The 72,089-nt window shown below is 31.7% G+C and overlaps 1 protein-coding gene across 1 annotated transcript; it reads left to right on the forward strand.

Annotated features, from left to right (window-relative positions):
- The first annotated feature begins 573 nt into the window (after positions 1-573).
- On the forward strand, positions 574-28,188 carry LOC127706235 (protein aurora borealis-like). Its single transcript, XM_052210728.1, has 13 exons — positions 574-665; positions 6,666-6,836; positions 8,866-9,196; positions 9,652-9,740; positions 12,019-12,128; positions 12,478-12,567; positions 13,879-13,935; positions 14,129-14,249; positions 14,734-14,854; positions 17,304-17,427; positions 21,178-21,441; positions 22,606-23,433; positions 25,053-28,188. Exons 2-13 carry the CDS (start codon positions 6,682-6,684, stop codon positions 25,160-25,162), a joined length of 2,400 nt encoding a protein of 799 aa, XP_052066688.1. The 5' UTR covers positions 574-665; positions 6,666-6,681; the 3' UTR covers positions 25,163-28,188.
- The last annotated feature ends 43,901 nt before the right edge of the window (positions 28,189-72,089 follow it).

Consider the following 72,089-nt stretch of genomic DNA (forward strand, 5'->3'; position numbering starts at 1 on the left):
GCCATAATGAGTAAATACCCAGAAACATATATAAAGGTCAACACTTTTGAAATTCCTTTTCTTACACAATGTCAGACGACAGTTGTATACTGTTACCTCGCAACATGTGGGTGCCGAAGTGTCTATCGCGGGTGCCGATTTGTCTTGGTACCGAACTGTCTAGAATTCGGGCGACCTGACCCTAGTTCCTCTTATTGAAGAAAAAAGGACACATGCTAACGTTATCGTATCTACCATCTTTGGTACAAGGGTTCAAATGACAACATTCAGTTTTTGTATGTCGTTAACCCCCTTACATGTACGTACTATCCATTGTCTCCCTTGCTGACGAACTTTTCTTTTTCCCTCTCTCCGCCATGTTTGTTTTTTCGTGAATATACAACACACAAATTATTTAAAGTGTTGAATTTATGATGGTGAAAAATAGTTTTCCAAATTCAAATTTTTTTATTTATATGAGATTTGTTATCATACGAAAATTTTATTTCTATTGGGAATAATACTCAGTATTATTTTTATTTGTATGGTGATTCTCAAAACCGGAAAAATGTTTTTATTGGTGTTGCAGGTCGTTGCAGAGGCGGGTATTTGAAATTTCATTTGTACACACTCTGCAAGCCTGAACATGTCTTGTTTATATACACTACGAAACATGTAAAGCGAAGGTACATAAAATTGATCAAAATATAAGTAAACAACATTTCATTTTTATATATAAGATATCGATGAAACAAACACTGACAAAGGGTTTTGAAAAAGAAAAATATCAACATCGACTGGACTGGCACAAATAGCAATAAAATAAGTCCCAACAACTTTTCTAGTCAAAGTAAACAAAGAACTGTGTGCTCTATCTTGGTTTTGCAATGTTAAGGTTTAAGATATCATTGGTCATTGTCAAATACATTATTAAATGTACAATGGCAATGCTGGTCAAATTTTACATGAGATTCCAATTTATATTTTATGAATGAAGAATCCTTGTCCTTTCACTCAAAATCATGTTCCCTACCATTCACGTTCCCCCATATCGCTTTCTCACCCCACACGTTTGCACCCTTTTTATTGGTATGTGTTGAATGAAGTTTTTTTTTGTTTAAGTTAATGTATTGCTATAAATAACTTTTTCTTATTGTTTCAAAATAAAGTGACATACTAAGAACGTAAACAGGTTTCCTTTAGAGATTTATTAATTATTTTGACGAAATGAATCATAAATAAAAAATTGTCATGAAGATTATAAAGGCAAAGTTCTTTCATCTAAGACTTGTCAGTGTTCTCCCCAGAAATTTTTTGACAGGTGTTTAATTATGTACACTATTTATAAATTATTATAAAATAAAATATAATCAATTTGCACTCATCAGAGTCCATTTATAGAGTTAAAATTTAATTTAAGGAGTCCAAATTTAGTAATTTCAAGAGAATATTCTTCTGTTCTTTGAGCCTTCCAGTGCTTTAGATATTTCCATGTCTGGTGCATCAGCTCCTTCTAAAGATATTGTATTATCTAATTATTAAGCGGTTTATATTTTTTGGAATACAACTTTTTAAAACAAAAGAATTGAAAAACAGGTGTTTGACATTTCGTGATCGTTTCTGTGTGTGGCACTATCTTTTCTTTGGGAAGTAGAAACCTGACAAATTCTTCAAAGTTAAGTCCAACAAAATATTTACAAGTGACATTATGCACATATGCTTCTAAGTTTCCGTTACCAACTATTGACATCGAGTTGTTAATTGTATTAGTTTTCCGGTGCAAGGACCAAAAACATGACACATGTAACTGATTTATTTTTTTAAACATTGCAATTAAAGACAAATTTTATTTTCTATGAACAAAATGCCTTGTTCTGACCCTAACTACATGAACTATCGATTCACATTTTTTATATGTCATAAATATAAGTTTACTTTGACTTTTTTTTACGTAAAATGACTTCCATTCATAAATATTTGTAGTTGCGTATTGCAAAGCTACCACATGTTTTCATCATGTTCATTGGTCGTATTTAAATAGATTTTATTAATGACCAATGAGAAAATTCGATATTTAATTCGGCAAAGAAATCAGGAAAGCCATACGTAAAAATGTTTCGTATTTGTTTTTCGATATTTTCCCATAATTCCAACCCTGAAACACTGAAAAAAGTATCCAATAAAAATATTTATCTATTGGGTGATATTAATCTATGCCAATCCGCGATCTGCGGGAGTTTCTCGCTGCATTGAAGACCCATTGGTGGCCTTCGGTTGTTGTCTGCTCTATGGTCGGGTTGTTGTCTCTTTGACACATTCCCCATTTCCATTCTCAATTTTATGATAAGGCAAATACAGGTAAAGGATAGCCTGAAGGATCAATAATTGCGTAATTTGGTGTAATATTGATTTTCTTCTCAGCTGCTCTGACAGCGGCGATCTTAAACTTTACAAAAGTTATCAACAGTTTATAATTAAATATGAAAATTAATACGCTGTATGATTATCTTTTAAGGCACTGTGTGCCAATGTAAGCGCTGAGGGGACAACAAAAATATTGGAAGGCGCTGGTGGACCGCAGCGTCCTATCATCCTGGGGAGAACACTGCTTGTAAAAGAAAGGCTAAAGATACTAAATCTTCATCGAGTTTACTCATACCAAGCTAACTACATGCATTATTTACATCGAAGCTAGTTATAACAAAAATCTTGATTTTCAAACACAGAACAAAAATAACAAATTTGGCTTTGTAAATACCAATTAATAGTAATCATACATAATTTGCAATTAATAATTAATCATCAAATCACAAAACAAATAATTTAAAAATTCCCTAATTTTAAAGAAAATTTAAATATTTTGATATAAAGCATCTAGAAATATCTAATAATTCAACCAGTATTTGAATAAAAATAGGGTGCGAACGAACCCAGGGGCCAAAAGTGTGGGGTGCGAATGGACCCAATACCATAATTGATCTGCGAAGGTTGACCTGTGGCCATTTGGAAGAAAATGTCAAAATAATTCACAAAACAAACAAACGGCTCACACTAGCAGGCAACTGGGGCAAAGAAGTCGCTTTCCCTGTCCGTCACTTCGCTTTGCCCGACTGTCAAAAGCAATATCTTAGTCGCCCTAGTGTTCACCATTGTCGCTTTCAGTCGCTTTCGTCATCTGCAATTTTCAATTTTTACCAAGTTGACAAAACAGCAATTTTTCATTTTTAAGTTAAGAAATCCAAAGACATATAAGATTTATTTCTTTAGAAAAAAGGTTAAAGCATGGACTTTACAGATTGGTTGTATGTTATTTCACACAGAAAACTTTTTATCACTTCCGGTACTCATTACTTGAGAGCGTACATCAAAACATTCTGATTTTCGGCAAACCAATATTTGTTTCTTCTTTAGAACGCGATGAAAATTACCTTTAGTAAATGTTTAATCAATTTATTGCATTAAAAGCATCATATTACTTTCCAAATCGCTTGTTAAACATCGTTTATTTTAGTAAATTTTCCTTGTCTGCCATTGAAATATTTGTGTGAAATATGACCAAAATCCAGATTCTTAAGATAATAACTACAGACGCACGAATGGCACATCTGACAGAAGAATAATGATCCCAAATTAAAAGGCACACTAGACAGGATAGCTTTTTTAATTGAACTTTAATTGATATATGATACTTTCTTTTCCTTTTTGATATAACAAAAATTATTTTTTTAGTGCAAGATATTTAGTTGGTAGTTTCTGACAAGAGGACTTGGAATATAATTGTGCAACTATAAATGATCATCTATTAAAGACATAAACTGAAACAACTGTTACTTTAATTATATACTCAGATTTGAATTGAACAGTATAAAAAATAAATAAAAAGGATATGGCCCTTTGTATTATAGTAAAAACCAAACATTGTAGTGCCGTGAGCAAACGAGCATTTCCCTTTCAAATCTCACCACTTCTCCCTATCATTTTCAAAAAGAGAAGTCACTTCTCCCTATGATTCTGAAGTACAAATATAGTGTGAGCCCTGAACAAAACCTGTTCACATTTTTAGAATGTCACTTTATTTTTAAACAATTAATAAAAAACACTTATTATCTTTATTTTATAGCAATACACTAACTAAAGCATGATTAAAAAATTATCCTAACCTAACCTTTAAAAAGGATGTGAATGTGTAGGGTGTGAACGTGAAAGGGGTCGAAAGTGGATAGGAGCAAATGGACCCAGATTCGAATTTCTTAGGGTGGGGGTTATTTGGATTAATTGGAACAGGATGGACGTCTAGTTTTAACGATGTCCACCCTGACACTTATCACTGTACCATATCAAGATGATTGGGGATAGACAACCGGTCTCTGTAGTATGATAGACCTGAGCTTGATTAGATAGTTGTTGACACTTAAAAATATTGACATCATATATTCAACAGTATTCTCCCCAGGACCTTTATATGTGTTTTAACACCTTGGTACCAATAGCTTTCTTTGGTTTTATGTATTTGTTAAAAAAATATACCGATTTCAAGATGCATTTTTCTGGAATGATTTTCACAATACCAAATGTGTTGGAAGCCAAACACATAAAGTGTTTCCTAAAAAGTGAATGAACTCTTTAACATTTATAGCTGTATACTACAAATCTAATACACATTCCAAATGCGTTAGTTACAATTCCTGAAGGAGGGGAGATTCTGAATTTAATTTTTAAACAGAAGGCTCCCACATACATTTGTACATGTTATAGAGTTTAGTGTGACATCCATTTTCATTGAACTAGTACACATATTGTTTAGGGGCCAGCTGAAGCCCGTCTCCGGGTGCAGGTGCTCGCTGTGTTGAAAACACATTGGTGGCCGTCAGCTGTTTTCTGCTGTTTGGTAGGGTTGTTGTCTCTTTGACACATTCCCCATTTCCATTCTCAATTTTATCCATATTTATGATATTTTTACTTGGTTAAAACTTGATTAAAAAACAAAGTGTAGTATACCATTGAAAAGGCAATATGGAATAACCTTTCCTTTTGCAAATTCTGATAAAAATGTCTGAAATTGAAAATGTTTTTGATATGAGTCATAATATAACGTGTGCAATTTATATAATATGACATCATGAAAAATATAACAAAAGAACACAATCAGCATTTTCATAAAGTTTAAGATCAAATCAGATCTGAGCGTCACTGATGTGTCTTATGTAGACGAAACGCGCGTTTGGCGTATTAAATTATAATCCTGTTACCTTTGATAACTATTATTTAGTTTTCAAGTATGGTGTTTAATTTCTGAAATAGTATAATTTATACCATAGGCTAACATTACAAAAAATACACATGTTGGCATATTTTTAATTCAAGAAGTTTTTATACGACCGCAAAAAAATTTTTGTGGTCGTATATTGGTATGACGTTGGCGTCGTCGTCGTCCAAAGACGCATTAGTTTATTTTCGCATTCTAACTTTAGTTTAAGTCAATGGATCTCTATGAAATTTAAGCATAAGGTTCAATACCACAAAAGGAAGGTTGGGATTGATTTTGGGGGTTATGGTACCAACAGTTAAGGAATTAGGGGCCAAAAAGGGGTCAAAAATAAGCATTTTTGTAACTTCCAGACATAACTTGTGTGTTAGTGTATGGATCTCTCTGACATTGTACCACAAGGTTCCATATCACAAAGAGATTGCTGGGATTGATTTTGGGGGTAATTGCCTCAAAATTTTAGGAATTTAGGGGCCAAAAAAGGGACAAAAAACAAGCATTTTTCTAGTTTCATGTCAGACAATAACTTGTGTGTAAGTGTATGAATCTTTATGAAATTGTACTACAAGGTTCCATATCACAAAGGGAAAGCTGGAATTGAGTTTGGGGGTAATTGCCCTAAACGTTTAGGAATTTGGGGCCAAAAAGGGGCAAAAAAACAAGCATTTTTCTAGTTTCCAGACAATGACTTGTGTTCAAGTGTATGGATCTCTCTGAAATTGTACTGCAAGGTACCATACCACAAAGAGAAGGCTGGGATTGAGTTTGGGGGTAATTGCCTCAAAATTTTAGGAATTAGGGGAGAAAAGGGGCAAAAAAAACCAAGCATTTTTCTAGTTTCAGGACAATAACTTGTAAGTGTATGGATCTTTATGAAATTGTACTACAAGGTTCCATATCACAAAGGGAAAGCTGGAATTGAGTTTGGGGGTAATTGCCCTAAACGTTTAGGAATTCGGGGCCAAAAAGGGGCCAAAAAACAAGCATTTTTCTAGTTTCATGACAATGACTTGTGTTCAAGTGTATGGATCTCTCTGAAATTGTACTGCAAGGTACCATACCACAAAGGGAAGGCTGGGATTGAGTTTGGGGGTGATGAATCATAAGGGGGTTCCTTTTTTTTTCTTTAAAATTTTCCATTTTAAATTGGCTACAATAAAATAAAATCATGTCTAGTGATTTATTTGTACTACTTAAATAGGTGATTATTTAAGAAAGACTACTTTCACTTGTAACATTTCTGGACAAAAACGTCACTTGAATACGTCCCCTGTAGCAGCTGTAGCTTTTTGTGAATTGACATTTAAGTTAAAAAAAAATCCCTCAAAGGAGTTTCTACCATTGTCATGTTGGTACAAATGAGTATTTACTTAATTCTTTGTGTCTCATAATATATATACTTCTCTATTCTTTTTAACAGATTAGAATAAAAAGGAATGGATTCTGATGTTTCATCACCAGTTAAGCCCATACAGACCCCAAGTAAAGGTCTAAATAATATAGAGATGATGTGTAGTCCTATTGCATGTGCAAGGTCAAGGACTCCTGGAAGTTCTACTAAAAAATTAGGTCATCCTTTGATGATGTCCAGGTTTGTATACATCTGTTCATGTAGTACTCTTAATATTTACATCTTAATATGCATGAAATATTTTCCACTTGACATTGATTAAACAACAGTTTAAAATCAATAGACATATTTTTTGCTTGAAATTTTTCATACAGAAGACTTATATGCACTGTGAATTAAGTTAGCTCATATTGTTTTTGTACAATAAATTACAAACACACATTGAAATTTCTCTAAAATGATTTCCAATATAAAAACAAAAAAGAAGAAAAAATCTTGCTTGGAACAATCCTGACAATGAAAAAAATTTTGGCATGTAAAGTTATGATACATACACTTTTTTTTGTATTTCAAGAATTAAAATGAAAATTTACAATCATGTTCCAAAAGAGACAATTAATAGTATTTAGCACAAAAGTGCATACTGTGCTGTATATTATCTGGGAACAGTATATCTAACGGGAAATGAATCTGATAGGCTTTTCAGTATAAAATTGATAAAATCTCGGACTTTACGAGACTTCGCGAGATTTATGGATTTTGATAGTGTCTGACTGAAAAACTATCGGAACTGCTCAATAAATTAACCACATAATTCTAATCGTAAATAAATACAAGTTTTATCATAAAGTAGATATATTTTGTCATGTAAAATGACCAAAATAAGTGTGATTTATTTGATGTAAAGTGTTTTACATGGTTTGGGAATTTGGGATTGCAATCGGCGCCATTTTTTATTACCTGGTTTGCATCTGTACCCTTCTGTGATGAAATGAATGCGATTATAACGAATTTGAAGTGACAGATTACAAGTTCGATACACTGGCATCACTTTAAAACTTAGTTTGAATGACATTTTATTATTATTATCAGAAATTATTAGGATAATAGCGAGTACGTTTTTAACACATGTCCGTTTCCGTATCGTATCCTTATTAACCTTGACCAGACGATGAAATCGGCTACAATTAGGAAGTGTCAAGTCCCGTCAATATATATGTTCCTGATATTATGAATATATATATATGTTGTGTTCAAGTTATTATTTGTACAAATTATAATTCATGTAATTTGTACAAAAACATTGTACAAATTATAATTTGTATTTATACCCCCGCTTTAAAAAAGTGGGGGTATACTGTTTTACCTCTGTCTTTCCGTCAGTCCGTCCATCCATCCGTCCGTTCGTCCCATGAATATTTTTCGTCGAATCTTTCTCAGGAACTACAATACAAGGATTTCTGAAATTTGGTAACAGGGGTTATATGAGTCAGCTTTACCGTGTGATACGTTTTCAGATTCATCACTTAACAACTTCCTGTTTACCGAACACTTACATAATTTTACACATGACATCCAAGTTGAAAATTTTCGTCACATTTTTCTCAGGAACTACATTACAAGGATTTCTGAAATTTGGTTTCAGTGTTTATATAACATGTATAAGTCAGCTATAACGTGTGATGCGTTTTCAGATTCATCACTCAACAACTTCCTGTTTACCGTCAAGTATTTTGGCTGGGGGTATCATCAGTGAGCAGTAGCTCGCAGTTTCACTTGTTTGACAAGGTTTATTGTGTGGTCATTGAATAAAAATTCTTTAGTGTGTACAGTATCAATGCTTTTTTATAACAAAATCCATACTATAAATTATTGTACAAGTTATAAGTGAATTTAGTCAAATTTTGTACAAATTGTAATTTGTACAAGCACTTTTTATACAAATTACAATTTGTACAAAGTCAAAATACAAATTATAATTGTACAATTTTTTTGTACAAATTATTATTTGTACAAAATGATAACTTGTACACAACATATATATCAAAACATGCTAAATAACAGAATCAATCTTATCTATAGAGCTAATGGTGATAAATTGAATGATCTGAAATCATTTTGATCGTGTCGTAAATGATTACTGAAACATGCAAAACATTAGATGTTGAAATATAAAATTTAAATAGTGCACTGCTATTATTCAATTACTATGCAACTTTATAACCTATATAAAACTACAATGTAATGTTTTAAATTATATTTTTTTCAGCCCAAGTCCAGCACATAAATTACCGGGGAGTAGTACTAGAAATGAATTATACCTCAAAAGCGTGCTGAGTCCATACCACAAAAACTACACACCTCTGTCTGCCACGCCTACAGGGTTCACTCCAATGTATAGAACCCCAGGAAGAAATATAGGCAGTAGTCCTATTGTCAAGGAGACACCAGAAACAGCCAAACAACATCATTTTGTCACACCTCAAAGACTTGGGCCAAAAAACCCATTTGAATTTGATGTGGAACATTTAGAAGGCAACATGTTTATGAGTCCTGGAGTATTCTCTTTGCCAGGATCAACTCCTGCTTCAGATGAAAAGGTATTGGTACATTTACTTAAGTGTACATATTTTTTATAATTGACACTCTGAAATTGATAGTGAGTTAGAGTTATAATGGTTATTGTACAATATTGTGCAGTAATGTAGCTATAGGAAAGATGTACATTTGGAATTTAAAGGCACTAAAATGAATATTTTGGAGTGACATTACAGAAAGCAAATTAGTTTTAGTGTTACATAGCAAAAACTACCCTTTGATGTGCTTTCCAATACTAATTCCAGATATACATGTATTTTCTCAATTTCTGGAATAGCCCTCAGTGCAAGAGGAAACAAAATGGAGATTTTTTTCTCTCATAATTTTGATATAAACATGATCAAAGCACATGCAAATAAAATTGAAAAGCACAAACATTTTTGCAACAGGAATAAAAAAAAGGGAAACCAAAACAAAAAAATATTGATATTGACATAAATGATGTCTCTTTTTACAGAAAGCCTTTCGATGGTCTATAGAACATTTGGCTGTCCTTCATCCTGCAGATATTGATGAAATGCCCCATCAACAAGATCCACATCATGGGTAATATTATTTTTTATTGTAGTGCTGTATTAAGTGTTAGTCTAACATGTGTTTTTCTATTGGCATGACATGTATACTGTGTTGTGATGTCACAATATCTTTGATCATGTGAAAGATGGTAACTTGCTGACATTAATGTGAATTGCATTGCAAAAAGCTGTTATATGTTTTTTAAAGGAATTCCACTGTGATGCGATATTTTTACTCTACAGCCCTATGTTTGTGCTCATTAGATCACCTGAATTTATTTTTTATCTGTTAGGATACATGTGTTTCTTCATTTATGAAAACTCTCTTGAAAACATGATAATTTTTCAGCTTAGCTCATTACAGGGTTTGAAATTAGCTGTCGCCCACTCACCATTTGCAAGTGCTTTTTGATGTGGGCTAATAAATATGTAATCTTGTTAGCCCACATGTCGAGTGCACTTTGAAAATTATTACTATTAAAATCAGAGTTCGCGAAAACTTATTTTGACCCGTCGGTCATGGGACCGACAAAGCATGATTATTTGTCAGTCCTACAAAATTTTAGCCAGTCCTACAAAATCTGTCAATTTTATCCTGAAATAAAATTAATAACATTTTATCGAAAAATAACTTTATTAATATTAGTTTTATTCTTCGCACCCACAGGAAAATTAACAATGAAGGACCAGTTCAGGTCTTCTGATTGTTCTTATTTAATGTCATCTTCACTATCCATTTCGTCATCTGAATCACTTTCTCGGCTGTTACAGTATTTGTTTGCCAGGGATGGCTCTATGAACAAATTTAGTAGGCCATGTGTAGATCGCCGCTTTGGTTTGTTTATAATAAATCTGTAAACCAGTACCTGAAATTGGCAGCAGGTACATCTGATAACCGATGTAAACACTTATTGGAAACAGTTGCGGTACATCTAATAACCGATGTAAAAAAGTGCAGAAATATGCACTACAACGGCTGTTTTTACATCGGTTATTGGGACAGGCACTAGCCTTCAAAATACTGGTCCAAGCCTCATTTTGACCAACAGGACCGACCATTTTCGCGAACTCTGTTAAAATTGCATGATATCCAGTGTAGTCACACAAACTCATATGTTTACCTAACTGGGATCTGCTCTAATAAACAATAATTTGTGGAAAACCAGCTTAAAACTGTTACATTGTTATTTAAAGCCTGGTATCCTAGCTCATTATTTGACTGACGCTAGCTTGAGGTTGGGCCAGGATCATCCGATCACAGGCTCTGTTTTCACAACTTGATTTCATTTATGCATCCATGTGTCAAACTCTTCTGACTGTTCTATCTTAATAAAAGCTGTTTTGTTTTGTGGGCATATTATGGTTTCTACATGTAACTTCATCGTAGAAATGTTTTGGTCTGATACATGACTCCAGAGGTTGAATTCATCTCAGATACCTCGTAATATTCCTTTCCAAATCGCTTGTCAAACTTTGTTTATTTTGTAAATTTTCCTTCATCTGTCATTGAAATATATACTAATTACGGATCTGACACAGACCAACTATGAACAATATCTGTCTTCTACCGATAATAACTACAGACTCAGGAATGACACTGCTGACAGAAGAATAATGATCACTAAAGTAAAAAAATACCTATTCCACATGCATTAACAGACATTTGGTTGGATCCCCTTACTTAAATGTATATATATCAATGCAAATGCATTGTTTCAATTTATTGATATAAGTTGCTTAAATTTTTTTAATTTATAGATCTTTAATATAATTCAATTCAATTCAAATCTTTAATGGCATTACACTACATTTCATAGCATGTGACACAACATAACAAAATGAAAACAAACAATATCTTTTATATACATTATGAAAGTAAATACTACAAGAGTCACTTGTCTTCAGTTCTATAGACTGTTTTAAAAAGGAAACTTAGCCTAGGTGTTCCGAAATTTGTATTGAGAATCATAATTCCCATAAATTGTGTGTGCTATTAAGATTAATTGTGGGCCCCAAAATCTATTTTATTAGGGCCCCTCATGTCTCCTTGAAAAATAATTAAAGTTTAAACCCTGCCATATACAGAATACAAAATGATTTTCAAGATTTATAACTTTCCCATTAATTGGTCCGTTGTTTATTATGCATACAAGAACATGTCTATGGTTATTAAAAAAAATCCTGGGTAAAATGTACAACTTTAAAACAGATTAATATTTACAAATTTTATGTTTAGACTATATTGTTATACATCTTATCTTAGCCTTAGGCTTTGTAATCTCTTAAAACTGTCATACTTTTTGTTTCAGACATGACAGAGAAACAGAAGAAAAAGCACAGAGAGCAATAGATACCTTCTTTAGTAATAATCTTGTTGCTCCTTCTCCTGCTACAGGACTTAAAGCAACTCCTAACCCAGGTATTCTTCTTCCTGTTACACCCAACAGACACCATCTAAATAAAATAGCACAGATCCATTGTAGTCATATTTGATTATTTATTTTCAATTACTGAATTGAATTTTAACTTCAGATGTACCTTTAAGCTCACTATCAAATAATTATTTTGGAGACTGAAGGAAAACTCTAAAATACTGTAAAATGTTCTATAAAACCGAATATATCAATCCATCATAATGATGGGGGGAGGGGTGGAGCCTACAGAACTAGGCACAACAAATGTTCAATCAAACGATATAAGATTTGACTGCCCCCTTAAAAAATTTATCTCCCATTCTGACGAAATATATATGGATATTTACTTTTAAGGTCAGAGACTAGGATGTTTGCCTGAAGAGTTACAAGGTTCAATAAAAAAGCAGTTACCAGGAACAATTCAAGCAGACAACAAAAAAGAAGGTATTTGTAAGATGATTTAAGGAAGAGCATGATATCAATTTATGTGCACAGTACACTTGTTTCTGGAAATGACCTCTTCATCAATATATATGTGTTATGATATTGATTTCAGTGTACACAAGACATGTTTTGCCATCACTTTTCTCATCACTTGGCGTCCGTCGTCATTAACTTTTAGAAAAATCTTCTCTGAAACTACATATCCAAATTTAACCAAACTTGGCCACAATCATTATTAGGGTATCTAGACTAAAAAATGTGTCAGATGACCTCGACCTCATTTCATGGATCAGTGATCAAGGTTAAAGGTACGTGATTAGGTCCGTTTCTCAAATACTATAAGCAAAAGGTCAACTATATTTGGTGTGTGGAATGATTGTAATGGGTACATGTCAGTCTGGCAGGTTTCATATGACCTTGACCTAATTTTCATGGTTCATTGGTCAATGATAAGTTTTTGTGTTTTGGTCTGTTTTTCAAGTACTATAAGCAATAGGTCAACTATATTTGGTGTATGGAATGATTGTAAGGTGTACATGTCTGTCTGGCAGGTATCATCTGACCATGACCTCATTTTTAAGGTTCATTGGTCAATATTAAGTTTTTGTGTTTTTGTCTGTTTTTCAAGTACTATAAGCAATAGGTCAACTATATTTGATGTGTTGAATGATTGTAAGATGTACATGTCTATCTTGCAGGTATCATCTGACCTTGACCTTATTTTTATGGTTCAATGGTCAATATTGTGTTTTTGTGATTTGGTCTGTTTTTCAAATACTTAGCTATATTTGGCGTATGGAATAATTGTAATGTGCACATGTCTGTCTGGCAAGTATAATCTGACCTTGACCTCATTTTCATGGTTCATCGGTCAATGTTAAGTTTTTTGTGTTTTGGTCTGTTTTTCAATTAGCGTACACAATAGGTCAACTATATATGTCTGTCTGACATGATTTATCTGACCTTGACCTCATTGTCATAGATCTTTAAAAATGTTAAGGTTCTGTAATGCTTTTAGTATAACCTTTATCTTTAAGACTTTCAACATAAAACTAATGGTCAGTAAAGCAGACGAGACATTTCAGCGTGTGCACTCTTGTATTTATTTTTGTAATAATTTACATAAGATTATATAGGGATATGCTCTGGACTTTAACAGTGCTTAATCTAAGATCAGTAGGGAGATAGGAAACAAAACTATATTTTTTTTGCCTAACCATGTTGGCAGTCACAAAATAATGCATTTTAATTTAGATTCGAAAGATTGATGCTGATGCACAAAAATTAAATGAAGTTGATGTTTTATTGCAGCATCATGTCAAACTATGCTGTCATTGCCAGTGGATTTTGACATCAACAAAGTTTTAGGTAAGTATTTTTAATTTAGATACTTTATAGGATATAGAGATTGAGAAGTAACAGGGTTTGTTAAAAAATAACTTCTTGAAACACAACTCGATTTAGAATTAACCAAATGTAAAAAGACATTGCCATTCATGATATGATTTGAAAGGAAAAAAGCACAATAGAAATATAGATTGAAAACCGTTTAATTTTCTAGGTCAGTTTTTACAGAATCAGCAGGGGCCAGATGACAATCCAGAAATGTTGAGCACATCTTCACTAAGAAGAAAACTTTTCTTCCAGGGAGATAACTCTGGAGTTGCTATTAGTCCTGTTAAGTAAGTTAAACAATTACTGGGGAAATCTCCTTGATTTTCAAGACAAAGAACGGACCAGAACTACATGTCTTCATACAGACTGTTTACAGACCTTGAGAACTAGCATGCTTAAAACCTGACATATTTATATCACATTTATACGTTCATGTTCTTATATGCAAATGATATTTCCCATTGGATGTTAAAACACTAATTTGTCATCATCATCTTATTTTCAAAAACTGGAAATTTTAAAAGTCTCATCTAAAAATGAATGATGTTATGTGTGATGTGATCAGTTTGTACAAAACAGTACCTTTACAATAAAATAAGACTTCATACTCAAGTTTCACATTACAGTTTTACTGTTCTGTAGTTGTAAAGATTCTAGAACAATACCTTAGAACCTTGTAACTCAATATTTTTATAGAAGAAAAAAGGATTCAGTTATATGATAATCAATTGCTATGTAGAAAGTTGCTGATATTTTCTGTTTTTATTTCAGAGGGTTTTTAGGAAAAGATGAATCAAGATTAGCTGGTGGTTGTGCTTCACCAGTCATTCTGTCTTCTAAAACTCCACAGAAAACAGAGAACCATGCTACTCCACTAAAGACTCCGTCAAGGGTAAAGTTTTCTTCTTCAAACATGATGAAAATACTAAAAATTTATCCATCTATTTCTCTTGGTTTCCCTCTAGATCAGTGCATATTATTCAATTCTATTGCATTGCATGATTGAAGTTATTTTAATACCTTAAGTAATAAAAAAAACTAATAAAGATGAAAGACTATACCTAAAATAGGTTATGTCAAAACATGAATCTGTTTAACTTATATTTTCACTCAAAGGTATAACTATATTACCATACCTGAAACCACCTTGAAAGTCTTGTGATACCAAGCTCACCTCAAGTGCAGTAGGTTGTGTGTTTGATCCCCAACTGAAAATCTTCAAGCTGAAAAACTGTAAAATTAATATTTCCTGCATTTCTACCTAGCATGTGGCATTTAGAAAAAAAGTCTGAAAACTGGTTGAATGTGATTCTGAAAAATTTTATGGTAAAGTGATGTCTTTCTTTAGACTGCCTCACTTTATGCTGGCATTTAATATCTTGCTCAGCATTATTGTCTAATAAAAAACAGGTTTCATATTCATATATTACAGTCAAACCTGCCTTAACGGTCACCTTGTTTCAGTGGTCACCAGCCTCTAAAGGTCACTTTCAGACCCTCCATAACATTTTCTCTATATAATTTAACTCATTTCAGTGGTCACTTTATTTTCGAACGAAATCATCATTTCAACTTTTAACAACGGTCATTTTAATTTTTTAACTACCAAAAATTCTTCATTGCAAAAAATACATGTTATCAATACAGAAGTAAAAATGAAAATCTAAACCAGTTAGCAACAATGATTGCACAATAGATGGTAAATTTTTAATTCGCCTTGTTCCATTCTTTTCAGTTTCCATTGAAAACAGTATCAGCGACTGATTTCCCACGAATATTCCGACATTTTCATCAAATTTACAGCTCCGGGATCCGCCATTTTTTATTTCACTGCTCGCAAGTTCTGCAACTCTAACGATTGAAAACACTAAAACAATTTGACCTGATCCTGTCCACGGGTGATGTCGGAATCGGAATTTTTTGGAACCTTGTTTCAAAGGTCACCTCTCTTGAGCGGTCACTTTTGATACTTCCAAAGAGTGACTGCTTAATACAGGTTTGACTGTACATTAATATATTACCTTCCTAAATCAGTCTTCATGCTAAGCCACATGCCCAGCAGCCCAAATTGCTGTCAGGCCTGTAAAAATATGTCTCCAAAAATCGAGTTCCAGGCCTGTTGATTTAAAAGTTTATTGTGAAGACTGCTAAATATCCCTGTAAAATTGCCTTTAGACATTTAGCATCTATACATAGATCAACCATACCAACATTTAATTAGGGCCTCGCCGAATGGCGGGTTTCCCTATAGTGATCAGTCTGTCCGTCCGTCCGTCTGTAACAAATTGTGTCCGCTCTATATCTAGAGAACCATTATGATTTCAAAGTCTATACTTGACATGTATATTAACCAACACCAGAGGGTGTGTCATGATGTATGTACAACTTCCTAGGTCAAAGGTCAAGGTCAAAAACTTTGGTTTCAGTTGACAACCCCATGTCCTATGGTAATGATCGTGTCCGCTCTATATCTTGAGAACCATTATGATTTCAAAGTTTATACTTGACATGTATATTAACCAACACCAGAGGGTGTGTCATAATGGATGTACAATTTCCTAAGTCAAAGGTCAAAGTCAAAAACTTTGGTTTCAGTTGACAACCGCATGTCCTATGGTAAGATTGTGTCCGCTCTATATCTTGAGAATGGTATGATTTCAAAGTTTATATTTGACATGTATATTAACCACCACTAGAGGGTGTGTCATAATGTATGTACAACTTCCTAGGTCAAAGGTCAAGGTCAAAAACTTTGGTTTCAGTAACCCCATGTCCTATGGTAAAGATACAAATTTTTTACCACTCGTTGTTCACAAAGGGGCCCACAGAGATGGCTCCCATCTCAATGATATCTAGTTATATCTATGACTAATTGTCCTGATGAATATTTGTAAAAAGGTTGAAAATAGTGTATCACAACTTATTTATGTAGAATATTTTATTAATCTTGTTGACTATTGTTGTATAGTTTTTGGTAGTGATATATTAACACTTACATGTTTCCTTGGGTTTTTTCACTGTGCATTTAGAAGTTAGCTTTATGACTTTTAAGGAATTTAGCCAAAGTCAAATAATTTATTGATATAAAATTCCAAAATCTGGATTGTCACCAAAAAACAGAACAGAACAAGCATTAATTATTATTATTATATATATACATGTTTATTCTAGACAAGTAGTAAAAAAACTAATGAAAGAAAAATATTTTTTCTTCCATTTTAAATGAGGATGTACAAACTCCCAGGCAGTTATCTACAGATACATGTTATAATATAAATGTATAACAGTTTAATTAATCATCTTTAAATATTGCTAATACATGTACATGTATTCTTTTTCAGAATCAGTTTTCTTCTAGTCCTATTAAGAATGTAAGAGATTTACATACACCATTGTATAAAAGGACACCAGGTGAAAATTTTCTGGACAACCTGGACTTCTCACCTATTGTTCACGGTCATCTGTGTAAGCAGTGTATTATAATTTGACTTTATAATTAAGTGCCAGTCAGCCTTGTAATTATGTGGTGAAAAAACTAAAAGAAAAAAAACATGCCAACAAAAACTAAGTTGTTTGGTATAATATGATTCCATATCACTTCTTAATCTGTTAAGGGCTGTTCCAAATTTAAATGAATTGGGGATTGAAGGCACTCAAATTGATAAATTGTGGGTGGTTGCATTTCTTTTAGAATTTTGTTAAAATAACAAGTAAAATAAAAATTTAATATTATGGGTAATAGGGGTAAAAAAAAAAGAGCCTCCCATTCATCCATGCATTTAAATCTGGAACAGCCCTAACTACAAACATGAATTATTTTTAGTTGTCTCATTAATTTACAAATAAGGGGAGCTAACTCAATAAACATAATACAGATTTCTATCAAGTAACCAAGCATGCTAAAATGTGTTTTATGTGTTACGAATAATTTTCAGTAAATATAAATTTGACGGAATTGTAATTACATATGAACAGCATATATACAAATGTTAAAAATCACCCATTTTCACAAATGAAATTAACAAAACAAATAGTTTAAAACAAAAACACCCTATTAAGAACTGAAATAAATAAAAACCATCACCCTATATTTTTATGCCCCACCTACTATAGTAACGGCAGTAGTGGCATTATGTTTTCTCGTCTGTGCGTCCATTCGTTAGTCTGTCCTTCCGTCCGTCTGTCCCACTTCAGGTTAAAGTTTTGGGTCAAGGTAGTTTTTGATGAACTTAAAGTCCAATCAACTTGAAACTTAGTACACATATTCCCTATGATATGATCTTTCTACTTTTAATGCCAAATTAGAGTTTTGACCCCAATTTTACTGTCCACTGAACATAGAAAATGATAGGGCGAGTGGGGCATCCTTGTACTATGGACACATTCTTGTTTCAACATATTTTTTTTCATCTTGAACTTAGTGAGGTATACATTTTAAAAGGGTAAAAATGAGGCCTTTTTGAAATATAATCTATTATAAAAAAAATTGAAAACCTACCAAGATATAATTATTCATGCTATATCTTCATTATATCAGTAACATGTCTGCCTATTTTGTAGCAATCAATTGCTCCTTACAAAAAGTTAGAACACATATTCCATTATACCACCAAAAGCACTGTGTAAATGGACTGACCCATGTATGCCTTTAGACAATATATACTTCATTGAACATTTAAATTCAAGGTTTACCTATCAGTCAGGGATATAACCCTATAGGGCTATTACAGAAAAATAACATACATTTGTTATTGTGGACTAAAAAATCAAAGAACTGTGATAACATATGTATGTTACATGTTTCAAAGGGACAATATACATCATTAGTTTAGTTAAAATGTATACAAGTTCTATTGATATTACTATTGTCTTTAAGTATACTTAACTATAGAAAGATATAACAGTTCATAGTTTGCCAATCTTGCATAGTACACCTATGTTATTACAGAAAAAGTATGCCTGGAATAACTAAAGAGTGTTATCACAGCTTCTCTATATCACTCCAAAGCATTTGCTCAGACATAAATCATGCTTAATTACAATGTATTTTAATTTATTGTAAGAAACAATGACCAGAGCATGTAATGAGGTTCTGCGCAAGCTTCCCAGTAATTCCCAAGTGTCTCATATCATAAGTTACATTCCTTTAATAACTAAGCCTTGTTATTACAGCTTAGTTTATCCCTTAAAAACCTCGTCTCATTGATTTACCATGGTTAATCAAAAATGTATTAATTTAATTAAAGAATTAGTTATCAAGGCTATGCATTTAGTTTCTGCGCAAAGTCTCTAGAGTTCCCTAGAGCCCACTATAAATTAAAATATTTTTGATTTATTTTACAAATAACAAACATATGTTATTACAGATTTAGAAAATTTAAGGAATAAAGAGTAGACAACTCATGAAAGTATCTGTAATAACACACACAAGTTATTTTCTGTAATAACCATATAGAGTTATATCTCTGACTGCCTATATACCCATGAAATCATTGAAAATTGAGAAAAAAAACAAATAATTAAGAATCTACAGTATTATCATTGGAGTTCTGTATCTCCAGAAACTACTTTGAATATGTTTTCAGTAACTGCAAGCAATCTTTGGTATGCTAAGTCTTAAAATTGTTTTAAATACTTGTACCTAATATGTTTTTGTCATCTGTAATACCAATTAAATTTAGTAAGTGCTTAATGGAAAAGATAATTATTGTTATTCTTGCATGTACTTTTCATTATTCAGGCTGATTTGGATAAAATTTTATGGGAGTATTCAAAAGACAAGTTCTCCTCCATTGTTTGTTATTGTGTGTTTCAAATCAGGAATCTTGTCACTGATTCTTTTTTGTTTGATTCTTGATATTTTTTGTCCTTAATAATTATTTATTGTTAATAGCAGATATTTAATTCATGTTTATTAGATTTTATTACACTTTGTCTAGACTTAGATTTAGAGCCTGACATATGATTTATAGAGATTTGTTTAACTATGAAATCAAACCCTGGGAAATTCATCAAATAAGGACAAAGTTAAAGGGGCATAACCTGTCAAATTCCTGTTCACCGATTTGACTCAAATTCTCATATTTGATTTATAACATACTAAAATGTATATCCAAACTATAAAAAGTCTAAAATAAACAATTTACAATGCATGGACTTGATGATATGTATCTGAATTTCGTGTGTATTTTAGTCTAGACACCATCTAAATAACCATCAAGATGACCTCCGAAGACTTCAGACAGTCATATAACCCGATATAAACACAAATTTAAAATAAATAGATAGTGTTAAACGTGCAATTGGAATTTTTCTAGGTCTGTTTGATTTCCTGTTAAAGGTTAAAAAAATATGTTAATCATCGTTTTTACCTGTATAAGAATGAGTTTTTGTGGATCGAATCAGTCAACCAAATGGTTTACCCTTGTTTCACTTTCAATGTTGACATTCTTTTCCTATTAAAAGCTGAATACACCTAGTTCATGCGTAACCCTTTCTAGCTAAGGGGTTCAATTGAAGGTCACATGAATACGGATTCAGTGAGGTCGAATTATTCACTTGCAAGTGAATAAATAATCAGTGATGTTTCTTAGCTTATTTTGACAAAATTGAACCAAGCTGGCTGCTAAAAGCGAATTATTATTCCACTATTTCACTTTAATTAATGATTGAACCAAAAAAACAAAATCATATTTTTTTTTTTTAATATCTCGTGCTAATGCCCCTTTAACTACATTATATATATTTACTTGTTAAAACAAGAAACACTTTAATGTTTTTTGTTTATAAAAATTATATGTATAAATTTCAAAGATTTTTGCAAAATAGGAGTCCACTTGTATAGATTTAAATTAATTAGATAAACAAGAAGTATTTATTCAAGTTAAGTATAACTTCATCAGTACTAAATAGACTAAAACGTTTTTTTCTAATGCTAAGGCTTGCAGTTTCGTCACCAAAAAAAGGGACATTTTGCATAGAATGTCATCAAAATTCCAAGTTCTAAATAGTGTGATATAAAGTAAGTTAATTTTTTTCTTAAAATTTCTGAAATCTTTTTCATTATCTTTTATCAATGAAATTTTTCAATTTCAATTAAGAAAAGTATTTCCCAAAAGGATTAGAAAAAACACTTGGATAGACTAAACCTGTTTAAATGTTTGCTGTATGTTTTATATATCATTGGCATAGAATAATTTATGACATATTTTACAGCTCGAGTTAGATCATCAGGACTATTTAATCCACATAATGGCAGTTTTGTTGAAGATGAATGCTCTCCTATCAAAGATGAACATTTAGCTAGACCACTAGAAAGTCCGGAGATATCACCAATCAAACCAGCAGTATTACTAAAAACACCGTCCATCTCTAGCAGTGCTATTAAACCGTCCTTCCATAGTCCTGGTGTATCACCAATTGCTCTTGCATCACCTGTTCTGTCTCCACCACATGATGGATCATTTATTCAGACTCATGGTAAAGTAAAATCCACTGTCATAAACTTTCTTTAAGTTTCACATATAATGAGGGTTTAGACAGTTTCACATCATAGTGTCATTTTGTCCATCATAGTGTCATTTTGCCCATCCTGCATGACTAAGGGGGTGTTGTTTCCAGCATTAGCAGTGTAAACAATATCTGAAGTTTGTAATTAGGTTACTCAGGAGAGGCACATTTCTGTGTTTACAGTTTATCATGAAAATTACCGGTTAACGGGCAAAGTAACAAAATCTATACATTTGCCTAGGCTGTTTATTTGAAAACATCAAACCATTTCTTATGTCACAGGCAAACAATTATCTCCCCTGAAACTATCAGCTCTTCTAGAGAACAAATAAAGTAAAAGTAAAAAACTTGTTGTCTAATTTAAAATTATAAACAATTAAAGTTTATAGAATTAAACCATTTGTTTACAAAAGAACATGCAAATTTTGTTAGTAATCCAATTTATGCATAGAACAGAGAAAAATATTTCCAATTTAAAAAAAAACAGCATAAATTTCAGTGATATGATGATTTATTATATTAAAAAAGTAAACAATGCAAATTTATTTTAGATTTTCTTTTTGTTTTTTTATTTCACTAAAGCAGTAAAAATCGTCCAAATTTTTTTTTTTTTGGGGGGGGGGAGGCAGTTTTTTTTCAGCACCCACCACCCAGAACAATTGTAATTGAGAATCATAGTGCATTATAGTGTGAAAAGTTGCTCTGATACCCATCACCCATGTATTACTAATATAAAATGCCTTCTTATTAACAGTAAATTCAAGTCCAGAAAATGCTTTTACCATTTAATTATGGATTCTGCTTTGGACTAGATCAACACATCAAGTCAGATTATTAATATAAAAGATTACAAGTTAACATGCCCATGAATTTTTATTTCCCATTCAAAACACACTATTCCACCTCAGTCTTAGTTCTTACTTCTTATGTCACATTCTAATATTCATAAGGGGAAGTAGCAAATTAATTATTTAAAGTCAAAAGTCATAACCTGACCAGACTGGGAATAAACTCCTACAACAGAGGCTAACATACTACCTCTTATAGTATTTCCCTTAATGAACAGTAGAAATATATTTTTATAAAATAATTATGAAGTTATATGAGTTTAAAAGATGATTTATTTATTTTCAGAATGTTGCCCTGAGGATTCTGATGAGGATATGAAAACGCCTTTACCTGCTGAGGTAAATGAAGATAAATTAAAAAAGGCTGAATCTTGTCGGAAAGTATCAACACTTGGTCGCCATAGACAGAGGAATATATTCCCAGAATTTGACGACACAGCAATGGACTTTGAACCTGTGCCAATTCATAAAAATTTAAGATTTGCTGATGTTGATGACATAAAAACATCAAGTTTACTAGTCAATCGTGATATGTCTTTTGGTGATATGGAATTAACCTCTGAAAATGCTATTCAGCCAAATTCCACTAGTCAGGATACAGGTTATCAGACAACTAGCTTACAAATGACCAGTCAGGACACTGCAAGTGGGTCAGCATCAAGTTTGACCAATCATTTTCCAGTCAATTCAACTGGTATTTCAAATTCTGATGTTGTTTATTATGGGCGACCATCTACAGTATTTTCAGATATACAACATACAAATTTAACAGCTCAATTTAGCTCCTTGCCAACAAATTCATTTTATTATGAGGGTGATAGTGTATTAGACTGTAATGATCACCCTATGTCTAGTCCAAAGGAAAATTTAGTTCACCATATTTTAGATATAACTAATCCAGAAAAGTTTGGACATGCGCCTTATTCAGAAGAAGAGATTATAGATAGAGCAAGGAAAGTTTTACAGCTAGCCAACGAAATGTATCCAGAGTCAAATCAAAGTAACGAAAGAGAGGTACAAGATATTTGTGATAAGACAGGGTTATCTACCTTGCATGAGCTAGAAACAATTGTATCACCAGAAAAGGGCATTCATGTGCCTTTTAAATCGGCAAGTAAGTATGAGTTAGATAGTGAAAGCAGACTCTGTGTTGTTTTTAAGTCTTAGGAAATAATGCCAATGGATTATTCTGATGTTGTAAATAATGGCCGACCATATACAGTATATTTAGATACATAACAAACAAATTAAACAGTTCAGTTTTCAGCTTCTTGCCAACATTTTTGGACTAACGTCATCTTATAGCTGATGGCAGGCCTCTACAATAACTTTTTTTTCAACTTGCCCAATAGGACAAGTACACATCAAAACTTACTTGTCCGAATGAAATTGTAACTTGTCCAAAAAAAAAACTTAATATTAACCTTTTTTGCATTTTAAGTTGATTCAATGAACATAAGAATAGAATTTGATTTATATCTCTTGATATCCTTTTCAAAAATATGAGTCGAGAACAACTGAATCAAGTCATGTCACAGGATTTAGGTTCTAGTTTTCATCAATGCCAAAGTCTCATCAGACTCTGCACATGAGGCACAGTCTGGTAGGCCTGTCAGTCTACACTCATTTGGTTTGTATCCTGGTCTTTCATGTTGTTAAAATATTGATTATTATGATTAATGCCTTACAACAAACAGCTTTGTTTTTAATATATTAAAATGTTTATTCAAACCCAATCAAGTATTGTTTTGTCTACATATGATCAAATATGGTTCTGTGAATTTTATGGTCAATAATTTCTTCATTTTTTATTTTAAAAAATATTTTTGTTAAATAAAATTTATCATATTTATTATAAGCAACAGAAAAAGGTAGGGAAATGAGGAACTGGTTGGCTTGGTCCCGAAATGTCTCCTACGGTGCCATACTGTCTATTAAACATGGAAGGATTGGTTTCTGTGTCGGTGCCAAACTGTCTTGTTACCTTATCTACAAAGCGCATTCTTGATTTCATCTAAGACTGGTTTCCGAGAATATTACCGCGTTTTATCTGTTATAAAGTATCTGTAAAAGAACCGGTCTTAAATTATCGATTGCAAGTAAACATGGTAAACATGTCAAATTAATATTTGTTTTTATCTTTTCTTGTTTTTTGTTTATTACTCAATACTTTGTTCATCAAAGTTGGATTTAATTTATTTTCTACAAAATGATTTTACTTGTCCCTTCGGACAACCTTGATCTAGCTTTTACTTGTCCGACCTTTTTTTCCTCTGGTACCGGACAATCGGACAAGCGTTATTGTCGAGCCCTGGATGGGCATGTGACCTGGCATGATATGAATAAATATACACATGATACATGATAAATGATATAAACACCATGAGCAATAATATAATGACAGTTTTATATCGTAGATAAAAAAAAAATTGTACATCACCCTTTTACCTTTATTACCGGTATAAGAATGATTTTGTTGCAGGTTGACTCACCCACTAGAATCTGTCTTCCTATTGAATCCATAGTTTAACTTTTGTAGGAGACATTCTTTTCTATCACTGAACTTGCTGAGCACAAGTGCAACCATCTTCAACTAAAGTGTAATAATAGGTCACATGCATATTGAATTAATGTGTTGCTGTAATGTATCAGTAAAATTTTGGGGCTTATTTTTACAAAATGTGATATTTTTAGATTTGAAAAAAACATTATATTTGATGTTTATTTTTTCAGGTGATCAAGCAATGGAGATTTTACGTCGAGCTGGAGAAGATCTGGCCAAATTTGGACATTTATTATCATCAATTAAGGCATCAGCAGAGAAAAGTATTCTGAACTTATGATATTTATTGTATAATCCATCTTATATGCCTTTATCAGTATTTATTGTTAGATCAAATTTGTCAGGATTTTGTTTTTATTTGAAAGATAATACATCATGTACATGTAATTCGTAGGTATACTGTGGTCAATTTCTTAATTTAGCTCTGTTTAGAAATCCTATGTGATAAATAAATGAAACTTCACTTACTTACTCATCTAAGATATGATGAAACATTTCATGTATTTGAGTCACTGTGTCTTTGAATAAGTTTTGCTTATAGATTGATATCTCATGTACACCATGATATATTAGTTGTATTTTACCAGCAGTAAATTCTTCAAAACTGTTCACAACGACCTGCAAGCTTTGGTTGGGTATTTACGATTAAATTCTACCTTAAGCGATCATTATTAATTAGTTTGCATTTATCTTAGGATTTTGTAGATTGTTTCACACTTGTACTTCAACTTATGTTTAGATTTAAAAAAATAGAAAAATGTAGGAAGACATATAAACATGATAATATAGCAAGAGTTGTATACAAATTGGTAATTGCATAATATGAGGACAGTAAAATTGAGGTCTATTTTATCTATTATATACAGAAATTCATTCTGTGGCCTTAAATCTTTTAATATCATTTATATGATATGATGGACAGTTTCTATTGCAATATGATATGTAACACCAGTTATGATTGTTTGACCAGGCTGTCCATTCCAGGATTAAAGGTCAGATTAATTGGAAACAATGTTTGGAAATAGCGGTCACTGTTTCTGTAATATTTCAAGTGATTTATTTTGAATATTTTACAAGTATTGCATTAGAATAAAAATTATAGCAATGTACAGTAATATTGTATTTGAAAAGTTTGCATCATCAATTGGAATATGACTTTTGCAAATATCTGTCTTACTGGTCCACTAAGCATTGCCAGGAAAACTATATTTGCCAACATCAAATCCCCAGTTGACAGTGGCAACTCTTTTAATACAGTACCCCTTTATATGTATGAGTTTCATGACTGTAATCAAAAACTTACAACTTTGTAGCTTTTAGATATTTAATACTTGATTGCTGCTGTCATATTTTTTCAGTGTCAGTCAGGGGTACTACTTGTACAAGTTATTTTTATCTGATTGAAGAAGTAAATAATAATATACTTATATTTAAGTGAATTTGTTATATTCATATTTTTTTGTAATGTTTGAATAATCTCCCCTTAATTTTCTCAAAACATTTACTTGTATAAGTAATTTTTTTTAACAATCCCTAAAATTCTCAAATTTTGGGATGTAAAAACATGCCCTAAACAATTTTTCTCTGGTTAGCTCACAATTTTTTATTTGAGTCCAACGTTTCATCTCATTAATTCAACAAAGAAACTATTTGCACAAAGATCTTAAGTAATTGCGCAAGGCCTTCAAAAATTGCCCCTTGGAGGCTTGAAAATCAGTAGTGTTTTGAAGATAACAGACAAATGAGATTTTCATGGTCCATGAAATTACAATTAAATGATTAGTAAAGACATCTGCAAAGGGACAACTTAAAATTCTGTTAGAGAAAAGAAGTCCTGAGAAATTCAAGAAAAGAAGATAGTATGACTTTTTTACTTGTATAAGTAAAAAAATCTGAATGTCTAAGGGACATAACTAATCCATTAAAATAATTTACCTATACAAGTAAATAAAATACACTTGTATATGTATCTTACAAATTTACTTATATAAGTATATTACTATTTACCTTCTTCAAGTAAATAGAAATAACTTGTACAAGTAGTACCCCCGACTGAGTGTATCTTTAGTATATGTAGAAAATTTTCCACAGTGCATTTAAATTTATAGGAATTTCAACAATTATAAAATCTCTAGTCTAGTGTTTAAAAAAATTTATAAAGGATTTTTTTAAGTGCATGTTTGATTAATTGCATGAACAAGTTCTTTCTGATAAAGGAGTAGGCTTGATAGGAAGATATTTTATTTAATTTTCACTGAACTCCTCACTTTAAACATGTTAAATATAAAATTTTGGTTTATTTCTTGATTAAAGTTGACATAATACTATAAGAAAAAAAGAAGATACTTCATGAATCATGACGTCAGAATAGAATTAATTAACGGTTTCAGAATCTGATGCATTCTGGGTTAATATTTTCAAAAGCATATAAAAGTTTTGATTGGCTAACAACCTCGTAAATAAAGAAATTCAACCAATGGTTTAAAGAATGTTCAATTTGGGGGTATGAACAATTGGATTACCCATAGTTCTTTGGATTCAGAAATGGTGACTGTTATAGTTATTATCTTTTAACCATGTTCTTCAAAAAACTTTCCTTTTTTTACTAAAAAATATGAAGAGCATAAATGAAATAATTTAAAAAATATATTTAAGAAAATATTTCTCTCTCTTAAAAATATTTGAATAGTTTTTACATGAGCTGAAAGTTTTTTTAATCACAAATATATTTAAAAACTAAGCTATTTTACCATTGTAAGAAAGAATATTCAATATTTTGTTACCTATTTCCATTGTAAAATCTGATAAAATACTCATCTGATGTGAAAAACCTTAAAGGCATAATTATGGAATTTTTTAAGGCAACATTCAGTTTGACTGTGTACACTTGACATGCTTAATTTTAGAAGCACCTATTCCTTATACAAACTTTGTTATGAAATAGTACATTGTAATATAAGGAATAAAAAGAATCATATGTTTTTCCTTCACCACATTATTTAGTTAGCTCAATTATTTGTTAATTCCAAATAAAATCAATCGCTCACCCTTTTTGTTTTTTGCCTACTATCAATGACTATTCTTTCTAACTAACTATCAGTTTTTTTAAGGAGAAGGTTTAATATTGCCATCTTGTTTGTCCGCATCATTTATTAAACATTCAAATTTGGAAAGAGATTTTTATTTGAAAAAAGAAAATTATCAGTAGCTCTTAGCATTCCTTTTCCCTTTTTCATTCACATAGTAGACCGATTTTTTGTATTTTTCATTAATAACATAGAATCCTGCTTATATTTTTTAGTTGACCTATAGCAGTCAAGGGTGTAACTTGAATAAGTTATTAGAGAAAAATAACATAAATGTGTTATTATGGATACTTTCTCTTAATCTGTAGTAACATATGTTTGTTATCAGTGAAATGTACCATAACCATTTTTATTTTCAGTGGGCACTTGGGAATTATTGAAACTTGCGCAGTAACTTAATACATAACCTTGAAAACTAATTTTCCAATTCAATTAATACATTTTTGATCAACCATGTTAAATCAATGAGACAAGGCTTTTAAGTGATAACTTAGCTGTAATAACAAGGCTTAGTTATTACAGGCATTTAACTTATTACATGAGACACTTGGGAATGACTAGGAAGCTTGCGCAGAACCTCATTACATGCTCTTATCATTATTTATTACAATAAATTAAAATACATTGTGATATATGTAGGAGAAAAGGCTTTGAAGAAATGTAGAGAAGCTGTAATAACACCCTTTAGTTATTACAGGCATATTTTTTTCTGTAATAACATGGGTGTGTTATGCATGATTGGCAAACTATGGGCTGTTATATCTTTCTAAAGTTTAATATACATAAAGACAATTATAATATCAATAGAACTAGTACACAATTTAACAAAATAAAGGATGTATAATGCCCCTTTGAAACATGTAACATACATATGTTATCACAGATTTTTGATTTTTTAGCCCTCAATAACAAATGTATGTTATTTTTCTCTAATAACTTATTTAAGTTAGACCCTTGACTGTATAGTTTGTCATGAATATTTTTTGTATTGTAAGACCTGGATTTAACTTAAAATTGTTGAATTTTAGATAATGATGTTTCATTGTATTGTTTATTTTAATGTCCATTTGATATTTATCATGTTCATAATATAATTATTTTATATATTCAATTTATTGAAATAAAATGTTGAATTTCTAATGTAGAATTATGTTGCCTTTGATGATATTTTATCTTAAAAAATAGGGCAAATTAGAGCTTTGACCAAACTTGACCACTATCATTCAAAAGATGCATTCTTTGAAACAATATGTAAATGTAGATCATGATCAATAAGACCATTGATAGATGATGATGATGATGATGGATGGCTGCTTAACGTCCAGCGGCAATTTAATATGCATATTCAGGATGAGAACATGTTAATGTAATATGAATATTAACACTGCTTTGTGCAAGACTGACTTACTGAGCTGAACTTTTAACATGCTAGTTCACAAAGTAACAGTGTGCAGGAAGACATGTCACCTTACCCGGACTCATTATTCTGACTCCAAGCTGACCAGTCTTTGCTCTTACTCCTTAGTGCAGCGTGCTTAGCGAAGAAGCAGCAAATACAAATTCTAAAGTCTTTGGTTTGACCCGGCCTGGTTCGAACCCACGACCTCCCCCAGCTCAAGGCGAACATGCTACCAAGAGACCACAGGGGAGGTTACCATAGAAAGAAGATAGGGATTTAATGTATATAATTTTCAATTATTCTGAAGATTTGGATATAAAATGAATTAAGTGCTCCTCTAATAGTGCTCTGAGAATATACATATGTATATCATTATAACTGTTTACCAATGAAGAAGACTACGGTGACCTATAGTTGTTAATTTCTGTGTCATTTGGTCTCTTGTGGAGAGTTGTCTCAATTGCAATCATACATCTTATTTTTTATACCATTAATAAAAGAGAATTTCACAAAAAAGGCACACAATTTATTATAAAATCAATTCTAGCTTATATAATTTGAATAGTATTTTGGTAAAATAGTCTTAATATGAATCGCTTTCAGTAAAAAAAAACCTGACGAGTCAGTCATTTGTTAAATATGGCTGCCTCATGAGAACTTGGGCTTCTGTGAAGATATATGCAGGAAATTCCAGAAGCATTTTCAAAAATCTTCTGAAACCTTGTGGTTAATTCCCATCAAACTTGGCTACAACCATTATAAGAGTTTTTGTTGGAAAGTTTATCTTGTGACCAACTGACATGGCCCTAGTAACTAAAAAATATAATAATTTTCGGTATTCAAACAAATGAAATGATAGTTAAATGGTCGAAAGTAGTTTCTTTTCAGTGTTATTATCAATACCCCTGCAGGCCTGCATCAAGATTAGTCTTTGCTAAAAATGAAACCTGTGAAAAATTCTTTTAAGAAATCTGATAAAATCAATAATGATTCAAGTTGAAAAGTTTATGGTAAAATTATTTTCGATTGGTTCTATATTAGAAATATAACAAATGACCCTGCAACATGTCCAACATTGCCATCACTATGAAAGAGGTATGTATGACCAATTTACTATGAATTTATTTCACACTAGTGCCATTTTTAAAAGTCTCAATTTTTAATTAAATGCACCGTGTCACAGTTCTATGTGCTTACTTTGAATGAAAAAAAAAACAAAGATAGCCCCAAAAAGCTGTTTTGACAGGTTTTTGAAAATATTGAGTAATTATCCTAAAGATGTATGAAATTGAAATCCTTAAACATTTATTTTTGAAGTAAAGCTATATATTGGCTTTTGGGGTACACATTAATTCATCTTGGTAAGAGACGTCCTTAGATGCAAAGTTATACAAACACATTTTCAAAATCTATTCCTCTCAAACCAGTTATTTAGCTCAATTTAATTTAATTTAAGGTTCTCTTCTAGTGCCTTTTCAGAATATCTACCAATACTCCTGCATACTAAACAAGATGTCTGTCCTGGCTAAAAAAGAAATTCTATGATATTCTTTGCACAAAATAATTTTAATTTACTAGCTTGATCTTGATATGGTACGGCGACACGTCCGATGGACATTATTACACTGCTCGTCCATCACGTAGCGATGTCCAAAATCCATTTGAATGAGTCTTCAAATGTTTCTCAATCAGAAAGAATGCCACTGACTTTGCTACTTATCCAACATGTACACAATTATAGACCTTAGGTTAATATATTAATGTATAGCCAGAAATACATAAATCAAAAGCAAACTATCTCCTGAATCCACAGAACAAGCCTGTCCCGAACTGCCACAGTCATCTCATGGGTTTGCATTTTAGAAATTGTCAAATATACCTAAAATTGACCAGTATAGCTGCCATTACTATAAATATAAAAATAAGATGTGATGTGGTATGATTGCCAATGAGACAACTCTCCACCAGTGAACAAAATGAGGAATTGCAACCAAGCGTCCGGGAAATGATACAAATGTAGGTAGGATCTCCTAAGAACTACTCATAGCCACTTGTCGCTGAAATTTTGTTTTCATACTAGTATATACCTTCAAATATATCAAGGTATAAATGAAATTATTTTTTTCAAAGACAAGTGCTTGTGGAACTACTGAAGATATCCATGACAGCCACATGACATTGACTGCATATTTTTTGATAAGGCAGCCAGTCGCTTTAGGTAATTAAATAAGAAGAATGATTCAGACTCGAAAGTATAGCTCATCTGTCCAAATGAACCAGTGTGACTTATTATCACGATTCTGACTCGAAAGTATAGCTCATCTGTCCAAATGAACCATGTAGTGTGACTTATTATCACGATTCAGACTCGAAAGTAAAGCTCATCTGTCCAAATGAACCAGTGTGACTTATTATCACGATTCAGTCGACTCTCGAAAGTATAGTTTACCTGTCAAAATGAACCAGTGTGACTTATTATCACGATTCAGACTCTCGAAAGTATAGTTCATCTGTCCAAATGAAAAAGTGTGACTTATTATCACTTGGAATGATCTGCTGGTCGTCGTAAAAGAGGGACGAAAGATACCAGAGGGACAGTCAAACTCATAGATCGAAAACAAACTGACAACGTCATGGCCAAAAATAAAAAGACAAACAGACAAATAATAGTACAGATGACACAACATAGAAAACTAAAGACTAAGCAACACGAACCCCACCAAAAACTGGGGGTGATCTCAGGTGCTCCGGAAGGGTAAGCAGATCCTGCTCCACATGTGGCACCCGTCGAGTTGCTTATGTTATTACAAATCCGCTGCCTCTTTAAGAAATAGGTTTGAGGATCCTAACCACATTCTAACATGGTCGCTACCATTACTTAAAATCGAAAATATAACAAAATTCTGAAAATCATGCGCGGCACCATTTCTATGGCATCCCTTATGAGCTAGCTGTAGGATAACTATATTTGGTATATGGGTACCTTGCAACGTCAGCTAGGGTTCACTTGACCTCCACCTCATTTCATGGATCAATGATCAAGATGAATACCGTATCTCATCGATACTATAAGAAATAGGTCAACTATATTTGATGTATGGAATGATTGTAAGGTGTATATGTCAGACTGGCAGGTTTCACCTGGCCTTGACCTCAATTTCATGGTTCATTAGACAAGGTTTAGTTTTTGTGGTATGGTCTATTTCTCAGATACTTTAAGCAATAGGGCAACTATATTCGAGGTATGGATTGATTGTGAGGTGAATATGTCTGACTAGCAAGTTTCATTTGACATTGACCTCATTTTCTTTGTCCATTGGTTAATGATAAGTTTTCGCGGTTTTGTCAGTTTATCAGATACTGTCAACCAATAGGTCAATTATATTTGGTGTATTGGACGATTGTAAGGCGTACATGTCTGTCTGGCAAGGTTCATATCACCTTGACCTCATTTTCGATGATGGTTCATTGGTCAATGGGGGTGATCTCTGGTGCTCCGGAAGGATAAGCACATCCTGCTACACATGTGGCACCCGTTGTGTTGCTCGTTTAAGTTCAAACCCGGTGATAAGTCTAATTCGGTAGGTCACATTCGGGGAAAAGGGGACGGCATTGTAGTTACGACAATTGGAACATAGCCGTCGTCATCTGTGAAACAGGTATTATTCCATAACGGTCAACCAACTCGTGATGGCGTCCGTAAAGTTTAAGAAGGGGTGATTTCAACTTCACCACTTTGAACTCTTGGTTTTGTAGCTTCAATCTGAGCAGCAACCCTCTATCAAGGACATCAAGAAAGGAAATACAAGCCCTTGAATATCGTATCAACTGGGAGATATATACTACGTATGCAGGCGCTGCTGGAATGTTGCTACATAGAAAGTTCACATTGGGAAGCTGAAATCATCTCTTCTGTCGTAAAGTTTTGTTTTCAACCGACCCTCATTGTCAATTTCTTGATGTAAGTCAAGATATGAGGCAGACTTAACTGTATTTGTTGTATCCATTATCCCAAGTTCGATGGGATAGATGCGTTCAACGTAGTCATCAAATTTTGAATTATTTAGTGATAGAACATCATCTATATACTAGTAGTGGAAAGTGAAGTTAAAGGATACTGCTCACTTCTTTTCTTTCTTTCTAAGAAGTTCCTGTATGAAGTTAGCCTCATATGAATAAAGGAACAAGTCGGCAAGAAGAGGAGCACAGTTCAAGCATCTTGATAATGTCAGTTTCAGAGAATTTTTTAAAGTGTTGGAATAAGAGTGATTTTTTTTACAAAGTACGATTTATCCCTCCCTAAGACAAGATACTTGTATCTACGTTGGCCATTCTTTTTTATATAACAAAGCAGGACCAACTCTTTCCATTTGTCTTTTAGTTTGGAATGGGGAATACTTGTGTAAAGTGTAGAAATGTCAAATGTTTTAATACTATTGTAAGATAAAAGAGTCTGAGATTGTATGTACTCTAAAAGATCTTTGGAATTTGTAAGTATCCACATCTGATTCATGCCACCTCTAGAAAAGGTAGTTTAACAATAACTTAATTTGAAGCCCGGCTTTGATTCTTGATAAAATTTATGTTAATAATTAAGAAAGAGGTTTCGTGAAAGTTTGTTAAAGGGTACGATTTTTTTCTTTCTATACTTCTTCTACTAGAATCAGTGTATCTGTCCGAGTGCTTTGAAACTTATTCACTCGATTGAGAAATTTGTTTGTTGCTGGTAGTGTTAATTTCCCCTGTATTTGTTTCCCTCACAGGAATAAAACATGAAAGTTATTCAAAGTTACTGGTATGATAATTAGTACCACATATTGCTATTGAAAACAATTTTGCAAATTTTACATGTTTTTGTAAAATTCCGCATCGAATGATGTCTCTTACCAACAAAATGAATTATTTTGTATTCGATGAACAATATATATATTATTACTTCCCACAGAATTTCGGTTATAAGGATCCCCTTATGATATATTTTTTTGATTTATTCTAAAATTTGCCAAAATCGTTCTGTAACAATTTTAAATGTTGTGTCAATTACTAACTTGACCACATGTTCGAAAACCTTAAAGTAGAGATAGGAATCAATGGTATGGTGAATTAAGAACGTGACACGTGACCCTGGTATAGGACTTCTTTAAACATTTTTGTTGTTGCGGAAATTAACGTGTGTAGGCAAAGCTGTTCTGGACATGTGTTATAAAAAATATGATACTATTAGTTGATCCTGATTCTTTTATCCTGTATGCTTCCTGTTAGTTGTCGGACATCTACGTGAAAAAAATTGCTATATTTTAAGGGGGGCAAGGTGGGTTCCAATGACAGCAAAACAGCAAATTGATTTGGCTTATAACTGATAACAAGGAATTGAAAAAGAATAAAAACAGATAACAGTAAATGAATAATTAAAATCAGTCGGGTCCAGGACAAATCCAGTATATATCTTATTATAATCCTTTGTAATGAATTCCATTTTCTATGAACATGTTTTTAGAGTTATATATCTAGAATTGGTTTACTCAATGTATGATGATATTTTTTTGTTATGGAATACTTTTTTCAGCATTTATTTTTGTACTTTTAAAGAAACTCACACATGCTTGTAATTTAAATAGTGAGTGTATTCTTAGAAAAAAATCACAGAGCTGAGTCTGTGTTCCTTATTCTATAAAAGGTGTTTAGGTTAACTGGTCGTATGGAACTAGGACTTAATTGCCATCCTCATCAGGTATCCCTGGCCATAGGTTTTCCTTTTTGTCGAGTCTGCGACTTTTGTCGCAAAAGCGAGACATAGTGATCACACATTCCGTCGGCGGCGTCGTCGTCAGGGGCATCCACAAATATTCACTCTGTGGTTAATGTTTTTAAAATTTGAATAACTTTCTTAAAATATACAGATCAAGTACAAATTTGGGTAGGTTCACTTTTACTGTTCTTCAGTTATGTCCCTTTATAACTGTATATGATATGCAAGCGGGGGCATCATCTGTGTCCTATGGACACATTCCCCATTTATTTAATAACTTTTTACCCATTTTGTTTAGCCTGCGACTAATATCAAAAGTAGGCAAGACACTAGTACTGGGTTCTGCGGAACCCTTACGAATTTTTGTAATATTTTAAAAGAATTGTTCGAATTTAATATACACATACAGGGAAACAAGGATCGTTATCCCTACACGTAAAAATCAAGATAATTCTAAATACATGTTCATAGAAAAAGGAATTTATTACAAAGGATAATAATAATATATACTGTAATGTTCCTGGACCCAACTAATATTAAAATGTTTATGTGATTAAATATAAGAAGATGTGGTATGAGTGCCAACTTGATGAGACAACTCTCCATCCAAGTCACAATTTGTAAAAGTAAACCATAAATATAGTTCTAAGTACGGCCTTCAACACGGAGCCTTGGCTCAAACCGAACAGCAAGCCATAAAGGGCCCAAAAAAATGACTAGTGAACTGTAAACCCATTCAAATGTCTATATGTTAATTGAATCCTCCTCCGAATACGGGACATCACCATGTTACTAGTGGAAAGATCCCAATTCAATTTCTACTGAAGATTGGCTGTCAAAATGCTAACATTCCAATTTTCAATAACAGTTAACAGCAAATACATTCTTACAATAACAGATAACAAAAAAAACCAATAGTCCAATAACAACTAACAAGGAATAAGACAATAACAGCTAACAGCAAATATATTTTCAGAATAACAGATAACAAAGAATTAAATTGCCCCAAAACAGCATAACAGTTAAAAACCCCTTGCTCCCCCTCTTTTAACTACCATTTTAACCAGGTTCAGCATAAATAAGCTGAAGGCCTTACTGTGACGAGATGAAGAACAGCAATACAAGCACTGTTCCTTTGCTTTTTGTTATTTTTGCTGTGCACATACTGATTTTGTGTCATGGATGGATACCCCATATCATTTCCTTTCTATTATGCAAATATATTTCAGCATGATATGGAATATTTTTTTTATCAATTTAAAAATATCACAATTTATAAATATCACAATTTTCCAATATTAAATATCTACTGTTGGGGTTGCGGATATGGTAGGAAGATTTTTCCGGATTAATAATATATTTTTATCTGTTGCTACGCATGGCCGGTTAGTTTTTTCTTTTTTTACCAGGCCAAGTTTCAAAGGATGAGCAATATAATTGTTAATTCTAATCAATAAATTAGGCATTTGTGTTAAAATAAAAGATTGCAACTTTCATGTCTTCCTCAAACAATATTGACCTTAACGATTGTGGCTGTTCTGTTAAATCAGAGACCATTGATACACGTCTGAGTATTTAAGTTCTTTTGGCCTTTTGATCGTGGTGCTCATATTAGATTCTTATATATTAGCTTCCCAAACGCTTCATCATATATATATATATGTTGTGTACAAGTTATCATTTTGTACAAATTAAAATTTGTACAAAAAAATTGTACACATTATAATTTGTATTTCGACTTTGTACAAATTCTAATTTGTACAAAAAGTGCTTGTACAAATTACAATTTGTACTAAATTTGACTAACATTCACTTATAACTTGTACAATAATTAATAGTATGGATTTTGTTATAAAAAATGCATTGATACACACTAAAGAATTTTTAATCAATGACATCACAATAAACCTTATTTACAAAATACGAAAAATAGTTCTTTATCATTTGTTTGAGCATGTGAGTGAATTATGGAATCAGAAATGCACAACAATTTTGCTTTTTACATTACATTTACAAGTGCTGCTCCCTCCTTTGCATTTACATGAAAGAAATCCCTGACCATCTGTTTTTGAAAGCTTTTTAACTACTTCACGTAGCGAAAATTGAAGCTCAGGAACTGTTGCTGCAAATAAAGATGTGTCTTCAACAGATTCAATTTGATTTCTTGACAAATATCCTGTTGAAATTCCTACAGCTGTTCCAATGCGGTACCCAAATTCTCCAGATTCAATAATTACACCTAAGATATTTCGAGGATCAGTTGGGGTACGGTCAAACTGAGGAATTGGCGACATTATTCCCCACAGGAAATTCTTATTATTTCTCTTATTCTATCAGAATTATCACTGGGGCCAATTTTTATTATACTATCAGAATTGTCACTAGGCGAATTTTTATTATTCTGTCAGAATTGTCACTGGGGCCAATTTCGATTGTACTATCAGAGTTAACTGGCATGCATGTATCAATTACATTTCCTGTCTCCGCATCTGGGTATATTTGTATTTTGTAAATAAGGTTTATTGTGTGGTCATTGAATAAAAATTCTATAGTGTGTATCAATGTTTCTTATAACAAAATCCATACTTTAAATTATTGTACAAGTCATAAGTGAATTTTAGTCAAATTTTGTACAAATTGTAATTTGTACACGCACTTTTTGTACAAATTACAATTTGTACAAAGTCAAAATACAAATTATAATGTGTACAATTTTTTTGTTCAAATTATAATTTGTACAAAATGATAACTTGTACACAACATATATATATTAACAAGTTTTTATTGCAATGGCCTAAAAGAGAACGAGCCAATCATATTGAACATCCGGTTTAAGTTGTCACGCGCCAAATGGCGAACATGAAAAAGCAGACGATGTAGAAATGAACATGGTCGTGAAATGAACATCAGTGATCTCTTTGAAATCTTTCTGACAGCTTGACTTTTTGTGTACACACTGTAGCTTAGTATTATATGCTGGTTGAACAATATGTCATTCTGACATCTTCAAGAAACTGATCTGATCCTACACTAAAAATTATCAAAGTAAAACTATTATTGAAGCAGAAAGGGGTGTGTCATATTAACAAGATATACAGAAAGCATGTTTTCTTTTGGTAGTAGAAGACTACCACAGAGGTCCCCATGCCTGCAAAATTTCCATAAAAGACGAAGAAGAACCCGAACCTCCGATAAGTTTATACATGTTTATACAACCTCCTCTGCAGACACACAAAACTATCAGAACTATATCAGAAGTGACCCACAAGCAGACGTTCCTGATCCTTATTTAATTGAAGAAATAGATGGAGTTCAGTTTTATAGGACAACTGTCCCTGTTATGTGTGAATCTGTCAAAAAGAGTCTCATGTCTGGACACAAAATGAAGAAGTCAATCAAATTCAAAGAGCAGCCCACAACAATAATACTTCCAGAAATTAGAAACCAACTAAAACAAAGGGGAAGGAAGGGCAGAAGATTATTTGACAAACGAGAACCAAACTCATTCATTTGTAGAGAAATTTCTTCAGGTTACTTAACTACTTACAAGTTTTTTTTCTCAAATCTACTATAGTGTTAAACATTATAAATGATATTATCCTTTTTTCTTATTTTAAAAGTTGTCCTTCAGCAACTGTTCAGTGGTTACACAGTGCTGGGTCATAAAAGAAAAGTCAGCTTTAAAACTTCTAACAAAGTGACACATTTTTTAAGGGATTTTGGAAAGAAAAAATGTTTTTAAAATTTATTAATTTATCTTATTAACAGTTTGTCATGAATAACACCCCCAAAAAAATCATATTTCAATTTCATGAAGTAATAAATATGGGCCAGTTGGTACACTTACTAATATAACATCCAAAATTAAAAATCCGGAAAAGCCAGTGAACTAAAACTAAAATTTGTTTGTCATAAGGTTCAACATAAATAAGTTGAAGGCCTCACTATTACTTTGAGATGAAGAACAGCCATACAAGCACTGTTCCTTTGCTTTTTGTTATTTTTGCTGTGCACATGCTGATTTTGTGTCATGGATGGATACCCCATATCTTTCTTTTCTATTGTGCAAATTATGAAATATATATTTCAGCATGACATGGAAATTTTTTTTTATCAATTCAAAAATATCACAATTTATATAAATATCACAACTTTCCAATATTAAATGTCTACTGTTATATCCGCACGTATGGGTAATAGCTGTATAAAGGAAGATGGACAGAAAAGATCAGGAAGGGTTTCCTTGGCAAAAACTGAATTATAATATAATATAATATGTCAACCAACAAAGCCACAATAACTAAAGATAGAAACTGCAGGTACTGGTACCATGTAAATAGTTGTTTTAATATCTCCAGAACTGTAGTAAAAAGGGTAAATTGGACAGGGGCAAACATTCACAGAAGGTCAATTTCTGTATTTAGTAAATCAATTTTTTAAGACAATTCCTCATTTGAGTTATTGCCCTTTATTGATGATTTTTATGAACTTTGAGTACCTCACATATATTTCATTTTCTTTATATAAATTTGTATATATTGCTTAATCATTGAATTGGAATTATAATTTTAGGAGAAGAAAATGAAGAGAGAAAAAGACAGATTTTGGACAAATTGGAAAATGATAAGGAAAACCCATTGACCAGAGTAAGTATACATGTACATGTATTTCAAAAAGAGGATACTTGGACTTGTTTGCCATTGAAAACTACTCAAAAATGAAAAAAAAAAATAAGAATCACTGAAACGATCAAAGCAAAATATAGCAGAATTGATCTTTTTGAGTTACATTCCTTGTTATGGAAAATTTGTGTACTTTGGTGTTATGGAAAATTTGTGTACTTTGGTGTTCATTCACACAATAAATATGACTGTCAGCAGTGTTTGGACTATCAAGAACTTAATTTGATAAAAGCTCTATATGGAAATTGATGAAGATAAATATCCTATAAAATTGAAACCAGAAATTTCATGCTGGTTCTATAAGCGTACTTTCATTCCACCGTGTATTTATTCCGGGTAACTGTTTTTCACTAGAGAATATTGGATGTAAATAGTGTGAAAGCCTCGATCTTGATATTGTTGTTTTGTTTATATTAAACTGGTTTATTGTTTACATAAATTAATGGGTTAAAATTAGAATGATTTTCAAGCAACCAGTTTTATTAATCTGAGTCAATCTAGGGAATAATATTGATGATATGATGAGGAGAATATTTTTACAGCTCAAAATACTTTTATCAATGATCAAAAGACATTGAACTTGATATAAACCAAATTTAAAGAGCTGGTTTGTTCTTACAGAAAGTTTCAATTATAGAAGCATCCTTTGATATTGACATAGAAGATATGATTTTATCTCCCAAGTCGACCAAAAAGCAAACACACAGAAAATCTTCGGCAATCCAGTAAATAAATATATTACAATAAGGGACAATTTGAAAGGATTTATGATTTTAAAGATTTGCATAGGACAATCATTTAAATCTAATCCGTTAATAAAGCATTATTGTGTTATCATGTGTTCAAAATAAGTACTAAACACTTCATTAATGTACGGATCTAAATCACTAGTGTAATCAATCCCGGTTCAAAATAACTAGCGCACTCATTCCGGTACAAAATCACTAGTGTAATCATTCCTGGTACAAAAACACAACCTTGGATGAAAACTCTCCATTTTTTACATAAATCAACTATGCAAGTTTCAAATACACCAAAAAATATCAAGCCCTGTTTCATATATATTTCCCCTTCAAAAAAACCTTTTTAGAACCTTATAATGACTGGTGGATGTTTTACACTGGACCCGGATAGAAAAACCTAGTGAATTTTTGTTGGTGGATAAAAAGCACTAGGAATTTTCTTCCTCCGGATAATGTACACTGGTGGAATCAAACCACTGTTACAGTTCCATGTGAGATAATAAGTTTTGTTTCTTTTTAATTCTGATTCAGGACAATTGATTGAGCAAGAATGGACTTTTATATTTTACATGGTCAGTAATATTGCAGTCATTGCACTAGATTTATAATCTATTGTCTTTAGATTATTTATTATATTTGAATTATTTTCTTTCATGAAAAATTGAAAGGCATTTCAATAAAACAATAACATATCTTATAATTCTTTATAAAGGAAGCTGTTGTTTGTTTATTTTTAGACAGAAGAAGAAAGAATTCATGAGAGAGCTGAGTTTTTTTCCATGTCTATAAAACCTGATTTGAAATTCCTGAGTTTACCTGAGGATTTTAGTCACAGAGATGACCCAGCTTATGCTGCCAGTATGTGTGGACAACAGTTAGAATATCCATTACCAAAGAAGAGGAAGAGTCGTAACTTGTACACAGATAGCTGCTATGTGTCCTATCACACAGATGATGATCCATATGATAATAGCCAGGGACTACCCTGTGGTAAAAAATTGCCTTTTTTCTAGACACTACAGTAGTTCCCCTCTAGTAATGTAAAATAGGGAGATGTGGTATGATTGCCAATGATATAAGTACTTATACAACTTCTTTGTCCTCTTTCAAAGGCAACACCTGCATCATATTATTGAAATGAATAAATGAGATATCAAATCAGCAACATAATCAAAGCAGAATTGAGATTTTAATAGGAAATGTCAGACAAACGTGTTTGGGTCAGAACTTTTAATATCTAAAGGCTCAAATGATGGTCCTCATATTTATAAGTAGTTGCACCAATTGATATCCTAATAACTAATTTTAATTCAGAATTTACACTGGTCTATAAAATAGGCTCTTTAGACAAATTATTGTGGTTAACTTGTACATATATTAAGTATTTTATTGGATTTTATTGACAAATGAACTCTATTGTTAAGGAACAAGACTTTACAGACCACCAGATAAACTAGTGGAGTTAGTTGCTGATGCTATAACAGAAAGTCCTGATGGTATGCTGCAAGTTCCTCAAATATATACAGTTCTTATGTAAGTATCAGTAACATTTTAGTTAGAATACAATCAGTTCATATGTAAGTATCAAAAACAGTAGTTAAATATATAGTTCTTTTGTAATTATCAAAAACATTAGTGAAAATACAATCAGTTCATATGTTAGTATTAAAACAGAAATTGAAATATTATAAAAGCATGCAAAAAGAGCTTACTTATTGCAATTTATGAATAGATTATCAACATTTTTCAGAGATCCTTCAATAATACATGTTCTGAAGAACAATTTCCCTTAAATACTAGATATTTTGTGGTAATTTTTTAATAATTACATGTTTGACATTCAATAATCAACTGAAATTATCTAAGGCAAAATAAAAGTATGTGTGTTTAGGGTTTCTTTCCAAAAAAAATATAGGGTTGGTCGGTCAGAAATATTTTTTTTATTTTTTGTTGAAATCTGGACAATTCACAGAGTCCAGTTCCTGTATTAACATGCCCAAACCGGAACCGGTACCATTTGTAGTTTTTCAATGAACGGAGTTATTTTAACACATTTTGCGTCATTTCTGTCCAGTATTTTGATGAAATAAGTTAGCAACAACTTATATCTAGATAAATTTTTTTTGAAGAAATCATAAAAACGGTATGGTCAGTGCTCAATATTAGGGTTGGTCTGTGAACCCTAATTACAAATATTTTTTTTTGGCCTAACAAATGTATGGATAAATCTAAGTTGTATTGGTTCTGTTAATACCATAATTTGTAGCAAATTTAGATTCAGTTTAAGATTCAGTTTAAATATTTTTTTTAGAATGAATTCTATGTCTTGATGTTTCACATCTAAATCATTTAACAAGTTATTTACCAGTAACAAAACAGTCCCAAGTGACCCTGTTTTATGTAATAATCATTATCTGTGCTATTAAATTTATATATTAAAGGAGGATTGATAATGTAAGGACAAGTATACAGCAAATGCAAAAATAAGGAGATATGATATATTTGCCAGCTATCCACCTAAAACTAAATGATGTAGTTGTTAGCAACTATTGGTCACCACATGGCCTTCAGCAACAAACAAAACCCATATTGCATTGCAAGCTATACAAGGACCTGACATGAAAAAATGTTAAACAATTCAATAGAGAAAACCAACATCCTGATTTATGTACAAAACAACAAACATGTAAGCATGAATGTAATCATGTAAAAACCAAATATTTTAACCATAAGATTGAAAAAATATCTAGGAAAAATTTAGAGGCCTAATATTGAGCTAAAATCTGTTAAATATTATGTACATCATACAAATGAAATATAATGTAAAAACATAATTTTTAGTAACTTTATCTTGTATTATTTTTCAGGAATAAATATCCGTATTTTAGATACATGGATAAGTCCGCAGTCACCAGCTGGCGGGTAAGGCATTACTAGAACCTGATTTCTTGGATCGTTAAAAAACAAGATATTTGCAAACTATAAGTTGACCTTTAGAGTCACAATATGGAAGAAATAAAAAAACAAATTACAAAATGATGGGCCATAAAAAAGAATAGGTTGGTTTGCCCTAACCCGACCGACCCATAAAAAAGAACCTGAGTCAAAATCTTTTTTTATTCAAAATTCGCAATGTTTTTTTTTTTTTTTGCAGAGTTTTGTCGTATCCTTATCCGTCTTGAGTTTGTTGCATAGAATAACGTGATCCAATCTGACTGCGCTTTATCACAGGACAATTTGTGTTATGTATTTAAGCCTTCAATTGATACGGATGAAAAACAACATGTTACCGTCTAGTAAAAATAAAGGTTGGATTAAAATCAAAACCCGTAGTTTCCAACAAATTCTATCGTTTTGAAAACTCAAAAACATGGAAAGAGGTGTTTGATAAAGTGTGTGATGAGGATTTCATGCTACGGAAAACTGATGAAATTTGTGTGACTGTCTCTGACCGATCGGGACACTCATTTGAACCCGATTTTGAGGAACCAATCCAAGTTGTTCAGGAATTTGATTCGGCATTAAAATTTGATTAAAATGATATTATTCTGACAGAAGTTATGTCAACAGTGTTTTGTTCAAGTGTTTTCTATCTGAATTTTGTATTCAAATAAACTTCTTCTTAGTATGAGCCTCCTTTAATTAGGAGAACATACAAATATATATGGAGTTTTTCCTTAACTTTAAAATTTCAAAGAATAAAACAAAAATGTTTTTTCCAACATATGTACAGCATATATAAATATAAAACAATAAAAGTATCATGCATGGCATATTTACAGGGACCTTTTTATTAATTATTTAATTTCATTTTCATAGCTTTTAATATTTGTCCAGAGCTTCTTTACATTTCTTTCAATTGTTATATGACAATATATATACTGGGTCGGTACATATATTTCACTTATGATAATCACTATTTTCATTTGTTTGTCATTTCCTCCATTTTGAGATATATGTATATATATATGTCTTGCTATTTGTTGTCCATAATTTTCAATCTTTCTATACATGCATTTGGAATAACATATTTCTGGTTTTGTTTTCAATATTTTCCTGGAATTTTTCACAGTTATCAAACAGCTCCTTATATTTTGAACAGTCTGTAAGCAATTGTACTATCGCAGTTTTGTTCGTGAAGGTGCAGTTCCATTTTGTTGGTGTGATTTTATCGGTGATCTCTTTTTTTATTTCAGGGAAATATTATATTTTTCTCTCTTAGTACTGAGTATAAACTCATTTAAAATGTTTGTCTGTATTTACAATGTAAACATTCAGAAAAAAGTGTGAACATTGAGGTGGAATGCTGAAAAAAAAACTGTTAATAGAAAAGATCTTTATAGTACATATAGATCCTGGCATATATGTGTCTGACAATTTATACAAAACTCTAAAATAGTCTTTCATTTTAAAAGTTGTTTACAAGGTAAAATAATTTTTCCCCTATTTTTCTCTAAAAGTATAAAAAAAAGAATTTCCCTACCTACCTACCTACACCTGAGACTGGTGGGTAGGGTTTGGGCAAACAGAAATATTTTTAAGTCTGGCCCGGTGACAGTATAATAACAGCTAAAAGTAACTGGTCTCTCCGGCTGGTAAATACATGTATAAAATTTTTTTTTTAAAAGCTGACAAAAACTGTTCATAGCATTCTGTTAGCAAACATATACCACTATCTGTTTTGCTAACAAGTTTGAATTTTAATTGAAAATTAAATCAACAGATGTAAAAGTTTATTTATTTTTTAACTTTGTCTTAAAAAAAATGCATTTTATGCTTACTTTTTTGCAAAACACATGAATAAGTGGATATAAAAATGTTTATATTATTTTTTATTGATAAACATTTATGGATAAGGGGATGATTGTCAATGAAAAGGCAATATTTTTTTGTACACTTGATGGAAAAGTCTGCTCAAGAAATGTTGAGTTATGTCCCATTCAATCTAATGGAAATAAAATTTGATACATTATTGGAAATTCTGAATAAATGAATTGTATTATCCTGCTTTATAGATACATGTATATCATTTATTATTTTCTTTCTTTCAATATTTTGAAAACCCAAGAATTTAGTGTATACTATTAATTGATTGATTGATTGATTGGTGTTTGCTTTACAAAACCTAAGCACAAAAAGGCTATATTGCGGTGATGAATACTACTGAAGAAATCAGTCTGTTTAATACATGGTATGATGTATCTCATTTCTGATACAAGTGAATTCTTTTCATTTATGTAATTTTGTATACATTCTAAACATTTTTCTCAAGGACAAATTGGCACTATCTTGCAGTTGCTTTATAAGTATTTCAGTAAATATTATTTTGGTCCTTTCAATATTTTGGAAAGGCAATAATTGTTCGTATACTATTGAAGAAATCATTCTGTTTAAGATATATGAGTTATCTCCCATTACTTTTGGTATAAATTAATTCTATACTTTTATGTATTCATACTAACACACTTTAAAACTTTCCCACTGAAAAATTTGTATCATCCTGCTTATATATTTGTTAATCCATGTTTTTCAGTTAATTTTTCATTCCTTCAGTGTGCTTTTACTTTTCAGAGTTCTGTAAGACATGCACTTTTCCAGAAATGGTTTAGGAAAGTTAAATTCACAACTCCAGAAATTAGCAGTAAAGGATGTTTCTGGTGCATTAATACCCAAGTAGATTATGCAGAAATTTGTGCTGCAAGAACCAAAAAAGGTAGGAAAGTTGTTTTTGTGAAGTGTTCAGATGTGAGCATATCTTTTATCTTCATTTACTCTACTGGTTTTGTGATGAACAAGTCATAGGGTGGTAATTGCTAACAGCAATATCTAGTGTAAAGGGATACATTGTGAAACTTATTGAATTATTAAGATTTTCATTTTCACCAGTATTGTTGAACAAATGTATCTGGTAAGGCTGGATAGAGTAATTCCCTGCCATTGAGTTTTAACCAGAATTGCTTTTACCCTTTGATACATTTTTGGGGAAAATGAAGAAATTACATTCTAGGACCCTTGTATAATCTTAGTACTCACCTAATGCACCTGTAGTTACTGTTTTTAAAATTTTCTCATACTTCTTTTGGGTCTTTGATTTAGAGTCCCATAGTCTTTTAAGATTTTAAAATATCTATTACTGTTGATTCATTTATTTTTGTGGGTACAGTCGACTCCACTTAATTGCATACCGCTTAATAGCATAATTCGGTTAATTGCATAGTTTTCTCCTGCACAAAACCATTTCCCATTCATCTAATGTTAGATTGTCCGGTTATATGCATAGCTCTACAAGTGGCCTTTCGGTTTATTGCATAGAAAATTATCGCCATCTAGATATGCTTGGTTAAATCTGTCGAAATTTTTGACCGGAAACGGCAAGTTGGTGAGTATATTTTTCTTGAATGCATCATTATTTTCATTATTATTTCATATTTACTTTTGTGTTATTCAAATAAAGTTTTAAAACAGTTTCTTTCGTGTTTATATGATTGAATTTGATTTAAAAATAAACCTCGATATCTACACAGGTAAAGTTTCCCATGTTCTATTTTAAGCCTCGAGGTCATAAAAATGTCAAACAGGTAATTGTTGTAAAAACACTGACCATTCTATCTAAAAAGGTGTAAATAATTGATTGGATTTCAAACATTGTCCATAGATTACATTTGGGGTGAAATTCAAAAACAATAACGCTTGCTAATTATCGATCATTATCCAATGTGAACTCTCGTAATTGGGCTTGGGGTGATCTGCATTTATGCTAAATATTACAGGGCATTTATATATGGTTAAAGAATTTTATACATCAATCATTTAATTTTAATGTATTTTGAAAAGAGCATTTTACTTCTAATTATTATATTTTATCACTTTCAATACTCGTGTCCAGCAAATAACCTGTACAGGGCCCCATTACTGCTTTACATATACGAAACTAACGAGGTTAAATAAACAGTGTTACTTCACTCTGCAAGCTGTAAATATTGTATATCAAAGGCAGTTTAGTACACATCTATTGTTAAAATGATTATAAACTGTGTAATTTTGTTAAACAGTTTATTTTAATCAAAGCGTAACAATGTACATTGTACAGACGGGTCATAGAAACAAATCTATTTTTAGAACAAATTTATTTTCGTATCCCAGGTAAACTGGTAAAGGAAACGTCGGTACGCAAATAAACTAAAACAAAATGTGTTTATAATCTTTATTGAAATAAAACAAAATAAAATAACATGTATGACACTAGACATATAACTTTTATTAGAATAAATCAACATTCAATATGTTGTAATTGGATTATAGACGTTTATCTTTCTTCAGGGATTTCCTTTACTGATCTGTTCTATCGATGTTATTTGACTCCGTAATTTGGCATTTCGGATATAAGCATACTCCGCTTTATTGCATAATTTTGTCTGACAAATAGGCTATGCAAATAACCGGAATGTACTGTACCAATTTTTGTGGATTTAAAAAAACTTGTATTTTCGTGGATATTTGATTTCGTGGTTTTGCCAAAGTCTGCATACATTCCTATAGAAAAATTGTAATTCTTTGGACATTGAAATTTGTGGTTTCCGGGTAACCACTTAATCCACGAAAATTGGTATCCAACGAATAATAATGAATCCACAGTAGCACAATGTAGTTGAAGTATCAATATCTTACTTATGAGCACATCTTTTTTACAGAAGAGAATACAGATGATTTAGACATAGATCCTAATCTACCAGACAATGTTATAGCGTTACTGAAGGAAGAAGAGAAAGAATTACAGAAGGTTGTTGTCAAAGTAGAGGTAAAAAAATAAAAAAATCTAGGCCTTTGGAATTATGACTTGGGATCTATTTATTTACATTGGTTGCAGTGAAATACCATGATTTCCTTACTGGATTTACCTATCATTTATATTGGGAAATTTGGATGATTGAAACAGAATGTGTTTCCTTAAGGAAATACTGTTTTCTATGCATTCTCAATTTGTTTTGATGCAATGTCGTGCTAAGAACCACAAAACACAGACAGAGTTCGAATTTGGGCAGTGATTCATTTATCGTTCTAGAGTTGTGCCCCTTTTTAACTTGGAAAATTGCAAAGCTTGAGCAAGAGCATTCCTGTCCTCGGACACATTCTTCTGTTATTTCATTATTGATTTTCTTATATTTCAGGATACAGGATTGGTTGCCAAGTGACCAGTGAACATTTTTCTTTTAATTATGGATTTACCTATATTTTAGGATACAGGATTGGTTGACAAGTCACCAGTGGACAGTTTTATTAACCGGATTTACAAAGAAAATATTGGTTATTAATTTGGTGATGTACGTCGGCCGGGTGGCCAGGCGGGCAGCGCCAAACAGTGTCCATGCAATAACTTGAAAATGCTTTTACCAAATCTTTGCAAATTTATATATGTTGTTTCCTGTGACTAAATGAAGGTCAAGTTAGATTTTCACGGTTTTATCTATTATTGTTGTTGAGTTGTAGACCTTTAAGTAGCGAAAAGTGATACTTCGAGCATTGTCCGTGCAATAACTTGAAAACACTTCAACGAAATCTTTTCAAATTTAGATATGTTGTTTCCTGTGACTAAATGAAGGTCAAGTTTGATTTTCACGGTTTTATCTATTTTTGTTGTTGAGTTGTAGACCTTCAAAAAGCGAAAAGTGATACTTCAAGCATTGTCCGTGCAATAACTTGAAAACGCTTCATCGAAATCTTTTCAAATTTAGATATGTTGTTTCCTGTGTCTAAATGAAGGTCAAGTTTGATTTTCACGGTTTTATCTATTTTTGTTGTTGAGTTGTAGACCTTTAAATAGCGAAAAGTCATACTTCAAGCATTGTCCATGCAATAACTTGAAAACGCTTCAACGAAATCTTTTCAAATTTAGATATGTTGTTTCCTGTGTCTAAATGAAGGTCAAGTTCGATTTTCATGATTTTTTCTTTATCGTTGTTGAGTTGTAGAAGTTTAAGTAGCGAAAAGTGATACTTAGATTGATTTTGGCCTTTCCATTTCTGAACCCTACAAAAATTCATTAATTTTTTTGACTTGATCCTGTTTGGGGGTCCAGATTTGCAAATATCATTTTCATGCAGGAAAATCAGGTTTGCTGTCAATCTGATAGCCTCTTGTTTTATTATTAATTCACTTATATTTCAGGATACAGGATTGGTTGACAAGTGACCAGTGGACAGTTTTATTTTATTATTGATATACTTAGAGCGCTCACAAACATGTTTAACCCTGCCACATTCTTTAAGTGCCTGTCCCATGAGCCTGTAGTTCATTGGTTGTCGTTGGTCTGTCATACTTGTTTTTCATTGTTTTGTTATAAATTAGGCCGTTAGTTTTATCAATTGAATTGTTTCATATTTTTTCATGTCAGGGTCTTTTATAGCAGACTATAAGGTATGGGTTTTTCTCATTGTTCAAGGCCGTATGTTTGCCTATAATTGCTTACATCCACTTCATTTGAACTTTGGTAGATAGTTGTCTCATTGGAAATTATACCACATCTCCTTATTTTTTATATTATATTTCAGGATGTAGGATTGGTGAGTTGTTCTACTGTCAAAGTACCTGCACATCACATTAATCAAGAGGCAGACCATGATCCAATCTTAACAACATGTGTCACAACACCAAAGGCTAGTTATTACTGTAAGTCAGAATAGGACTTCCTAGCACAACAAACATTTAATTTGAATAAAAGACTAGGGATATGTCAAAGGGCCAGCAACGGTAATAGACAATAAAACTAGAATAGAAATCCATAGGTCAAAATATATTCATAACAATAAACAAGAATTAAGGTCATGTTCGCTAATCTTGCTTTTGACATTTAATCAGATATTCCTCAGGTTATATCCATGTAGTGCCATTAAAAGTTTTGCCTGTGCTAACAACTACTTTTCTTTTCACAATTTTATTACATATAGTTTTAAAAGCAATTTTTGAAAATCATGTAAAATCTTTATTTTTTTTTTTATAGTTGCGAATGTCAACAGTAAGAACAATCTTGAGAGAATCATTTCCCACAAAATTTTCATTGGCTTGCAACTATCTCAAAAACAAAGACAATAACCTTTCATTTTTTCTGCTTTTTTAAGTTCCGTTAATTATATACTATAAATTTATAACAGTCTTTTATAAAGCTTGTTAATTGAAAAAGAGCAGCGAACATTCTTATTACCATACTTTTTCTTTTTTTTCCAACCTTCAATGGTATGGGCAGTCATGCTTGGAGGATAAAAAAGATTTTGTTTTGAATATAGATAATTATAATTCAAATTAAAAAAAATAACCTAGAGTTCAGGGCTTCCAAAAAATATTTGAGCCAGCCGCCCATTGTTTGTCTTATCCTGATTTCAATATCTTAACACTTACCTTGCTGAATTGTTTTTAGAAAAGGTCTAATTTACGTTTATTTGCAAAAATATGCAAATTATATGCAAATGAGCTGTACCCTGCTGCTGAAGCATATAGATTCCTTTAAATCTAAGGTAGGGGATCACGGGGCGGGGTGGGTGGGCAGGAATTTGCCCCAAAGTTGGTCATCAGGTGCAAAAAGCATCATTTTTGACAATTTTTCGTCCTATTTCTTGACCCCAAAGACTGAAGGATGCTGATATAGGTATCCAGCTGTAGTCTGCATGTACAGTGGACCCAAGTAACACATTAACCCCAACAGTTCTTAGGTTGGAGTGAAACTGATCTGGGAACACCAGTCTAACGAAGGTCATTTGGACAAAAAATACGGAATTTCACGATTTTTTCCAATTTTGGACTTCAACTGGACCTGAAACCGGAAGTGGTCGTTTCTTCTGCGTATTTCAATAATAATTATGATCAGTAGATATATGCCTGCGGGTTTACACTATTTTTGAAAGTTTTAGGCCTCTGAACTTCCTGTGTAAGACACTGAGGGGAAGCCCATCCCTCCAGAAAAACTAGTTTTATCCGATTTCAATTTTCCAAGTTCGTATTTGAGCTCAAAATGCAACTTAACATGAGAAACATGACAATAGATAGTCTCAGGTTGAAGGAACATGCATCAATTTCGAAATAAGTATCACAAAGTTGACCTCTAAAAGTATGGAGAGCCATTGGAGCCAAATAACGCTGGTTTGTGTAATCCCGTCATATGACGGGCTCAGCATGGTAAGGGTTAAGACTTAGTAAAAAAAGGCAAGCATTTTAATCAGTTGGGCATCATATAAATAATGATTGACACAAAAACGATTTTAAACTTGTCTTTTGATATAAATTCGATGTTCTGATGTAAACTGTTCAATTGACGGTGCATCATTCGAAGTGTGCAACATCAGCATACTGATATCTGCCTTAGGCTCTTTATTTGTGGAAAATTACGTTTTCAACAACTTCGCTTTCGATTTTAAAAACACATTTTTTCTAATATCGTATTTTGAGTTGACAATGGTAAAACATGGATCAGAGACGGATACGTAAAATCTGTGTACATTTACATAGCACGATTGAGTTTAAGTAGCTCTTTCCACGTTATCTGTTCAGGAAAATACTCGAAATGAACGTTAGATAAAGGTATCAATAATAATTTTAGCATGTTTGAAAAATTTGGATGCATAATTAAACCTCACACTTATGCACATGCATACACGTGTACTAGTTCAAACAACGTGGTTCTGACAATTTTAGGCTTACAACCTTTAAATTTGTTTTTCTAAAAAGTAGTTAGATTTAAACCAGAAATGTTTTTAATCTAAATTAAAAAATAACTTCCAAAAAGATCGATTGAAGTCCGGTACAATTAGTTTACCTGACACAGGTGATCACAGGTAAGTCTCACATGTTTAATAGACACTTAATTAACCTTGATTGTAATGAGAGGGGATTATAGTAGGGCTTGTTTATAGAGTACTGTCACTTTTATGACCAGAGAGGTGTGACTGTTTAAGGCAAAAGGTCAAGTCAAAATGATTGATTTTTCTGAATCACATGAACGTTGAAATGGGAAACCAATGTAGGATGTCCGTTTCATGCTTGGCCCAGTCGGACAATGTCCAATAAATTTATATTTGTCCGGCAATATGACCGTTTTGGAAGCCTTCTAGAGTTCATCCTTTACTTCCAAAAGCGGTTAATTTTTTGTTGGATTCTTTAGCTACCATTGTGTTGACTTACATGAGTAAAAAAATAGTGGTAAAGTTTATCTTTTTCTTAAGTATGACTATGAGTCATCTCCTTTCAAGGAAAATCCCCGACTGATGAAAACGACTTTTTCTTAACTGTTAACAAATATCTTATACTTGTGAACAACTGGTTCAATTTCAACTAAAGTTATCAAGATTTAAGGATCTAGATTATAGTTTATAATTTTTATCTGTAAAGAAAATTTTTGGAGAAACATAAGGGGGGATTACTGAAACCTTGAATAGAAAAGTTGAATCATACAAATTTACTTTAATATAAACTGTGTCTACACTAAAAAAGTGTTTCTGGTATAAATCAACAGTTGTTTCTCCTGTTCACCAACTTTTCCAATTTAACAAAAACATAATGTTAATTCAAAAATTATTGCAAGGATTTCATTAATGTGAATATTGCAACTGAGTATCGCAATAATAAGAAATTGCGGTAAAAAATGAACGCAATAATTTCTGAACTTACAGTAATATTTTTCTCCATATTAGCAAAACTTTAAACCCTCGAATAGTGTGGCTATTGTTTGCACCTCTTTAAGTCTTAGACCTCATCTTTCATATTAATTCCTATAAAAGTAAAAATATTAGGCCGGAAATAGGAGGCATAACAAATGTAGTTTTAACCTCCTTTCTACATAAAATTCAAATTGCTTATCTCTGGAGCTGCCAGATGAGTTCTTAAGAGTGTTTCATATGATTTTAGGATATGTTTTTGGATGAGATGAAATCTCTTAAAAATCAAAGTAAAATTAAAACATAGGTTTGAACCTAGCCAGCCTTTGAGAAAATTAAGCCTCAAGATATGATATTTTTAATGTTCAAAAACTAAAATTGCAAATTTTATTGACTCATTGACTTAAAACTGTTCAAGAACTTACATTTTTGGGCCAAAATAGTTAAATTGATATCATTTCAAATCTGACATTAATTCAATGGGGTGTGAGGGGACATAAAAGTACTGACAGTCTGTCAGTTCTGGTCTTGTAAGCTCTCTCACCTGTACAATTCTTGGCAAATCTTTTTTATGAAATTTATATCAAAGATTTATACTTAATAGCAATGTCAGATAATAATCAGTGCTTATCAATTGTTTTTAAAGGTGTTATGTCCCTTGAAAATTGCATTGTTAGAACTCTAAAGCCTACATTTCTTGTTGGATTGTTATGAAATTTATATGAAACTAATTCGAAAATCAGCACTTATCAATTATTTTTGCTCTCAAGCAAAGACATTTATATAAAAGGTTTAAGTCTGTGATGTCTTGGACAACTTAGACAAATCAGTGCCGATCAACTATTTTAAGGAATTATGTCCCTTTTGAAATGGAATTTACATTGAACATGGCATTGTAAGCACTCTCACACATACATTTCTTGTCAAATTCATATGAAATTTGTGTCAACAGTTTATATCATCAATGAATTGGAAGAGTTTGATATTCAGTGTTAATCAAGTATTTTTATAGGCCCTTGGAAATATAAATCATATAGAAATTAACATGGTTAGCTATCTCCATGCTTAAAGGACAAGGTTCACTTTAGGCCAAATATGGCCTTGAAATTCAACTTTACCATATAATATCAAAATGACCATAATTTGGTTCCTAAATGTATCTATTTCAAAAGCCTTACTACAAGGTTAAACAAATCTCTTCATCACAGTACATTCTAGCTATAGGTTACAAATTCAGCACATTTTGGATATATTGCCAAAAAACGATGATCTTTGTGCATTTTTCAGACTGAAAAGCTTGAGGAAATCCTTGGCCGCAACTTGGATCCTAAATGTTCTGTAGCCAAAAGTTGTCAATGATGATATTGAATCCCTAGACACACAAACCTTCTGGTTCCGGGGTGGCGGCCAAAGTAAATTATGTTAAAAACTGTTTAAGAATTATTGAAAACTTGACCAAAACTGACGTTACAACACAAATAATGGATACTTGAGGGGTAATTTCTTCAACATTTTCAATGTGATGTGCCAAAAAGAAGTTATTTTGTATTAATAGTTATATCACAACTATTGCTATGTGAAATTTGTAGTATTTTGGCCTTATTAAAAAAAAACATGAAAATTCTTAGGGCCAATTTTAACCCTTCATGAACTTACTCCTTTATTACAAGATATTTCTTAAAAAGAACCCCAAAAAAATATATGATTGTCCAATAATATATGTAGATCACCCTGTGACGGTGGAACGCTGTTCTTTTATTGTCTTTCTATTTTTATTTGTGGATATCAATCAAGTTTTCATAGTTGGAGAAAATATTTTATTTATAGGGTACTAAATTTTGTGGTTTCATCACTTACTCCTATCAAAGTGGTTTAAAATTGGTATTTCATTATGTATTTAAATTTGTGAGTTCACCTACCCACAAAATCTAAAACATGAACTTATAATAATATTGAATCCACAGTATCATAGTTTTCAAATACCACTTTAAAACATAAGTTAAAGTTGTAGTTATGTATTATTGTGTGTAACAAACATGTGAATGCTGCATATGTTATTTTTCCATGATTATTATTTCCAGACGGTATACATATTGGATCTGTTGTTCCTGTCTCTACACAAAGAAAGGCAATATTGCCAGTGTCATTCATGAACAGATGTGTTACACCTTCATTGATAGGCAGTAGAAGCTCATCTCCTTTAAGTGACAGCTCAACTAGTTCTTCTTCTCTAGTCAGTCCACTACTAAATAGTGTTAAGCCTGATACACTAGGGCTTGACTCTCAGACAAGTCTTGGAAATTCTTCCGTTAACTGGGCTCCAAAGCTACCATTTGATCAGTTTCTTGATGGGCCAATCTCGCCATCACAAGAATTTTTACCAGAAAAAAGTGAAGATATACTGTCAAACTGCCATTATCTTGAAAATGATGACATTGTGAGAAGCACATGTTCAGATCTTAGCAGTGGGAAAAGTTCAGTGTATGGTGATTGGGAACCAGGATATGAATTAAAGGAAAATGATTTGTTACAATGTCTGAATGAAAATGTCAATTCCTCAATGAATTTTAAATCTGAAGACAATACAGAAATAGGATACATTATACCAGATGGTGTGAAATGGGGGTTTGTTGGGATGGAGGAGATGCCTACAGCAATATTTGACAAGGATGCTATGGCTTCATCTCCAGAGTATTTATCTCTGAGTCCTGAATCTAATCCGGAAATATAGAATAATTAGGATAAGAACAATATTCCACTATTTTATTCTAAGGAAAAACAAGAATGACATTCAAAACTGTATTACAGTTTAGAGTCATTGTGATGTAGGAATGACAGTTTTTTTATACGCCGGTCAATTTTTGGGAGTATTATGGTATACAAATGTCCGGTGTCCGTCCGTCTGTCCGTCTGTCTGTCCGTCTGTCTGTCCGGCGTAAACATGTCGCACCGTAACTTGAGAATGACTTATCCAAATTTCATGAAACTTAACATAGTTGTTTCTTATGATGGTCAAACGATCTGTATATTTTTTGGTGAAAATAAGATTAAAACTTTTTGAGTTACGGGACTTAGTAACTGAAACAGGTGTGTGTTTTTTTTCTCAAGTCGCGCCGTATCTCAAAAACAATTTATGATTATTGCTTAAAACTTTACACACTTTTTAGTTATATTAATCTTAAGATCTGTATACTTTTTGGTGATGATTCAAAATTTTATTTTAGTGATATTGAGTATTTTGTTAAAAAAAGGGGGAGGGGTTTTTCACATGTCGCGCCGTATCTCAAAAACAGTTTATGATTATTGCTTAAAACTTTACACACTTTTTAGTTATATTAACCTTAAGATCTGTATACTTTTTGGTGATGATTCAAAATTTTATTTTTGAGTTATTGAGTGTTTTGTAAAAAAAAAGGGGGAGGGATTTTTCACATGTCGCACCATATCTCAAAAACGATTTATGATTATTGCTTAAAATTTTACACACTTCTTAGTTATATTAATCTAAAGATCTGCATACTTTTTGGTTTTGATTCAAAATTTTATTTTTGAGATATTGATTTTTTTTTTTTTTAAAGGGGGGGTTTTCACATGTCACGCCGTATCTCAAAAACGATTTATGATTATTGCTTAAAATTTTACACACTTTTTAGTTATATTAATCTAAAGATCTGTATACTTTTTGGTTTTGATTCAAAATTAGTTTTTTGTAAAAAAAAAAAGGGGGTTTTCGCATGTCACGCCGTATGTCAGAAACTATTTATGCTTATTGCATAAAAATTCACACACAAGACGACGGGCGTATCATGCGCTCATGGCGCAGCTGTTTATTAATGGGTTGATAAAATCAGAGGAAAAAAATTAGCAGATTATTAATTACTGTTACTGTGGATTAATTATTATTCGTTGGGTACCAATTTACGTTGATTTCGTTGGGTACCAATCTATGTTGATTTCGTGGGGTTAAGACAAACCATGAATTAAATGTTAGACAGAATATAAATATCTCTAAGGCTTGTATGCAAACTTGGTTAGAACCATCAAATAACGTATCCACAATAATACAATTTATCTTCAATCCACGAATAATTGGTACCCCCGAAATTAAATGAATACACAGTACAAATCTTTTTTCTTTTTATAACCATCTTTATAAACACAACATTTACACAGCACTCCTCAGTAAGTGGTATATTGTATGAAATTCTTGAACAAAAACAAGTATCAAGTAAAATTTCATGTTCAAACATTAGATCACAGATAATGTAAAAAGATACTTATTTCATATAATCATTCATATTAATGTTAGTTTGTAAGTTGTTTCTTTCAAATCAGGAATGATAATTTATTCCACACAAATCATATATATACTGAGTCAAAATATGGTCATGCAAAAAGTAGCAATTTGACCTAATAGTATAAATATATATGTATAGTGCATGCTGTATAGATCTAAGTGTTCAATGGTACTTTTTGCATTTTATTTCTATCAAAGAAAATGGCATGGAAATTGGATTTTTTTTCATTTTTTTTGTTGCTTTCTGTCAGTTTTCAATCAGTTGTACAAAGTAGACATTAGTATTTAATTCATTCAATTTTGTTTGACTCTTTATTGAACTCATGCAAAGACTATTAATATAGTCCATTTCCACTTATGAGTAAAGTTTAATTGTTTTATTGTATGCCCTTTAAATTAAACTGCATGTGAAAATATATTATGATCTAAATATGACTACAGAATTTCATTTTATTAAGGTTTATGAGAAAAAAAATATTTAAAATCAAATCTCAAATTTTATTGTAAGGCCATGACTTAAGATTAAATCTCAAATTCTATTGTAAGGCCATGACTTAAAATCAAATCTCAAATTCTATTGTAAGGCCATGACTTAAAATCAAATCTCAAATTCTATTGTAAGGCTATGACTTAAAATTAAATCTCCAATTCTATTGTAAGGCCATGACTTAAAATTAAATCTCAAATTCTATTGTAAGGCCATGACTTAAATTCAAATCTCCAATTCTATTGTAAGGCCATGACTTAGAATTAAATCTCCAGTTCTATTGTAAGGCCATGACTTGAAATCAAATCTCAAATTCTATTGTAAGGCCACGACTTAAAATCAAATCTCCAATTCTATTGTAAGGCTATGACATAAAATTAAATCTCCAATTCTATTGTAAAGCCATGATTTAAATTCAAATATCCAATTCTATTGTAAGGCCATGACTTAAAATTAAATCTCCAGTTCTATTGTTAGGCCATGACTTAAAATCAAATCTCAAATTCTATTGTAAGGTCATGACTTAAAATTAAATCTTCAGTTCTATTGTAAGGCCATGACTTAAAATTAAATCTCAAATTCTATTGTAAGGCCATGACTTAAAATTAAATCCCCAGTTCTATTGTAAGGCCATGACTTAAAATCAAATCTCCAATTCTGTTGTAAGGCCATGACTTAAAATTAAGTCTCAAATTCTATTGTAAGGCCATGACTTAAATTCAAATCTCCAATTCTATTGTAAGGCCATGACTTAGAATTAAATCTCCAGTTCTATTGTAAGGCCATGACTTGAATTCAAATCTCCAATTCTATTGTAAGGCCACGACTTAAAATCAAATCTCCAATTCTATTGTAAGGCTATGACATAAAATTAAATCTCAAATTCTACTGTAAGGCCATGACTTAAAATCAAATCTCAAATTCTATTGTAAGGCTATGACTTAAAATTAAATCTCCAATTCTATTGTAAGGCCATGACTTAAAATTAAATCTCAAATTCTATTGTAAGGCCATGACTTAAATTCAAATCTCCAATTCTATTGTAAGGCCATGACTTAGAATTAAATCTCCAGTTCTATTGTAAGGCCATGACTTGAAATCAAATCTCAAATTCTATTGTAAGGCCACGACTTAAAATCAAATCTCCAATTCTATTGTAAGGTCATGACTTAAAATTAAATCTTCAATTCTATTGTAAGGCCATGACTTAAAATTAAATCTCAAATTCTATTGTAAGGCCATGACTTAAAATTAAATCTCCAGTTCTATTGTAAGGCCATGACTTAAAATCAAATCTCCAATTCTGTTGTAAGGCCATGACTTAAAATTAAATCTCAAATTCTATTGTAAGGCCATGACTTAAATTCAAATCTCCAATTCTATTGTAAGGCCATGACTTAAAATTAAATCTCCAGTTCTATTGTAAGGCCATGACTTAAAATCAAATCTCAAATTCTATTGTAAGGTCATGACTTAAAATTAAATCTTCAATTCTATTGTAAGGCCATGACTTAAAATTAAATCTCAAATTCTATTTTAAGGCCATGACTTAAAATTAAATTTCAAATTCTATTGTAAGGCCATGACTTAAAATTAAATCTCAAATTCTATTGTATGGCCATGCAGAAAAGAGTTGTTTTCAGGGTAAAATGGAAATTTTTAATGGAAATTTATCCTCAATTTTTATTTAGTCTAAAAACCAGGAACTTTGGATTTTTTTTAAAATTTGTGCCAAATTTTCTGTATCTCATAGAAACTGAGGTTTCATGATGTTTGAAAAAGAGACAATTCAAAATGTTATTAAGAATAGGTCTTGAACATTCATTAAACAGTGATTTTTTTTTCATTTATCTTTTAAAGAGAGATGATCCTTTTCTGTCTTTTTTTTCCAGAAACATGATAGTCTTTTAAATACATTATCATAAGACTGTATTGATTTAAAAAACTTTCTGTCCAATCATCAAAGACATGATTTTGTGAATATTTCTGTAGGACTAACAAGAACAAGTTGCTACAATGAAACAAACAGAAAGATGACAATTTAAAATTACATATTCATTTATGAAAATACCTCTCCATACTCAACTTCTCTAAACAGCAAATTTTTATATATTCTAAATGTTAACCACACACTTTATTTTCACAGTTGCTTCTTTTGTATTTTTTTTTTTCATTTAATCTTAAGTCGCTCTTTCACATTTAAAGGTCACACTTATATTTCTCGAATTTAGCTTCATTTGTCAAATCTTTTTCATGGTATCCTACTTCCATTAACAAAATAAAAAAATCTTTCAGGTAGGAACAAATTTTCACAAGCCTTTTGCCTGCTTAACTTGATAGCTATGTCAAAACACTACTGCAAAAATTACAATGCAAAATTATTCTATAATAAAATTTAAAATCCTGCAAAGGATCAAAATACTTTCAAAAATTGATTAAAATTATGACTCTCTTTAAATTTAGAAATGATGATCTCAACCCCTGTCAAATATGACTGCCACAAGTATTTCAATTTTTTTTAAAAACCAAATCAATAAAAAAATTGAAAATCATGTAAAGAACATAAACTTCTACTTAATGTTTCTTGTAGGAATTATTGTTCATGACCCCTTAACAAATGTGTAACTTTATCAACAATTAAAATTAACCTTGAAATAAAAAATTTGACAAAAAAATTAATGAAAAAAATGAAATATACTATGAGGCTAGCAAACTGTGGTGAAATAATTAATTTATGATTCCTATTTTGAATTAATATTCTAAGCTTTCTTCAAACATAACTTACTGTTACATAATAAGGATAATGATGGATGTTTTTTTTTGCCTTAGTAATAATTTACAAAAAATAAAATGAAAAACACTTTATAAATTTGATGCATCCAAGGAATTTTTCTGGATTAACCATCATTAGGAAGGGTTGAACCAAAAATTTTGAAAGGCAAGGATTATTGTACTTGACTACTCGAGGATTTACATGACTAAAAGGGACCCCAAAACGAATAGCCAAATCCATCTGTATTTTCTTAGATAAATTTATAAACATTTTTAATCATTATCATTACCTTAAAGTTATCATTAAGGTTTCACATCTCTGTGACAGAATTGAGATACTTTTCATTACTGCATTCCTGTCATGTTTTTACTTTGGACTTTTTAGACTTTTGGTCTTGAGTGTACCTAGCAAAACATTTTTCATGCACATTGAAATCAGTTTTATAGAAATATTAACAAGATCATTCTCACACTTTTATAATACACAATCACTTTTCAAGGGTTTTCTTTGCAATATTTGCTGTGCACAGCTTAAACATTTATTGTCAGTTGATGCATGAAAATAATCATTTATTAAATACTTCCACTTCACAAAAGAGAAGATTGTGAAAATCCAAGAATCAATAGACTATTTCAGTGTGGCCTAGATTTCTAAAGTCTTGTTGATGTAATAACAAGCTACTTTAAATCAGTTTTTATTTTATTTATTTATGTTTTTATGTAACTAATTGTTTATTGTTTTGATTGTTAGATATTTATTATATTATGGATTTTAATTTGAATTCTTCAGATATGTAAGGAAAAAAGATAGTAATAAAGAAATGTGAATTGTCTTTAGTTTTTGTAAAGGAGAGGTATTATCCTTAATTACACCTTATATAAGAAAGCCAGATTTTGATTGGTTGATAGCCAGTGTATTTTTCGCATATTCTAATATTTTTTCCTCATTTCAAACGAATTTGCCTGTTTTTCACCACTGCCGGTGAATTTGCCTCAAATACCATGGTATTTGCCATTTTGGATATTCCTTTTTTACCCTCTCGAGCATTTCCCGCCAAATTTTTTCAGATATGACGTTACATAAAAAAGCGAGCTATCGCGTACTAGTACATGTATAATTCCCCTGGTTCTATGATAATATCCTCTTATCCTCAAAATTATGCATAACCATGTTAATGAATTAGTTTCAATCCAAATCTATTCGGTGTAATTAAACAGATATATCATGTTATGGAGGGGTATTTGCGAAAATTACCAGTCTTGGGACCGAATTTCCCTCGCCTAGCGGCTCGGGAAATTTTACAGTCCCTTGACTGGTATTTTTCGCAAATACCCCTCCATAACATGATATATCTGTTCAAAATACCCCTTTATACAGAAATCATCCAAACCTGTCAATGATTTGCTGAGGCTTTTTTATTGAAGTCATTTGTGGATACTTTGCACGGAGGTTTAGTCATGACTTCAACCAGAGATTAAATTTCTGGTCAAGGTCATAAGAGATGCATGTACTCAAACAATGGCATGACATTATTTTTTTTTAAGTAATTGTTTGGATCAACACCATTCTTTGTACAATTGTTATTCAAGACTCTACAACCATACATGTAGGTAAATTGTGCCAATAGATATGGCCTAAAAAATATAGTCCCGTCTCCTGTCTCCCTACCTACCCTCAATTTTCATACCTACCCCCAACACATTTTATGGACTTTTTTGGTTACACACCATTAAAGTAGAATCACTTTTTGTTAAATCAGGAAATTTCCATATAATGCTATTTAAAAAAATATTTTGATACTATACATACCGTTTCTATTTTTTTTTTAAATGTAGACAGTTCATACATATTTTTGTCCTAATACAAATTAAGAGACAACAAAGCAATTGGCCTGTTGATGGAATATCGCTTTACAAAAAAAAGGCTACGTTTCATGCATCGTGATAACTCAGAGATATAAATCTAAAGGAATGAGCCCCTAACCCCAGAAATTAAGTATACCCGCAGAACATTAATTTAAAATGGTAGGTAGAATTAACAACTGTTTAATGTAGATTGATTATCATCATTGAGGGAAGAACACTGACAGGGAGTAAAATTTATTCAATTTAACCAACTTTACTGTGTTTGATAATTGAATAAATTTGAGGAAGTAGAAACTGGTTGTTTGACATATTAGACATTGGTTGTACAATTGAGTCGATTGAATCATATATACTATTGAGAGCAACCAGAGACGTATAATACAATATGTCAGGTTACATTAGTGACCGCTAACGTTAATATATGATAGTTTGGCGAGTTGTGAATCTGTTGTATTATGTCTGGAGCGATGGAGTAAATTGAATTAAATCATCTTGTTCATTCAAGGAAAGACTCATTGGTTTGGATGATATCTGAACAGTAGTGAGTCCATTGTTTCAAATGTACTATGGAGTTCAAATGAGTCATTGTTGACTATCATTTGAGGAAAAAGGATTGATTTGTTTGACTGATTTTATAGGAGTAATAAAAAAGAAAGGAGTAGTACCTTTGAGACATTTAATGAACTATACGATGAATAATTTAATCAATCAACAAACATGGCCCTTGTTGCTAAAAATAGAACACCATTGGCGTAGATTACGTTGAGGCAACCGAGGCAGCAGTAAAAAAAGAAAAAAAAATCCTTTATAATCTTTTAAACGATTTCCACCTAATGCAGCAGACTAGCTGGCTAATATACCGACTTGTTTCGTCTTGTTGCCGCTACTAATGCATACCCATTGCGAATTCAAGACTTATGGAAACATTTCCCTCTACTTGGAAATCCCCTTTACGGTAGTTTTCTGTAAACTAAATTTGTCGGAGTAAAAAAAAATCGACAACAGATTTATTTAGTCCGACCCCATTGCAAGCAAAATCAGTAGAATAGATGATGATCCAACTTACTAGTCTTCCCCGATCGAATTACTTTACCATTGAATCAGGTAAATTATTTAATTTAATTTCTAGTATATGAGGGTCTGGATGAGGTTTATAGAAAACAGAAAAATGCCCTGGAATTTATTTAAACTTAAAAGAATAGAGATTTAAAATAGTGCTTCAATATAAAAGAAAGGAAAATCAAATTATGGGCGAAAATAATTAAAAATAAATATTTGAAAACCCCATTCTTACGACTTCAAACCCTCATTTATAACCGTGACTTCTAAAATTGAAACATCGGCGTGTGTTGACATTTTCCCCTACGTCTAGAACTTCAAATACACAGAGTTTCATTGACTTTGGTACCAATCAAAATAAAATATGCATCAATCAACATGCACAGAGAATAATTTATATGTTGCGGTTCTCAAGTTTTATTCTCGCTATTTTAAATTTATAGTTTTCACAAGCAGTGAATTTAAAATATTTAAAGGAGTCACTAATTCCAGAGAAATATTTATTATATGTCTGTTTGTTATTACATAATGTCAGTTTATATTTAAAAATTTCAAACAAATACTGTTTTCATTTATCATGAAGACTTCAGAATAACGTACATGTAAGTACTTCGCCGGTTGTCATTTTCATCGTAAATGTAAAAAAGTTCAAAACCATTTAATAATTTGAAGACCTTCCAAGGAATACCAGAACGAAACACAACCAATACAAGTGCATTGGAGACTTTACATGTAGCACGTGTTTATCTCCTAGTTTATCAAGAAATTCTGCTGTTCAATCCGTCCGTCGTTTTGGGATGATTATCTATAATTCGTTGATTTGTGACCCACGACCAAGCGAGTAAATGATCATCATAAAAATTATTTCAAATAAACCTTAATCGTTGCGTTTGTTTTTCTGTATTGAAAATTCTGTACAGGTTTCTCCTGTCCCTCGAACAAGGTCATGATTTCTTTTGATATGACGTTAAATCATATGTCACAGTGAGATACAGCCACCTATATTAGAGTGTACGACGGCTTGGAAATATATTGGGAGATTAGACTTTTGCGCTGGCTTTCAGTTACTGCTAGCAAGTCAGGTAACTGACTTGTAAGTGGTTGTCTTATGTGATATCTTCACGTGTTTTGTTGTTTTTATAACTTTGAGTTGACCGTAGATTAGATAGTATCGGTTTAAATCATTCACAACTTTCTATAGACTCAGGACAATTTTGAACTTGTCAGATCAATCTCCTGTATCCGTAAAGAATTTTAAATCTGGGAAGTTCACTGAAAGGATTTGATTTGAAAAAGTGGTAAATGCTTTTGATTTATGTATTCATCTGATGATCTCTGATCATTGAAAATGATGCAGGTACCAGAAATCAACTAATAAATCGGTAGTATAACTTAGTGTAAGGCATATTAACATTATTATGATGAAATAAATTAAACAACAACTATTATTTTTATTTAGATTCTTCTTGTTCAAATTGTAAAAACCTCGATAGCTTCAAGGTGGGCTGCGCCCCCCAGACCCCCTGCCTCGGTAAAAACAGAAGGCAAGCTACGCCACTGAACATAAAGGGTGAAATGCATTTTTTGGCTTATATCTCAATAAGTAAAGTAGTAAGAGCAAATGATTAGCAGGTCAAGGTATATCTATGGAATTTTCAGAAAAGATCGAACTACCTTTTTTGGAGTTATTTCCCCTGAAATGTATAATTTTTAGAAAATTTAAGTTTTAGGAGTATATCTCAGAAACTAACACAGTTTGAGCAAAACTGAAAGGGTAAAACGATCAGAAGGTTACGGTCTATCTCCAATGTAATTGTAAAAGAAGTCGAACAACCCATTTTAGAGTTATTGTCCCTGATATGTCAAATTTTAGCAAATTTCGAAGTTTTTGGTTGTTATTAGATAGAGAGACATTTTAAAAGTAAAAGTGACCAGAACAATGAGATCCATAAATAAGTCAACATGGCAGAAATCGTCAATTGATCCCTTATAGCTGTTTTACCTATTTTAGATCACCTGGCCCAAAGGGCCAAGTGAGCTTTTCTCATAACTTGGAGTCCGTCGTCGTCGTCTGTTAACTTTTACAAAAATCTTCTCTGAAACTACTGGGCCAAATTTAACCAAACTTAGCCACAATCATCATTGGGGTATTTAGTTAAAAAAATATGCCCAATGACCTGGCTTGCCAACCAACATGACCGCCAGGGCTAGAAATAGAACATAGGGGAAAATGTAAGTTTTGCCTATCATCTTTAAAACGGCTATAGATAAAAGAAAATCTGACAGGGGCATACATGTTCAGAATGTAGAGATCTACCCAATGTCTATTTACATCTAAACAGTCGGACAACTTAAAGGAGTTATTGCCCTTTAATGACGATTTTTACCAATTTTTCGCATTTTTGCCTAAAATCTTTAAAAATTATAATAGATAGAGAGAAACTTTAGATATAGCAAAAATGACCAGCAAGACAAGATCAACAATTAATTCAACACTACTGAAATCGTCAGATGACTCTTTTTTGGAGTGTTTGCCCGTAAATGAAGATTTTTACCATTTTTAGCGTGTTTGTCTTGAATCTTAAACATTATATAAGATAGATAGAAACTTGAATAAGCAAAACCGATCAGCAAGATAAGATCTAATAAGTCGAAAGGAGGAAATTGTCTGACAACTCCTTATTGGAGCTATTGCCCTTCAATGACGATTATTATCAATTCGTTTACGTTTTGCCTTATATCTTAAAAATTATACAAGATATAAACTTAAATAAGCAAAAGTGATCAGCATGACAAGATCTACTATTAAGTCGAAAGGAGGGAATTGTCTGACAACTCCTTATTGGAGCTATTGCCCTTTAATGACGATTATTCTCAATTTGTTTGCGTTTTGCCTTGTATCTTAAAAATTTAAATAGATTATAGAAACTTAAATAAGCAAAAGTGATCAGCAAGACAAAATTTACATATTAGTCAAATGGCCAAAATTGTCAGTCGATCTCTTGTTGGTCAGGAGTTATTGCTCTTTAATGATATTTACCATTTTTTCCTATTATCGTGAAAACTACGAAAGAAGATGCACATTGACCTAGGTGAGCGATGCAGACTCTTAAGAACCTTTAGTTTGTATTTTTTGCAGATATTATAGAAGATAGAGAAACAATTTTGGTAGTAAAATTGTTAGCAAAATAAGATTTTGAAATAATTCAACATGGATGAAATCGTCAATAGCCTCCTAACAGGAGTTATTGCCCTTAAAAGATGATCGTTACCAATTTTGCAGAAACCATAGTAGGAGAGAAACTGTCAATGATTTTCATCAAAATAAGGTTTACAATAAAGCAACATTGTCGAAATGGATAATTAATCCTTTATCATGTTTATAGGAGTTTATTGCCATTGAAAAATGATTTTTGACATTTTTTTTTTCAAATTTCAAATTGACCTAGGTGAGCGACACAGACTCTTTAGAACCTTTAGTTTGTATTTTTTGCAGATATTATAGAAGAAACAATTTTTTGTAGTTAAATTTGGTGAGCAATTCTGGCTCTTGGGATCCCCTTGTTTATTGATAGTATGTAATGACTATGACAGATATAAAAGAACAATTAGCGCTTAATGTAACACGCAATAAAACTATTCCTTAATTCTTTGAATTACTTCAGCCCTAATATTCTATATATATATATATATATGTGTGAGTGTGTGTTTGACTTTTAAGGTACAGTATACGTACTGGACTGTATCTCGGTTTTGTATATATATGTCTTTATATCATCTGAGATATTGTGGACGCATGTTATTTCAACTTATTTCATAAATGCTTCATTTATTCTATCTCTCGGGAGTATAAATACTATATCATTTTTAGTTGATATTCAGACGCAAACCAAAGTGCTCTAAATGCATACAAACCAATCATGTATTCTTCGCCATTAGCCTTCTAAAATCCAAATAAACGATTTTTTATCTGATAACTAAGTATATCCGCCGTCGACTGACTTGTACTAAACGTTTTTGAAGGATACTGGTAATTGTTATAAACACGTCTTACTTTTTATAACTTGTACCTTCTTTCTTAGAACTTCTTTACACAGCAGTGCTAAGCTATATAGTTGAAGCTGAAATTTGCCAAGTGAATTTATCTTCATTTAAAAAAAAAATAGGTACATTGGAATAAAAATATAATCAATGAATGATTTGGCATGGTATTATAAAATTAGTTCAATAGTTCAATGCTATGGTGCTATTGTAGTCTTTAGTATAGATCAAACGGACCCAGTATACTTTCCAAAACAATCGCCATACGTAACGTATTATCTATCAACGTCAGTAGGACAAAAGCCTGTCAAAATCAGATCATACCGGAAATAATTTTAATACATGTATTTTAACTGTGGGTATCATACAAGTTTTATAAACACATTTTAGAGTTAAGACCAGTGATCTGAAACGCGGGCCAATTTCAAAGACGAGTTGTCGATCATCCTAAAACTTTAGCATCACGAATATTACCTTTAACGGAAGCTTGTGATAATGGCCGTACCGGTGCAAAACACACGAACATAGTGTTTTCACCACTTTTAGTGCCTAACATCAAGAATTGGTATACAAATCCTTGCTAACATCATTTGGACTGAATTTGATTTGATTTTGTCCTTGTATTATTTAGTTAAATTCTTTGATGGGATAGATAAAGATGCGTAAAAAAAGGTAAATATCGACCTTTTGGTATGAATGAGATAAAAAAAAAGACGAAAGAAAAAAATCAAGTCTACAAACCAATAAACACGAACCCATCACAAGTTGAACTCAGGTGTTGCAAGAGGGTAGGTAGTACCCGATTCACAAGTGGCATCCATTTGGTGGAGTCTGCCATGCGGAACATGGATGAAATTGTTGACATGACAAAAGGAATATGTTTGTGGTCCGTTGGAAGAATGCCACGTATACACAATGCATGGTCTAAAGTATTCGTTACTATGATTGTTTCCTATATATATTTCCTATTTTTTTCAAAAACTAATTGTGGGGTCATTTGTGGTTGGATTTTAATCAACTTGGTACCAATAGAAGTAGCATTGTCACAGGTTTGTTTGTTTATTAGTTTAAATTTTTGTCGTGAAGCATTCTCATTTTCTAATTTTTGTCCGAAAATTTGCTATATATAACTCACCCAAATTAAATTGTAAAATATTATTATACATGTTCGCATTAGGAGAAAATAAAAAACAACCGAAGAACTTGGTTGTCTTTTTGTTGCACGTGGTCATGGGTTCGATCTTGGGAGAAAGGCCAAACTACATATTTGTTGTTTGCTTAACATAAGAAATGTACCAATGTAAGAGATATATAATAATGTGTCCGAGTAGGATGACATGTAAAGTGGACAACCACCATATGCAAACACGATACACATACAACCCAGCGTGTCGGTCTTGTACTGTATTTATCATGTACATATCAAATTAGGATGTGATCGGCTTCAGTAATGAGTATGTGTGCACTTTTTGTCACTGGACTTTAGGAGTAAGCAGAAAGAAAGCCGACTGATAATTGCTGCATGTGAAACTTGTTTCTTACAATAACCATATTTATCACCTGTATTTTCCACTTCAAAGTTGTTAATTGGCAACAATTTACATAAAACTGCATTTGCGTTACATAACAAGATCTTTAGATAAGATGACTTTTTCTATAGTTTTATTAATTTTTCCTCTTAACAAATAAGGGTTGAGTTCTATTACACCGTTAAAACAAAATCTCAGGTAGTCTGAAGACTAATATAGTTGTTTTTTTTTTCTGTCAAAACACATTTAATTGCGCATACAGCATCGATGGAGCCAACATATGCTTTTGAAATGTGACCCGAAAGTATAAATTAATTTGTTTACAAAACTTTGAAAAATTCGAAATACTAATGATTTTCTACCCTAGGAATAAATTACCGTAGCTGTATTTCGCAAAATCTTTTGAAATTTTGGGTATTCAATGCTCTTCAACTTGCCTATAAATCAGGTAAATTGCTTTGCAAAAAGATAATTCTGTTACTTTTTGCCACATTTACTTGGAACACATTACTAATCGGTGAGCACTTTACTTGGACCTTTTAACTTTTTATTCGAGCGTTATTGATGAGTCTTTTGTCTGACGTACAAAATTTCAAGCCTGATATCTATAATGAGTTAACATACATATTACTGATAATTGATTGCTGCAGGTGAAACTTTTTTCTTAAAATAACCATATTTATCACGGCTTAATCAAAGCTGTATTCCCACTTTTAAGTTGTCAATTGGCAACATTTTACATAAAACTGCATTCACTTTACATAACAAGATCTTTAGATAAGATGACGTATTCTAGATTTATATATATTTTCCGTTAGCAAATAAGAGTTGAGTCAAAATTGGCTATTGAAATGTGATCACAAAGTATAAATTATTTAGCTTTTTGCATGCTTCAGATCGGTACACTCAGTGATATTTGTCTATAAATCAAGTAAATTGCATTACAAGTTAAATATTTCTGTTACTTTTTGCCACATGTTTTTGGAACACATTCCTAATCGGTGACCACTTTATATGATAAATTAACATCAACGATACTAATATACTGCATACGATGCAGATTTCGGCAATTAATGTCTCTTTGATGCTCGAGGCCTACAGATTTGAAAATCTAAATTTGAAGAGTTCATATACATATAAGTTTTATTTATTTCATTTAAGGTTTAACAAGCTGGAAAGTCCATATCATGAAAACTGAGGTGCTTGACCTCGGTCTAAAATAAGTATCTGACATTTGTGTCCATTTTCATTTTCATAGATTAATTAATGAATAAAACGGAGGTTTTCGTTTCACAGTTACCAGTCTATATACTGTAAATTCAGAAATTATTGCGATGTTTTTATTATTGCGAAAAATGCGACAGAGTTATAATCGCAATAATTTAAACTCGCATTTTGAATTATTTTATATGAATTAAACAGGATTTTTCTCAATATCGCAAAAAGTAAAATCGCATTTTAGTCTAAAATGACAAAATCGCAATAATAAATGCACGCAATAATTTCTGAATTTACAGTAATCATTGTCAGGTGAAAATATCAAAGTTGATTGGCTTGTGTTGAGTTTAGTTACTTTCTCATTTATATCAAGGCCAACAATATATATTTCTGTTTCCTGCCTTCTAACTTATCATACCCGATGCTTACCCTAACACGTTTTATGGAAATTTTTTATTAAACAAAAACTTATGAGTAAAACATTAGTTAGTCTTGAACAATTCAATATGATTTACGATAATTTTAATCGTAAGATTTTTTGCGAAAATAGTCGCAGACATTTTTTGTTTAGCACGGTTAAGGTCAAAAACATTTGTCTATAGTCTATGTAAAATATTTAAAATAAATAAATTATAATATTTTATCTACCTAATAACCGTAGTTTACATGAGACGGGAATTGTATATATATATATTCCCCTAAGCTATCCAAACAAATGTCGTTTTCCTATGGCCAGTGTTGTTCTTCGACTTTGAACAGTTAATAAAATGTACAAGATAAATTTTATCTCATTTGTACTACCTTTTCAAGCTTATATGTATATGGCAAAAATAAATCTAGCTCTTTCCTTTACCTCGCGATGAATTTGAATTGTACACTCATATGTGACCAGCCGTAAGATTTCCAGGCTTATGAGGGTACCATGTCTAAAATTGGCTTTTTGCATATTTATCCTGCATATACTGAAACAAAACACTCATGTTATGATGACATATTTGTTGTAATAACAATGAAATGAGTCTTTTTGAATATCGTCACAATGAGACTGTATTCGATGACGACATCTCATTAACGAACGCACTAATTTATAAAGTACAAAATTATTGTATTTTGTTGATGCTTAGAAATCTCCAACAGAGTATTGGAATATTCATATGTAATACATACAGTTAAAAAAGGTGTAGTTTAAATTTTTAATGAAGTAAGTATAAAATTTATCTCGATGAAAGCTGAAAGATTTTTTCATTTTTTAATTTTTCTTCTAACATAGGTTTATGATACATATCTCTATACCGCATAGCATGCGAAGCGTAACAGCATAAAAGCAAGGATTTGTATAGTAACAAATCCTTGGTATAAGTAGTTTACAAAAATTGAAATAACATCTCAGATATGCATTTGATACGGTACTAATTAGATTCTATCTATGAAAATCTATTGAGCAAAGAATTTTTATTTTTTTATCATTTTATTTAGCTTGAAATACTTTTCATTTCAACCAAAAACTGAAAACTTCTTCAGGACTAATGTACCTGCCAGCAAAAACAAAAGCCAAGGCAAAGTTTTCTACTTTTTCTTTCGACATGACAATTAAAGATCATTCAGGTGAATATAGAGGAAGTTGAAGGAGCCATCTGA

This window comes from Mytilus californianus, unplaced genomic scaffold, assembly GCF_021869535.1.
Source record: "Mytilus californianus isolate M0D057914Y unplaced genomic scaffold, xbMytCali1.0.p SCAF_6, whole genome shotgun sequence".
Taxonomy (NCBI): domain Eukaryota; kingdom Metazoa; phylum Mollusca; class Bivalvia; order Mytilida; family Mytilidae; genus Mytilus; species Mytilus californianus.

Bases quoted from the DNA above. Each gene is read 5' to 3' on its own strand.
- LOC127706235 (XM_052210728.1), top strand. From the start codon at position 6,682: ATGGATTCTGATGTTTCATCACCAGTTAAGCCCATACAGACCCCAAGT. The intron at 13,936-14,128 runs GTAAGTATTTTT...TTAATTTTCTAG, and splicing joins TGACATCAACAAAGTTTTAG to GTCAGTTTTTACAGAATCAG. The intron at 21,442-22,605 runs GTAAAGTAAAAT...ATTTATTTTCAG, and splicing joins ATCATTTATTCAGACTCATG to AATGTTGCCCTGAGGATTCT.